Raw genomic sequence first — 72089 nt, forward strand, 5'->3', positions numbered from 1 at the left:
TACAAAATCACTTCCTGCCCTCCATCTGCATTTCGCGCCACAGTAACGCAGTGACGTGACGTCATATGCAAACAACCTATTGTTTTCCAGTCCAAAATCGGGGGTAGACTGCTCTCTCTGTTCATTTCAATACAAACACCAACGGCAGTGTTAAAACTAGTCTATAACTAGCCTACAACTTAGTATATAGCCTATATATATATATATATACATGAAATAATTACGGACATTTCAGGGATAAAATTAAGGGGATTCATTAACGCCATGTTTAAACACAAAATAAGTGATCACACACTGCCTCCCCACCTGATTTCTATGGCAACTACTGTTTAAAAACGATTTAATCTTCTTTGTGGGTGTTCATCAATGATGATAAATGATATGACGTCTATCTGACGTTTATGAATGTTTAGAGTCATCATTTTTTATTATACTCAGTAGAAGTAGCATTTCCTTGATACGATTAGTCTGAAATGTACACTGTAAAAAATGTCTGTAGAAAATACGGTAAAAAACTGTGAAATAGCAACAGTAAAAGACCGTAAAATCCGAAATGGTATATCACCGTAGTAAATACATTGAATTACCGTAAACAAAGAAACAGTACATAACTGTAATTTTGATGGTCATAATATGTATAAAACACATAATTTTACCATAAAAAATGTAAAAATTGTAAAATTAATGGGAAAATACCGTAATGTCAAAAGCATGTAATTACCCTAAAATTTACGGTATTATTCAGTTTAAATTACAGATTTTGCTGATGCGTACATTTAAATTTAGGGCCTAGCCTACTACAGTATAAAACCATTAACCATTCAGCACAAACATACCTTAATTTCTTTTTTAAAGATTTATTATCAGCATTTTATGCTTTATTAGACAGATATAGTGAGAGAGAGAGCAAGGGGAAGACATGCAGCAAGGGCCCACCGGCCGGATTCGAACCTCTGTCACTGCAGGAAGGACTGAGCCTGAAATTTGTTCTATATTGTTGATTTAAAGGAAAAACTTTTTCTTTTTAAATATAATAATGATTTTATGAAATGTCCTTATGGATCTAATCTTACACTTATTACACTTAATGCAATGGAAAACTAGCCTATAGCTTGTCTTTTATATTGTCATATACCAAAAACACAGTGATTAGATTTTCCATAGCATACTATTATTTTAATTTTTTTCATCATCACAATTAGCCTACATAGGTTATGCCTAAGACAACTGAATAGAACAAAGAACATTTTAAAAGAAAAGATGTGCAAGCACAAAAAAACGGGCTTATCATGTAGGCTAGCTCTCTAAAATACTCAAAATATACACTGTGTACAAGCAAATTATGAAAATTTGTGTGCATTATAACGTTACAGATATGAGATGAGCACCGATCTCATCCGGTCGGTGGCTCTCCACCACACAGCCAGATTGCACAGCCGGTAGCTCCAGTCAGACCCGCGGTCGACAGGACCTTTGTCAAATGTGCTAGAAGTAGGTTGAAAAAGAGGGGACTACTTTGTAAATCCGGTTTCAAAACAATAGCACCCCTCGTGTTCATAATGTTTTCTGCTTTTATTTTGAAAACAAACGGAGGTGTTTATTTTGTATCGTGGCTAACTTGAGTGAGAACGCACAGGCGTTTTCTTTATTATCATTATTATTTTACTCGTTTTTAGTGTAGGGTGCACAACCAGACACCAGTAAATCTAGCCTGCGTTACCCGTAGCCCTTGATGCTTAAAAATTACTTCAGAGTACAGGGTAACTTATTGCTAATTGAGAGGGTGAGAGTGAGTGAGAGACTCTAACACACTTAACCTTTGACTCCATTTTACTGTTGTCAGCGCCATTTATGAGCGCCCTGTGGAGACCACACACCGTGCTGACTGGGACGTAAAACCTGTTCTTGAGGTAGGCTAAGCGTACATGCAGATTTTTAATTCTTTTCAATTTCTTGACGGTTCGTTTGTGTTTGTGTAACGTTGAAGAACTATATCCAAGTTTGCTAAGTCAGGAGTACATTTGCACACTGATTTTTCGTTGTGCACGCATTAGGCAGTTCAGTCGAGGCGATTCTGAACAGCCATATTGTTTCTGTCTTTTCAACCTCTGAACTGCTGACGCACAGGCCTTTTCCTTATTTTAACGATTTTGTGGCGTAGGATGCCGTCGCTCTTGATGCTCATAAAATTACTTTAGAGTACAGGGTAACTTAATTGTTAATTTGAGAGAGTGAGATTAAGTGAGACTCCGACAGACACGTCGCTTTTGACTCCATTTTATTGACTTAGCGCCATTTTCCGGCGCCCAGCCTTGAACTTCTGTCGAGACTAGCCTACACACACAGTCCTGACTCCTGGGGACATACATTTAAAATCGTTATTCTTGAGGTAACCAAGTCTGCAGATTTTGAGTTCTTTTTCAATTTCTTGAAGGTTGGTTTTGGTTTCTGTCAAATTAAAGCTACTTAAGTTACGTTTGCTCGGTCAGGTCTTTTTGTTTTGCCTTGCAAAATTCAACATTTAACTTTTCTGTTGAACATTAACTTCGTTAGCAACTTAAAATAGTTGCCCAAATTGGCTAAGGAAATGTATAATTGTAATTTCTGTGGCAAGTCGGTTAAGACACTGAGAGGCTACGTGCTTCATTGCAAACTTCATCGAAATGAACCACGTTGTTTATTCAAGTGCATCGAAGCTGGTTGCAAGCAGACATTTAATAGATATGGAGCATTTAAGGCTCATTTTTACCGCAGGCACAATGTATCTGCTCCCAACAATGTTACTGCCGGGGCGACCGCTTTTAAATGCGTGATGGCTTTGTGTGAACGTCAGTGTCAAGACAGGAAAGCTCTAATAGCTCACTTGAAGGAGCATATTATGGAAGGGCAAGCTGTGAATTGTCCAGTAAGAGGATGCACAAATGTTTTCAAAGTCAAATCGTCATTTACTGCCCACATGTCAAGGAAACACGGAGATTTTGCTTCCCAGTCATCATCTGTTCCTACTGAATCAGTTGACTTTGGCCCTCCAGTGTTTGAGGCAGGTACAGAAACGGGCGAGGATGAAGGTGATATGGATATGTCACAAGATTTCAGTGATCTTTTTCTAAGAAATGTCTCTTTATTCTACTTGAAATTGCAGGGGCAGTTTCTACTGCCTGCATCGACCATACAGATCATTGTTGAGGAAATGCAGAACATACATGAGTTGGGTCAGACATATAGTTTGAATAAACTTACATCAGTACTAAAAAATGACACATCATTATCAGATGAGGACATCAACAAAGTTTGTGAGTCTGTCAGAGAATCTGATCTGTTCTCTGCATGTCATACAGGGCCAATGAGGACAGCATACTTGAGAGCTCAGACTTTCAAAAAAAAGTTCAACTATGTGGAGCCTAAAAAAATGTTTTTAGGGAAAGATGAGAACAGGACAGATAGGTTTGCCTATTATGTGCCCGTGAGAGAGACTTTGAAATGTTTGTTAGAGTCTGAACTGTGGCAGAAATCAGGAGAGCACTCGGCTGAGTCTCCCTCAGATGTTCTAAGTGACATTAGTGATGGTCAGATATTCAAATCCAATGATTTTTTTGGTCAAAATCCATCAAGTCTCAAACTAGTACTCTACCAAGACGCCTTTGAGGTTGTTAACCCTTTAGGCTCTGCAAAGACAAGACATAAGGTATTAGCTGTCTATGCATCTGTTGCTAACTTGCCACTTCATGTACGGTCAGACACAGACCACATGTCACTTGTGTTACTGTGCAGAGAGAAGGATTTCAAAAAATTTGGGCATGCTAAGGTTTTCTCTGAATTACTAGCAGACTTGAAGGAATTGGAGGAGAATGGGATTGTACTATCAGATGAAACAGTAGTCAAAGGAACCTTGTATTGCATTGCTGGAGACAATTTGGGCTCGCACTGTATTGGAGGCTTCTCTGAAAATTTCAGTCGCTCAGAATACTTCTGTAGATATTGCCTAATCACCCGATCTGAATTTCAGGGTGATGATCCAAATCTGTGTGGACCAGTGCGCACCATTGAGAGCTACAATTCTGCTGTTGATCGCCTCCAGACTGAAGATACTCCAAACGTGGAAGGAGTAAAGTTCAAGTCAGTATTCAATTCTTTGAAATACTTTCATGTCTGCCAGCCAGGTTTGCCACCTTGTCTAGGACACGACATCTTTGAGGGTGTTTTGTCTTATGATGTTGCCCTGTATCTTAAGTATTTCATAAAGAAAAAGGCATGGTTCACTTACTCCACTTTGAATCGGCGCATTAAACAGTTCAAATACTGCGCCTCTGATGCTTCTACAAAGCCATGTGAGGCCAGCCCTCAAGCAGATAAACTCTCAGGACAGGCTGTACAGAATTGGAATCTTCTAAGGTTGCTGCCTCTCATAATTGGTGACAGAGTGAAAGATACAGCAGATGATGTGTGGCAGTTGACTCTGCAGCTGAAAGACATTGTGGACATGATATGTGCTCAGAAAATCTCTGTGTCTCAGGTTGCATATCTTGATGTTCTTATTCAAGAATATTTAGAGTCAAGAAAAGCTCTATTCCCAGAAAGTAACCTGAAACCAAAGCACCACTATTTACGTCATTACCCAGCAATGATTCTGAAATTTGGCCCCCTAATCAGACTATGGACAATGCGCTTCGAAAGTAAGCACAGTTATTTCAAGAGATGTGCAAGGAATTTGAAAAATTTTAAAAATCTTTGCCATACGCTCTCTGAAAGACATCAGATGTTGCAGGCTTATCTTTCAGCAGGATCAATGGGTCAAGCTGTCTTGCAAGTTAAAGATGGTTCTCCATTTTACTCAGTACTGTACAGCAAAGCCATTCAAGATGCAGTCAGAGAGTTTGACTTCACTGAGGCCAACACAAAGGTCACATTACAAATGCTATATAAGGGAACATCATACAAGAAAGGACAATTCCTTGTCACAGGGAGTATTGACTCCGTGGAGTTTGGTGAACTAGTGCTTATTTTGATAAAAAATGAGACCGTTCATTTTGTGGTGTCAGTGTACACAGCAGAATTCCTTCCTCAGTACCATCTGTACTCGGTGAGGAAAGACACTGAAAAGATGCAGTGTCTGAACATCAGTGACTTGATTGATTTCTATCCATTGCCATCTTACATGAAGGATGGATACCAATTGGTTCCATTGAAACACAGTGTGCTGTCACACTAATGGATGTCTTTGGCTGCCATTCTGGTGTTAATTGAGCTTTATTCACTGTTTTATACTCAGAAATGGATGATGCACATCACAGCAACATACGCAGTGCCATTACTAGGGTGTTGCCAGACCTCCCAGCCTCAGTTCTAGATATTTTAGAGGAGACACTACAATCGTTGGGGGTGGAGACCACTGAGGATTTTCCCTTCATCCAGGAGGCCGATCTGCTGTCAGTACTGAGACCAATACAAGCAAGAAAAATGGTGGCTGCCTGGAAACAAACCAGTAAGTACATTTCGACAAAATGTATTTTGTAGTATAACCAAGGATAAAACATCATTCAGAACATTTTGTTAATTTCATCATTTTTATTTTACAGCACAGAGCACTGAAATCCACAGCCAGTCAGCAGTATCCTCTCCATCTTCCTCGACGTGCTCCTCATTCTCTTCCTCCCCCTCGCCGAGCCGCCCGGCGAGCCGCCCGATTACTCCTCCAGGCTGGGTTGACAGCTTCCAGATTCCATGGAATAATTTTCCTGAAGCTTTGATACAGTGTTTAGAGAGGGAGAAAAGGCCAAATCCACGGCTACGTAGAGAAATGATCCGGCTTGTCGTTGCTGCGATGATGAAGGTATGTGCTTCTCCCAGTAAAAACACCTCAGTAGAAGTTGCCAAAAAAATGGTCGCCAAGTATCCCAAGTCACTGCAAGATATTATAGAAGGTGATGTGGTGGGACTCGGCTATCACTCACTAGTCAAGCAGTTACAAGCTCGAATTGAAAATGTGAAGCGGTCCTCAGCACCAATGATGAAGAAGCGCAAACAGGGCTCAGATGAGTATGACACAGAGGAAATCCCAGCCAAACAAAGGGCAGCTGTTCAGGACACATATGGCTGCATAAAGTGGGACATGACATTCATGCCAGTGAGTGAGACACCAGAAAGCCAACAGAAAAAGAAAGATGAAATGAAGGCACTTAGTGAACAGACTAACTTCAGTCCAGACGAGGTGAAAACTCTTATGAAGTGCACCTACTACTCCCAACGTAACGAGATAAACAAGGGAACAGATCTGCCAACCCTCATGAAGGAGTGGCCTTTTTTGTTTCAGGAGATTGGCATGGCAATCCATTTCCAAGAGCTCACAGGGATACCACTAAAAGAGACTTTTCTCACCAGTGTCGAAAAAAAGGGAAAACGGCTTCTGGACTTCATGAAAACCGTTTGTGCAGACAAGAGCAAACGATTTCTGCAGGCTGTCACAAACCTGAAAATTCTGAGAGGACAGAAGGAGGGCTGCTCGGAAGATGTTAAAGATATGGTGCTCCTTCTTCTCTCCTATTTTGATGAAAAAGAAGAGAACCTCTTCCACTATGTAGAGGAAACATGTCTGGCAGAAGAAGTACAAGTGAAAAGCCTGCCAATGACTCCGTGCATCATTGCATGTGGTAAATCGATATTCAATATTACTGAAGAAACTAAGTTTAATATTACATGAAATGCACTGTCATGTTTTTAAGAACACTTTTTGATAGTAATGGCTGGTGTATTGTAAATTATTTTCTACTTGTATCTTCTCTGCAGGAAACTCCTGCTATGTCTCAGAGCAGTTCATGCTGAGTGTAGACGGCATAGTTGTGATTGACCTAATCCCCACCTTCATCTCTGCCATCTGTTTGATGCTTGGAAGCTATTACTGCCTCAACATCCACTACCCCGTGGAACTGGCCTCAACACTTGAGTTCCTTCAGAGGTATACACACACACACACGCACACACACACACACACACTATATCCTCTTTTAGAACAAATTACTGTATTTAGTAGTTGATTATGAATTCTTGTGTTCACAAAGGTGTTTCTTCAACATCAATCCAGAGAAGGGAACAAAAGTTGAAAAAAAGAAAAACAAGAAGCAACTGTCAGTGAACCCCAGAGTCCTCACCCTCATCGCAGATCTCTCTGATCATGAGTGGAGAGAAACATGTTAAAGATGGACTTGTTCCACTAAACTGTTACTGGGGACATGTTTTAAAATTATTATTTTACATCCTATAGGGGCCTACATAATTTTCCAATGTTAAATGTGGCCGTAGATTTTACAGCGCTGGCTTTACTTTGACCGCTAGGTTTCCAATGTTTTTTCCCCTCTGAGCTCGAGCTGATGTGAGATAAGCGAAATACTTAAGATTAAAAAAAAGAACTGTTTATCATGCAAAGCTATGCCAGTGTTTCCCACAGAATCTGAATGCATTTGTGGTGTTGCCGTGGTGGTACGGGGTGGGGGGTGCGAGGCCACGAGGCCGCTTTACCTGTTAGAGCCCATTAGGTTGCTGGTGGCTTTTTACAATTTGGACACAAATTTGAACAAATTTTCCATAAATGCCAAACAGTTTTGACATAGATTTTGAACACATTTTCCAATGAATTCTGAACAATTTGATATGTATAGAAAATGAAAAAACTTTACATAAGTTTTGACAAATTTAGAACAAATGTGACTCAAAATGTTCATAAATTCTGAACAAAATCTGATACGTATTCTGCCACGATGCATGTGAGGGCGAACAGGCAGCTCCAAAAAAAAGAAACAGAGGATTTATTTGTGGTGGGCCACCACAAATACATGAATGTATGGAAAACACTGTATCCTAATGAGGTCCCAAAATAAAATGTCGAGGTGGAAATGAACATATGTCCCCTTTAAGACTAAACCCTTACACAATGCTTGTATGGAAAAGTGTACAGTACACCTTATTGTACCTTAAATGTTACCATTGATATGGAAAAGGATTTTTTTCATGTTTTCATTTAGCTTTAGTGTTTTAATAAGCAGTTCAATGGGTTCTGTTAAATTCATGAGTGGAGAGGCATGTAAAAGATGGACTTATCCAACTGAACTCTTTAAGACTGAACTTGTACACAGCACTTGTATTGAACAGTATACACCTTACTGTATCAATAATGGTAACCATTGACATTCAAAACAGTATTTTTTCATGTTTTCATTTAGCTTTAGTGTTTTAATAAGCACTTTTCATGGGTTCTGTCAAATTCATGAGAGGAGAGAGAAATGTTAAAGATGGACTTATTCAACTGAACTTTTAAAACTGAACGTACACAGCACTTGTATTGAACAGTATACACCTTACTGTATCTTAAACGTTAACCCTTGACATTCAGAACAGTATTGTTTCATGTTATTAGTTAGCTTTAATGTTTTTAGAATAAGGTAAAGCAACAGCAATTGTTTGGCATTGGTTAGAGGCTGTTTTCTGAGGTCAAAACATTTGAGGGGAAGACTGACTGATTACATAATTCTGACAGTAAAACTGTGTGCGGAACAATTGCGCTTTTGTTTTCACTGCTTTTGTGACACTAGAGTAGCAGAGTAGGTTGAAGGCTGTCTAGAATCTCTTTTAAGGTAAGTAAACTAAACACCTATCTAAGTCTTTTAACATTGTAAGAGTAAATCGTCTTAATTATCTGTACACACTGCTCTTGCATAAATTATCCTGTCTTTAAAACAAGTGTAAAAATTTAACTCTTTTGCTGCTGCCACCTTTCAGGCATTGCATTCATACTCCTGAGTGGTCGTCAACTTGGAGGGAACAACTTGCTGGCCTGTGTGACACCCAGGAAAACAGTGAGATTCTAATCCATTTCAATGCTAAAAAGACATCTGTTTTTGTTTTTAACTTTAAAAGATTTTTTTTTTTTTTTTTTACATTTCTGCTCATTTGGACAGTGGAAGTGTCTGTCAATTTGCTGACCTTGACAAAGTTGTTTTTTATGCCTAAACCTAACCATTTTCTAACTGTAACCAAGTTGTTTTTTATGCCTAAACCTCGCCTTTTTATGCCTAAAATTCGCCGACTTGGGAATGATAACAGGTTGAAGGAGAGATAAGGGATGATATGCAGCAAAAGGCCCAAGACGGAATCTAACCTTTGTTGTTGCTGCTGCTGCTGCCAAAAAAAAATTCAATTGAATTTGATAGAAGTGCACTGAAAAAAGGTGAAAGGGTTGATGCTTGAGATGATGTTAAATGCAATTGTTGATGTTAGCCACTACATAAATCAAGGCATTTCATAATCTAGTGTGATTACAAATTCTTGCCAGTCTCAGCCATCCAAGTCCCTTTCTTAAGTTCTTGAGGGCCTTTTCAATAATTGGTCACTGTTTAATAAATCTTTTATACTTAGTGATTTTATTAAATATATATTTTATTCCTTATGGACAATTGGCTCAAACCAACAGATTGCTGCCTCCTGCTGTTGCCTTTGTCCACATAGTTACAACCTTCTGAGTGCCCTGAGGAGCGCAGGCTGTAATGGGGGCCTTGCAGTTGAACCACCTCAGTTGTGTCTCTTTTACTGCTGGATTTTTCAGTAGATTTCAACATTTATTTTGATGATTTCTCTAAGCCCCTAGCCATACAATTTTTTTGTTTAACACTACAAAATCATTTTACCTTCTCCTCAGCACGGTGCAGTTGGAGAATGCAAGGCTGCCAACTTTGCAGGAATGCAGTATTGCCAGCACTCTGACTCATCGTCAGATTATCAACATTCAGCTTCAGTGAGTACATTGATAGACTTCTGAACTGGTACTGCCATTAAGTGTTTGTATGTTTGCTTGTTTTTCATACCTGTCAAATACTAAAATATATCAATAATAATGTCTCCTTTGTGTCTGCTACCCTATTCCTTAAGGGTTAATCCTTCACCTATCCTATTGTTAGAGCCATTTTGTATTGTCTACTGTTATAGTCTCTATTCATTGCTGTATGTCTGTATATGATTTGTGTTCATTGAAGTTCCCCTTTTTGCACAATAGGTGACGATGTGTGGGGTATCACGGAGAAAGGCTACTTGTAGGTGAAGCCCCTGATGACAGACAGGTATGCTCTTTACTGGGAAGCCACACATTTTTCTACCGCTGTTGTTGTGGCAGTGTTTCTTGCAACTGTTTGTTGTTTTTCATACAAGTTATTAATTGATCTAGGGGTGCCTGTGGTTTACTGTTTGTACCCTGACTTGTGGGCTTAGTAAATACACTTTGCGAGTGTTGCATGGGCGATTTGGACTGTGAATTATTTACCTTACATGCTGCAAAAGAAGACACGCCAACTAGTAAGCAGTATCAGTCCTGCACAGTGGCTTGTAAGTTTTTCGTTTTTGTCGGAGTCAAGCCATTACACCTATTCTTTTATACATGCCACCTTTTAGCCACTTGACAAACTATTCCAACAGGATCTATTATCACTGATATTGTGAAATCACGCAGCTAGAATTTTCACCATCCCTCATGACTGTTCAGCTTGTTATCACTGATTGGATGTCTAAAATTTTCATCCTAACTCAGACAAAACAGAGGTTCTTATGATTTACACTGACTGCTTTGCTTAAGAGGTTACTCATTATGCTAGGAACATCAAAGCCTAACAATCGGTGTTCTTGCTGATCAGCATCTGAACTTGGACCATCACATTACTAAGGTTTTCAGTCTTATTTCTTGCAGTTCTGCCAAATATGGGTTTGGAAATTATTATTACCAAAAACATTCACCACATTCTGTTTGTAGGAGGCCTTTGGTGACCTTTGCATTAAAGAAAATGAATACACAAAGGACAAACTTTTCTCATGTAGAATGTATTTATTATACATTCAGGGCATGTACATGGTCTTTATGAAATGATTATGTCAGAAATATAATTAGGTGGGTTGGATATACCACAGCCTACAACAATTACAAATCAGCTTTTTGTGATATAATGCTCAGTATTGAAATGGGTATTTGATCGAGCCAGTATAGATTCAAGATTCTTTATTGTCATTGTACTGCTGCATACAACGCAACAAAATTACGTTGGCTCTCCCTGAGATTAAAAAACACAATATAAAATACACACACACACACACACACACACACACACACACACACACACACACAAAAAAAAGGAATACAGTCTTACAGCTGAACTATTAATTTAGTGAGGAAAGTCCCAGCACTGCACAGACAACCTCTGAACTGTGATGGTAGACAGCAGTTAAACAAGTCAGCAGACACACTGGTTCATGGCTTGGCACTCAGTCACAGAAGGCTTAGGAGGTCAGGCAGTCTCGGCATTTAGGAGCTGACTTGGGCAGCTTGGCTTGGTTCTGAGTATTCTGTTGGTCTGGTAGGGAGGATGTGAAAAGCAGTGCAAACCCATACTGTACAATACGGTGGAAACTGCTTCTTGATGTTTCTTCATTATTCACGATTGCTGACCCGTTGAGCCCTACTGTAGTATCTGATCAAGAACTTATTTTTGTACTTATTCTCTTTTTTAATCAAAAGTGTTTCCCGGCTGTAGTCCCCACAGTTTCTCCCTCAATCTCTCCCAATCTATTAGATTTGCTAAATCTGTTAACTGTTGTAAATGCTTCCTGAAATCGTATTTATAGGTTGGCTTTTTGATGAAATTTTTAAACTACTCTTTGTTAACTATTTTATCCTTTTTTTTTCTGTTTTAACTTCTCATGTTTTTATTTTAGTTTTTTTTTCTTTATTTTTGTTGTGAAAAGCAACTGTAAGTGCTATATAAAAAGTTTTAATCATTATTATTATTTTTGTTGCTTTTATTTTTATTGTTGTTGTTAGTAGTAATAGCAGCAGTAGTAGCAGTAGTGGTAATGTTTTGTTTTTTATTTTTTCTTGTATTTCTCTGGCTGCAGAGAGGATCTTGCCAGTCCACAGTGAACACCTGATTGACAACTCCCACCTGTCTTCAGTCAGGTCTGGACCCCGTGACTCGGACACCAGTCTTGTCAAGACTAACTAGAGGTAAGCAGTGGTATAGTTCAGTGTAGCAAACGATAGGCAGATGCAAGCACAATTCAAACATGGTCCGAGCCAACAGCTTCATACATACATCATACAAACTAGCACTGTGGGATTTAGTTTTGCAGATCACTTTTATAATTAATTGAGTATCAGGCAATAGATAGAAATGGGTTTATTTCAACACTAAGCCATCATCAGCATTTGTTTCAACCCTGTCAACTTGCAACATAAATTAACAGAGACCTCCACTCCAGCAATCAGAAAAACAAGACGTTTGCTACAACACCGACTGAAGTTCAATGGCCCAACATCTGGTAGCTGGCACCAGATCTTGGGCCACTTCACTTTTCATACATACATTACAATTGTTTGTGCTTTAGTATTTGTGAAAAGGTGTTTTTGCGTTAGTATTTACATTAATTATTGGCTATTTATTGATATGTATTTCATATATCAATTGCAGATCTTTTTCACCACCACGATGTATTTGGCTTGTTACTAGTCAGTGTTGTAGTAAATGTGATGATTGTCTGATTGCTTGAGTACAGGCAGATCTGTATTTAGGCTGCAAGTTGACAGAGGTGAAACAAACACTGATGATGGCTTAGTACTGAAATGTGTCCGTTTCTGCTTTTCGCCCTGATGCTCTATCATTTATAGAAGTGACCTGCAAAACTATATTCCAGTGCTGGTTCTATGTATAGCTCATTGGAGCTCAGTTAAACAACAAAGGAGTTTATCTTTGTATAGGCAGCGCTGCACTGTATCGATCTTAACTTTTGCTTTTTTTCTGTTTTCTGGCTGCAGAGAGGATGTCCGGTCAACAGTGAACACCTGATGGACAACATGCAAGTCCTCAAGCAGAACTGGTGACTGGTGAATGCTTGACGTTAACAGTTTCTTGAACATCATGTCTGTGGGAGACTATCCCATGAGAGACTCTGTCCCATGTTGAGCGCCCTCTTCAGTCAAGTCTGGACTCAGTGACTCATTACTCTTGATCAACCCAGGGCAAGTGGCTCATAATTTCACAATGTTTATTCATTCCACTGTGGATTATCCTTCATATACATGGACATATTCTGTTTTTTGAAGATCTCAACACTTCTTTGTAAGTACACTGGACAAGTTATTGGATCAGTTCAGTGTGTTTTTCACAGAGAATGTGTAAATGCAAACAGTTTCTTCAGGTTTATCAATGATAGTCTGTACCTTGGTTTCCAATATGCTTTATTTATTTCCTTTATAATTACCATAGACAGATGCTGACTGTAAAATTTACGCCAACCAACTGTAATTCCTCATGTGTTGTACTGTATTTTTTACGGTGAAATTCTGGCAACCACAGCTGCCGGTAATTTACCGTAAATTTTAATTAGTTGCAATAAAATACCGTAATATATCATACAGTTGCACCGTGTTTATCACTGAGATAGACTGTAATTTTTACAGCAAATTACCGTAAGCAGGTTACATTAAAACTGTTATTTTTACATTAAATTACCGTAATCAGGTTTATATTATAGCTGTTATTTTTACGGCAAATTACCGTAAACAAACAACAGTTCTCTACTGTAAAATTTACGGTTGCCAAAACAGCATACCGTAAAGTCTTCTACATTGTCACCGTAATTTTTACGGTAAATTTCTGGCAACCACAGCTGCCGGTATTTTACCGTAAATTTTACGGATTTGTTTTTACAGTGTATCTGTCAATATTTCTGAGGGCTCACTCGTTTCACTCGTTGGTGTTTTTAAATGTGGAAAAATGCCAAACTCTGCCAAACTCGATCAAATAAAGCATGTGCTGATAACACAATTTTATTCCTATCACAGTTTGATTTGAAGTGTCCTTACTGAGTGTTAAGGGCTGAATTCATTATTCGGCAGAACTGATTGTGGCTGCCAAGTAATGCATCCCCTGTTATTTCAGCTTGGGTAATTACTGACCTGATATTCACACTGTCGAGCCAAAATGTATGCTGATAAAACCATTTGGTTCATAGAGAAATAAAGTTGCGAGGTGGGGATGCAATTCTCGGCGGGGATGCAGAATTCGGCATCCAATAAGAACCAAAGGACATATTCCCCCCTTGTCAAATATTAGTTCCTATAGATAACGTTATAGTTCCAAATACCTAATGTGAACACCTGTCCTTAGGCAAGATAAATGGCTGTTGCAACTGCAACGACATTTCTCCATTGGTCCATGGCAGACAATAAAATATATTCATACCATAGTTTTATACTTAATGATATCCCAGCAAAAGACAGCAGGGATGCATGCGGCCGATTTGTTAGCATGCCTGCAGCTTTGCCGCCTTCTGTCTGGCCGTGCCATCTTCAGGCCTCCTAGAATCGATTGCTTTTTCAATTACAAACCAATAAAATGTACAACCAATAAAATGTTTGAAATTGCGTTAGGATGAGCCGCATTTATTCCATTATTATTATTTATAACCCTTGAAAACAAACAAAAATGTCTCAAGCCACATAGGCTACTAGCCAAAATTAGATCAACAACGTTGCTGGACAAATCTACATTATAATCTACGTTAGCCTGACTAGAAAGCGATATGATGTATGATAAAAGGCCAAATCATAAATATCAGTATTTGAATAGCCTATCAATACTCTGGAGTCTCTTACCTCAGCGTCTGTGGTTTACCAAAAATAAATATATATCCAACATGTGAGTCCCACGTGTTCTTTTCCCTGTACAAGTAGCCTAGTCCTCGTAGTCCTCTTCTTCATCCTCGACTTTCTTCTTCTGCTTATTGGCGATTGCAAGAATTTATGGACCATTACCGCCACCAAGTGGTCGAAATTATTTTTTTTTATCACCTCTTTTAAGAACGCAAATACTGTATATGCCGCAGTTGAACACCACACTCCCTCATTAATAAATAAAATAAAGTTGAAGCCCACATTTTATACTGGTATTTAAAAAGTAGGCATAATTAATAGTGAAATAAAATGGTTTATAAGTTAAAACCTCAGATCCTTATTTTCAGTCTTTTAGAAATACAGGGTTATCAGTGTGTAGCATTGCAGAATAAATTCAAACATGATTCTTTTTGGTGAGATTTAAATACATAAATAAAAAAATATTCACCACTACATGTATCTATAATATATATATATATATATATTATCTTTATTTTTTCGTTTATTACTGTTATCGCTGGAACGAATTATTAAATATCCAACGATAATAATAATTTAATAATAATTATATTTAATTATATAACAATTATTATCGTTGGAACGAAAACATAAAGATGATTTATAAGATAAATAGGCTACATTAGCCTAAATTAATTTTTTTTTTTTTTATGAAAAATAATAATAATAATAATTAAACCTAATAATATTTTATAAACGAAAAAATAAAGATAAGATGGATCGTGGATGAAATGATCACCATAGCTACGCAGACTGTAGGCTACAAATCGGGCCACTGGATCGACCGTTGGTCACAAATAGTATCAGACGAAGGTAGTTTGACCGTTGAGATTGTAGCCTACTACCCGGTGAATAGTATTTAAAACAAATAGTTACAGATATTTCCGATCAACAGGAAACAAGTGTTTTTTTATTTAATAGCTACAGTGATGGCAATTTAAATTTCTTGATCCCTACCGTTTTGACGGTAAAATCAGCCTACCTCCGTTAAAGTTAGCTAGCTTAAGGTTAACGTTAACGTTAACCGGCTTTCGCCGGCATCACCTAGCCTACAGACCTCTTCAGCGGGAGACATGAACAAACTGTCACTGTCTCCTTTGTAGTAGAACTGTATTTGTATAGCCTATTATTGCTGTAAGCCTTTTATTGAAATAGCCTATGTTTTTCTTTTTCTATTAGAATGGCTCTCCAAGCTGTACTAAATTCCAGTTGCTCGACCCCCTATAGCCGCCCTCCCTCCCTGGCGGTGAAAGCGGTGGCCACAAGGGAGGTGTCGAGGGTCCTCTCTTGGGGCTTCCAGGAGGATGGGGCCCCCTCCGTGGTCCTCCAGAGGACAAACATGTTGGTTGCTGTCAGCGACGGCGCAAAGATCACGCTTTTTCAAGAAATGAGCAGCAGATTAAAAGAGGGTGAGAGCTACTTTCTCCGGGGATACCAGCTCCATGGGCAAAGCCCCCCTTTCCAGATTTCCATTAAGAAGGACACAATGGTCTTCAAGACGGCCCCATACAGGTTCCAGCTGATGTGGAGGACATGGCAAGGTCACTTATCTTCCCGCCGTCGGCAACGGCCAACCTCTTGGAGCAGCCAACAAGAGGGTTGCTCAGCGTGACAGGGCGTGTGGTTGAGGTCAGTTAAGATTTTCTGATTAGGGGAAACTCAGTGGTTGAATACATTGCCCATTGTCACATTTATGACACTTAAACCACATGTTAACTTAAGGTTTAGATTTTCCCTGCAAATTATAGTGTTTAAATAGCCTATATCTGGGTCTATGGTGGGCTACTACCATTTCAATCGGTATAATAACACTTTGTGAGAGATAGGTACTAAATGTGTAAATTCATGCCCTATGATTCAATTCCCTAGATGGCTGCAATAAAAAAAATGACCTGTGGGAAGGAGGCCGTGCCGCTACGGACCGTGGTCCTGGAGCAGGTAGGTCGATCTATGCATGATTAAATGGTAAATCCTACTGCATTTAGTAGCTACTTCAGTCTATAGCTCACTCGGTAGCCTATAAATGCTGGGGCAAACTCGTCCCAAACCAAAATATAAACTGGGATAAAAAATAAATAAATAATTAAACAATAAAGGCCGCCTGAACCTCTATAAGTTTCTACTTATTAATTGTACAGAATTGTATTATATTATTATTATAATGCTAGTTCAATGAAGACACTTATTTATGGATGTGAGCCTTTTGTCTACCTCCAGGAAGCCACTCGAGTCTCAGTATCCCTGTGGCGGGAGGCGGCCATCCTGCCCATTGCCATGCAAAAACTGGTGAAAATTACGCACCTGAGGGGTACCAAGACGGCGTATGGCTACAGGCTTCAGAGCACCGCATACACCGAGTTCGAAGTAAGGCCTAAGTCACTTAAACTAAACCAATAATTAATATTCACAATCCTTCAAAAAATATTTGTGCATTCACAGGTTTGACCTTTTGTTTGTAAACATAGGCCTATTTTGTCACAAAAGTCTGTGTCTAACATTTAATTTAGTGTGTGTAAGAACACTGTGAATTCGTTAGATCTGTGTTTATCATTCTTTAATAGCAGCACACAGTTATATGTTGCATAGCAAGACTGTGTTTTGAACACCACCTCAGTAACAGTTGCACAAAAATGTAAAACCATTTATTCCATTATTTCTTTCTTTTATTTTTTTTTTTACATGTTTACATTTTTTCAACATGTGGGTTACACATAGGCTACAAATCACTGAACATTTAGGCCTACTGCGTTTTGAACGTGGGGTCTGACAAAACTTTTTTTTTTTTTTTATTGATCACCATAACGGACAATCACACACCGGAATCCAATCATTCTCAAAGCAGCCAAAATGAAGATGGTGTTTTAGATCTTTAATGTAGACTAGGCCTATCAATGTGGTTAACTATGATTACCATTCTATTTGTGATCTTATTATGCAGGAAATAACTGAGGAGATATGTTTCGAGGCTGTGGAGATCCTGGGATCAATGAAAAACGAGGACGACACGATCAGTGTCCTGCTGGGGGACGACCGTGTCGTGTTAATAGAAAAGGCCCTGTGGGACACGGTGGGCGAGCTGAAGACAGTCCCGTACCCGGCAGACATAAAGCTTGACGCTGGGAGGATCGTGGCCTTTGCTGATAACGAAGTGTAGAACTGGCTATTTAAAAAAAAAAAAAAAAAAAAAAAAAAGTTTTTGAAGCAGGTTTTTTGGGTGGGTGAATGTTGTGTTTCGTTCAAATTTAATAAAATTGCTTTGGAGTAAACTTTTGACTTTAAATCCCTGTTTTTGCCTGCCGCTCTGAGCTATAAACAAATCGTGGGAACCAGTCAAGATCAGTCAATATATCAAAGGTTTGGTAGTGTTTTATTTTTTTTATTTTCAAGTTAAGGAATCCAAATTTGATAGTTGTCTGAAAACTGGAGTTGTATATATTGTCTAGTCATTTCCCTGTCTTTTGGATTTGGTGCCTGGCCTAAATGCATATTTAACCCAGTGATTGCGCACTGCGGTGCTGCAGAGAACTTGGCATAATCTGGAAGTGTACATTGTGTTGCACGCTACAGTTAATTAAAATGATTATTTTATTTCAGCGATTTTTAGATACCTTTGTAGGCTATAGGATAATTGCAAAGCTTCCACGGGAATGTAGCCTAATTAAAAGGTAGTCCAGAATGAATATGTTTAATTGAAACCGAAAGAAATGTGGAAAAGAAGCCATTTTTCAGAGGGTGACCATGGAGAGATGGGATAATGCTACTTACCTACTGTCAGCTCATTTTCAGCTCTGAGCCTCTAATTTGAAGGATGTGGTGCTCCGTCCAATGTGGATATAGGCAGGGGTTAAAGTGGGCCGGAACGGCGTTCCGGCACCTTCGATTAATACGTAAATAAATCTGATTGGCAGTTTCATACATAATAAGTCAAGTGAGTTCACAGGGCTGCCAGCTCTCACGCGCTGACCGTGAGAAAGGACACTGACAGCAGGACAGACGAGACAGAGCAGCACATGTATTATATTGTAATTTATTCCCATGCATGCTGCTCAGAGTAATCTCAGTCAGCGACTCTTCTGCGTTTCCCCCTCTCCTCTCGCGCCGTGCGCACGCAGGCAGGAGTGAGAGTGAGTTGCCATGGTTACGGGGACGCTCTGTGTCTCTGTCGCTCTGAAACTTTCTCATGATTCCCAATAATAGGTTTTTTAGGTTAGTATGCCTATGCAAAATCATGAATGTAAGCACCTCAATGCTGAAATCTAGTAATATAACATTTTTGGTTAACATTATACAGGGTTGCTGTTTCTTGACTTAATCCAAGAGCTTAGGTGGTGTAGAAATGCAGGAAAATTGTTTTAAATTACTATTTTTTTCCGACCCCCTCGAAACAGGGTCCCCCCACCTGCCAAATCCCACTTTAACCCCTGGATATAGGCTACTGTAGATTCTGTACTGACTGTACTGAGATACTGTAGAGTCTTGCGCATCAAGCGCCTGGTTCTTGCAGAATAAGCACAGGGAATTCTGCGCTATTGTGCACACCAAACTGGTTGGCTATTACTGGGTAGGCTATTCCGCACAGCTTCCAAGTTCATACAGTGCAAATCGTCGGGAGAACCGGAGCACCTCGGTGACACCCTGGGAACGCACTGGTGAAGTAGATCACATTTTAAAGTTCTTTGTCCACTCTACATCACCGAGGTCCTCCAGGAAACAAGCGTGTGGTTTAAAGGGAAAAAAAAAAAAAAAAAAAAAAACTCGGAACAACTCCGATTCCAACAATTCTCTGTAGGCTATAACCGAAATAAGTCCTCTTTATGGGGAGTTGTCAGTTTCTGAAGTCATCTCAACGACGTAATTTCCTCACCATATTGGCAGCAGTCTCATTATCATGCACATGTAGACGTTGCCAAATATGACTACTTGCATGCAACCTTATCGATCACTGAAACAAACCACTGGCAACCGACAAAATAATGGCAACACAAATGATGATAATTGATGTCCGTACTTCGATACAGCCAGCAGATGGCGACAGAGATCACGAGTTCTCGTGGCGATGTCTGAGTCGGAACGAATGTCTATTGAACGGATGGTGGTCGGAGCGAAGCGCTGACGGACAGGACAGGAGTCGGCATGGGCGTCACACCCACTTTTTCCTAAGGTATTAAACCGTTTGCCCGCCCTCGCGGTGTACCAGCGTACTGAAATGGAGCGCACCTCAGTTCCCCATACATGAAAACCCATTGGTCAAGTTAGACTGATTGACAGCCATCCAGCCAATCACAGCCATTTGACCAAACCCACTAGTCCCGGCCGCCCGGGAAAGTAAACTGTTACATGCCAACATGGAGCTGCCGTCACTCGCTGCTGCAGATAGCGAACAGAGCAGAGGTATGAAACGGTTATTTAACTAGTTAATCATGTCGAATTTTGTCTGTAAATAACTAAACTATGTCTTGCTTTGTGGCATGTCAACTAATATTAAGCAAGCCAGGTGGCAAATAAAGTTAATGTAAGCCAGGTAAAGTTAATGGTAAGTGACACATCCACTGATTTTGATATTATTCAACATTATCATTATTCTTTTTGTTAGGAATGCCAAAAAGGAAGAGGCAGCAGAAGATTGACTTCTTTTTCAAGTCAAGTTGTCATGTAAGTGGAGTTATGTGACAGGAGGGAAACAGAAAGCTAGCTCCATAAATGCACTAATTCAATTTTATAGTAGTACATTCATATTCTTGCATTAATGCCATGTGGGTGTTCATTTACGTAACTTAAAGCTATTTGTTGGAGCTTAAAACCTTCTTTTCAATGAAGAAAATCTCCTACATCAATTCATCTCTGTTACTGCTCTCAGAAACTAGAAAAGAATAGAAATGAAGACAATGGAATCCAATAAAACTATTAAGTACAATAAAGTACAATAAAGGCTAGGATGAAACAGATTAGAACAACAAAATATATGTAAAATAATTAATAAAAAGCAGATAAAAGAACAACAAAAGAAAGGAATGTTTCCTAATCAAAATCAAGGCTGTAGAGGTTTGTTCTAAGTTTACATAAAATATTTCAACACTTCCATGTTCAGGAATATTAACATTGAGTTCTTTATGTAGGATGTTTATGAGGAAGGGAAGTCCAGGAGTCAGGACAAAGGAGAGCATGGAGAAGATGAGGGAGAGAACAGGAGAGAAGTTGGAGAGAACAGAAAAGAAGAGGGAGAGAACATGAGAGGAGAGGGAGATAACAGAAGAGGGAGAGGACACAAGAGAAGAGGGAGAGAAGACAAGAGGGAGAGAACACAAGAGAAGAGGGGGAGAACACAAAAGAAGGAGAAGGGGAGAACATGAGAGGAGAGGGAGATAACAGAAGAGGGAGAGAAGACAAGAGAAGAGGGAGAGCAGACAGTGTTCTTGCCAATTTCACTCACTCACATTTGTTCTTTAATAAAACATATAAATTAATTGCTTAATACCATGGTATGTGATTGCTTGTGAATATATAATATCTTGGGTTAAAGAGCGTTGTGCTATAATGTACATTTTGAATGCAATATTATTTGCATATCCTAGTGAAGAAAATATAGAAATGCATTGCATTAGTTTTGGAGACTGAAACAGGGGCCAAAGGTGGTTGCGGTGCTCATGTGCTACCCCTAGAACCCCCCCACATTTAAAACTGCTGCTCCACCCCTGGGAGTCGGAGATAACAAACCACAGGCAACCGACAAAATAATGGCAACACAAATGATGATAATTGATGTCAGTACTTCGAGACCACGAGTTCCCGTGGCGATGTCTGAGGCTGAGTCGGAACCAATGTCTATTGAACGGATGGTGGTCGGAGGGATGCGCTGACGGACAGGACAGGAGTCGGAGAGAAACCATTCCCGCTGTGAACTGTTGCGGCTGTCAGCCAGTATGAGTCGACATGGACACCACTAAAATCTTTCAGAAAGAAAGAAAACCAATCTCAGCTGGCAGATTCAACAGAAAGAGGCCGAGTTTTGCAAGTTTTGGCTTCAGCAGCAGCAGCAGCAGCCTGGCTTCCAGCCCAAGCCGCAGCAGCAGCAGCAGCAGCAGCTACCCAGATAGCAATAAATGATGTAGAGACTTCAGAGGACGGGTGAGTTGTGTACACAATCCTAGTACATTGTTTAACTTAAAGCTATGTTGTATTTTGGTCAGTCTAAAAGGAGGCATAGGGTGCTTTGACCAGTAACTAGCTGAAGTAATAGTTAGTAGTAGTAGAAAGAGCAAAAGAGTGAAAGCCAGTGCAAGTCTATAAAACAACTACAGTGTAGTAGAGAGACTGCTGACACTGTAGTAGTATTTGTAGTAACCTTACCCAAGAACTTGGCTCTGAAGAAAATCCACTTGGAAACCTCTTCCACCCCAGATCCCGGTACAGGGTCACCTTTCTAAAATCAATAACCATATCCTTGGTTTTATGCATGTTAAGAGCAATAGTTGTAGAAGCTGCAGTACTAGTAGTAGAGGTAGTACTAGAAGTAGTAGTAGTACTACAGTACTAGAGGTTTCAGTGTTTGAAGTAGTTGAAATAGTAGTTTAAAATAGTAGAAGTTGTAGCAGTAGTGTGTGTGTGTGTGTGTGTGTGTGTGTCTTTTACTCTTTCTACTGATAGTACTACAACTATAACTTCAGCTACTACTTCAATCACTTTCACTCTTTTACTCTTTCTACTGATACTGCTACAACTATAACTTCAGCTACTACTTCAAACACTTTCACACTTTTACTCTTTCTGCTGATACTACTACAACTATAACTTCAGCTACTACTTCAAACACTTTCACTCTTTCTACTGATACTACTACAACTATAACTTCAGCTACTACTTCAAACACTTTCACTCTTTTACTCTTTCTACTGATACTACTACAACTATAACTTCAGCTACTACTTCAAACACTTTCACTCTTCTTTCTACTGATACTGCTACAACTATACCTTCAGCTACTACACTGAAAAAAAAAGTCCTTTGAATTTACTTGATTTTAATGTGTACATCGGTCCCACATGATCAGAATGTGGCCAACTGACATAACTTTCCTCTTTTCCTCAATTAATTATTGCTTGTCAAACCAAAATATTTCATTCACATTAGACTGTTTAAAAGAATCATGTTGATTCAACATATTATTTGTCAGTTACCGCAATACCAATTTATTGTGTAATGTTAAAGTAATTTCATCATGTCCAGGGTACCTGATTTTCAACTGTAACTCCAACTTGATTTCTTAATGCTAATATTATTCAAAGGTATTATGTAACTTTAAAGCAATTTCATTATGTCCCTGGTACCTGAGTTAGGTCTGTAAATCTAACTTGATTTGTTAAAATTAACTTTATCCAAATGTATTGTAGACATTGGTTCCATGTTTAGTGTGCAAATACAAAATCATAAATGTAAAAAATTGATTTGCATTGACAAAAAAAGGCAAAGAGTCAAGAGTTCTGTACTAAAATTTTGCTATATTGAGCCTTCAAATTTTGCAGAGCATACACAAATTTCTGCATAAAGTGCAATGGATTCACAATACACATAATGTAACCTTGCATTAACTGTTTTCACAGTGTATCAATATGAACATATAACATATCTTCAGAGTGGATTAAGAAAAGCAAAGACATGTATAAACCCACTGTTGTCACAGTAAATTTAAAAGTGCAAAAACAAAATATTGTGAACTGTTATCACAAACAGTGCATAAGAGCAAATACAAAATAAGAATAATACTATTTCACTGAAGTAAACCAAACATGGCACAAAGTGAATAAGGCAAATTAGAGCTAGTGCTTTGTTATAAAGTTTACTCCCAAGGTTAACCCTGCGTACACCATTTTCACAGTGCTGACAACAGTATTTCAAAGTGGATTTACAAATGAAAAAAAAAAAAAATCAACCCTGCGTAAACTGTTTTCCCTGAGTAATGAACGCAAATAGATATGTAAACCTTGTATGAGCTGTTGTCAAAAAGGATTCAAAGCAGCAAATACTGCAGCTGTTTTTAAAGTTGGCTCAGAGCAGCAAACAAAAATGGTTACAAACCCTCTTTAAACTGCTTTCATAATGGATTCATAAGAGAAAATACTGTCAACTTACAACAGTGGATTCACAAGAGAAAATGAAAAGGCAGTCCAAATGGTACAGCAATACCAAAGATGCCCTGAAAGGACAATTCAAATGTCTTGTGGTTTATTGCTGGCAGCGCAGTCTCTCTGACCCTTTCACTGAAAGAGTCTGTTTTTTAGAGCGAGTGCTTTGGTAGAAAGTTTACCTCCATCCAGTTCCATGAAAATCTTTTGGACTACCTCAAAGGTGTAGTGGAGACCAGCAGGGTAGCTGAGGTTCAGGGAATACATCAGTCCGAACAGCATAGCAACAGCTAACGCTACAGTATCCAGATCTTGCAACACCTTCATGCCTTCAAGGACAATTCCAGTGTCCTCTGGTTCATCACTTGAAGCATGTTCTTTAAGAACATAAATGCCGACAGTGGTGTCTTCAATGGCCTCGTTGATGGCGTCTTCATCCATGCCCTGTACAAAACAAAGGTAGGTAAATAAAGGTAGGTAAATAAGACCTATTAACCAAGCCCTATCGAGAAAAGAATAAATAAATATGAATGAATTGGGCAGGCATAGTGACAGTATAGATCTAGACAAGGTAAGGTGAAAGTTAGAATGAAGGTAAATTTAGAGACAAGGACAAGTAACTACAATCAAACAAATAGGTTTTTCAGCTGACATTTAAATCACATGAACTCTAAAAATAAAAGATGAGCAACAAAGAGTGAAAATGTAGACCTAGACCAAGTGAATAGTTACAAAAATGATGGATTGTAATAGAACAGCAGGACAGAGACAAAAACAATAGTGACAGAACAGTTATTGAGTGTGTGATGATATATAGGGCTGCAACTATGATTCATTTAACTGATTAATTTTCTGATTGTTTTCTTGATTATTCAAATAATCTGACTTTTTTTTTCAAATAATCAATGATTTAGTTAAAAAATATTGAAAATAATGATAAACGCCCACCACAACTAGCCAGTCCCACCACAACTAAAGTCATGTCTCAAATTAGTTAAATTAGTTTAACCAGCAACAAAGAAACATTGTATTGATTTTATAATGGTATGAAACAGAAAAATTTAATAGATTATCAAAATTATAATCAATACATTTTCTATTAATCAATGAATCATTTCAGCCCAAGTGATCAAGTGGGAGAACAAGAGAAGAGTGGAAGATAAGTGAAAAAAGTAAGCACTGATTCATGTACATACCACATATTCCCGCACAAGGTTTTCTGGATCTTCACCCATGTAGATACAGACTCCCTTAATGATACACTCGCGCCGAACATCTACATCATCACACTGAAAGGAAATTTTCTTGATTAGCGTCTTAATTCAGCCCTTTTGCTTTATTTTAAAGTCAACTACTGGTGTAAACTGTCATATGGGTAGATATTTCTCTGAGAATATAACACCAGGGTTCCTACGATGGTACAAGCCTTGCTGTGAGCTCCAAATCATGTAGGAAGGAGATTGACAGGAAAGAGACAGAAAGAAAGAGGAGGTAGACAAATATATGAAGATAAATAAGTAAATAGAGGAAAGGTTAAAACTGAGACAAAAAGATGCACAAATAGTGGAAGGAGAAAGATGAAAAATAAATGCACTCATGGCCTCCCTGGCTTTCCGTACAATTTGTATGCCCTTTTTGCCAATATATTATGTGGCAACTAAAACGTTCTACAATTTTCCATAACCTTTCCACAATTCAAAAAATCTGAATATTTTCCAAAAAACATTGTCAAAATTCTTAACCTTTCTAGGTTTTTCATGACTGTGGGACCTCTGTATCACTTACATCAGCCATTTGTGCAATGATTGTTTTGAGCCTTTCCCCTGGCTGTCCTCCTCTCTTCTGGAACAGCTTCATCAGGTTGTCCGAGTGGAGGTCCAGCTGAGACAGGAACTTGGATTGAAGTGGGACAGTGGTGATTCTCTTGAATTCAGCATTGATCTGAAAACAGGTAAAAAGCACAAAGGAATCAGGTTCAAATGGTAAACATCAAGGAGAAAGCCACCATCACACATACAGCAGACCAGGACAGTCTAGGAGGGAGATTAAGCACAGACGAATAATATACAGTCAGGCATATTAGCAGTTTGCCAGTGTACCAAGACTTTCCTTTTATCAACAGCAAATCCAAGATGAAAACCCCAGCATGAGATAAGCCTTACCTCACTGACTTCAAACAGAGCAGGCCACCTTGCCATGAAATCCTCCACGATTGGTCCATCACGAACGACTTCATGTCTTCTGTGTGCGAAAGTCTTTTCCATCTTGAGTTTCACAACCTCTCTGTTGTTCCTCTTCTTTACATCTAAGAGTAGATCTTTCTGCATGGCCTCCAGACTCTCCTCAGTTTCTGCTGATGGGTATGTCGGGCAAAAATTCACCTCCGCTCTCTTTGCCTTTTTGAGACCAAAGGCTGCACTGCGCTTTCCTGCAGGTTTGTTTTTTAAAGAGTTCACTGTCACCTCTGGGCAGCCCAGTTTTCTCAGGTGTGTGCGGTAGTTAGATAGTTTATATTTTAAACTGGTCTTCCATCCGCCACATCCAGTGCAGGACCCCTTCTCAGTTAAACATGGATGCGTCTTGATAAGACTCTGGGCTACCTGTTCCATCTCCTTATCACTGACATAGAATTTATACTGCACAATTTCCTGCACTAAACCATCAAGGATGGCTGACTTCAACTTGGGATCTGGAATAAGTACAGTGCCATTTTGAATATAAGCTAAACTTGCCTGCTGAAGTTGTAATTCAGCATCATAGGAGAACTTGGGCACATGAAAAACAGCAGGCCAAGAGGACCGTGAGCTCGAAGACTCACTTGATGACAGTACATCTGTATGCACAGATCCACCTGACAGGGATGAAGAGTCATTTACAGAGGAAGGACTGAATGCTTGGGGTTTTAGGACTGGATTGAGAACAGTAGACCTCTCATCATCATGCTGCATAGTGGTGGGCCTTGACATATCAAAGACTTTAAGAGTACCTTGGTCTTCTACTTCTGAAATTGAGCTAAGGTTAAGGAACTCATTTCCAAACAAGGAATCCTTAAATTGAAGTCTAAAATTGCCCTGAAGTCCACACTGTTTCTTCACTTCAACCATAACGTCATCAACGGATGCAGGGAGTCCATGGGAGAGAGTCAACCTCTGAGAGCTGCCATCAGTCAAGATGATCTTAAGGATCACAGGAGTCCCCATCTTCAAAGCCGTTTACTCTGCAGACACATACAAAAAAATTATTAGACGTCAGACATCCATAAATTTTAGATTTCAAATTCAGTGGTAAAAACCTACTTTTCAATTACTGAGTGCAGCAGGTATGCAAATTTATAATAAAAAAAGTTTGATAAAATAGAGTAGGATAGAAAAAAAAGGAGAAAAGGAACAAATAGGAAGATAACCAGCAGAATACAGGGTGACTGCACATATAGGAGAGTTAAATTTTATATTTTGAGACCTTTTAAAGACAAATTTTAACTACATTTTAGGCTGATTTTTGCCCAAATCACCTTTTCCCAATTCAAACCATCCCTGCAGGTCAGTATAAAGGTCAGTACTGTATATCTGGTCCACGTCAGAGGTCAGTGTTAGGTAGGAATATGGTGGGTTGTTCACTAGATGATTGTATGAACTGTTATTCTAACAGTTTCCTTTAGGTTAGACAGCAAGCTGCTGCTGGTATAAATCTAACCAGGACTTTCTCCCATAGAACTGGGGACAGGTAGCTGGCTCATTTTCCCAGCAGGTAAGTGCAGCAGGTCAGTATAAAAGCAGGATTAGCTTCAGTGGTAAGCTTAGAGTTTTAACATCAGAAATGCTACCTCTGATGCAGAAGAACTTTAGTAATGTTGACAAAAAATAAATTGAAAAAGTTTGTTGAAATTAAGACCTCATGAATTCAAATAAGACTTTTTAATGACTTAAGTCAAGTTTATGTTGAAATTAAGACCTCATGAATTCAAATTTAAGACTTTAATGACTTTTAAGCTGTAATACTAATAAAATTGAATTTCAGACATTTAAACATTTTTTAAGGACCTGCAGACACCCTGGAATTGAATTGACCGTCTCATTTCTTTTGAGATGTGCATTTATATGAGCAAAATAATCCCTCTCTGATGCTAAATCACTACAAGCACAAATGTGGCAACTGAATATTTCTTCCTCTTTGCGAGTGACCCCTGTGGAGTGGATTTTACTTTGGTGGACAATAAGGGCATTCCACGTCTTAAATGTGCATGGACAGTGCGGGTATGTACATGGAAAGCGAGAACTACGTCCAAAATGTGGATGCTTTAACTTGTAGTGATGCAAAAGCTTGGACCTACTTGACACAGTTTCTGTGCACCCCTTACAACTCCACATTCCCACCACCTAACCCTGTAACATACATCAAGATCATTAGTCACATCATTAAAGCCCAAATCTGCAATTCAGATATAATCACAAAGGTCCGCTGCACTACCAAAATTCAACACACATGATGGAAATCTGCTATCACTTCCAAATTAATTGATAGGTCTTTAAATACAAGGACTAACACTAAACAACAACTAAATGTGTTTTTAATGTTTTCTGATGCTGTTAAAGGCTTGTTTAGAATGGCAATGTTTGTGGAGTAAAGCAAGTCTATATTTTCAATTATAATCAATCAAGAAACAAACATAATTGATATTTTCAATTATTTTTGGGAATGTACCTCAAAAAGTCACAAAAATGCAGATTTAGGGCTTTAACAGCAACACAAAAGAAAAGAAATATGACAGCACTTACCACTATAAAGCCTTTGAGTGTGTATGCTGTGCAAATAGGATGATGGACCTATGAAAGAAAATATTTAGAATCAGTGAGGTGAACTCAGTGCATTGCCTCAATTAATTAAAAGACCACAAAGCAAAGACGCAACAGACAATAACTTTGAAGTATTTTCTGTAATATGGCGCAATGTTGGACACAATAGCAAGCTGAAAATAATTTTAAATCCAGTTTGAGTCCGACTTTAAGAACGCTGCTTCATTCATTTGAATACTTAGCTGATTTATGGACGCTTTTTCAGTGTGCGTATGTGAGGAGAGAGTGACACAGGGTTTCCCATTACTGTATTACACCGCCAGTTTAATTTGCCCCGCATATAACCAGCACTTGCGACACCGACACACGCACGCGCGCACACAAACACACACAGAAGCGTGTAACCGACACTTGCGTTTACCGACACACACACACACGCGCGCGCTCTCTCTCCTACACACACACCGTTCTAAACATCTTATGATTTTATGCATTTTCTTATTCAGTCATGCACCCCCCGCATCCCCCCCCAGACAAGAGGCCGGCTAACGGCTGCTCTCCACCGGCTGCGAGTACATTGACGCGCCGTCGGGGGTCAGCGGAAAAACCCGATTATTGTGATTAACGCTTAACTAGCTAGCAATTGCTAGTGTTGGTGTTAGCTAGCTAGCTAGCTAGCTAAAACGCAAAAACTACACAAACAAGTCGACAGACTGTTGTAATCGTTACATACTGTACGAAAACAAACAGCAATCTAGTGGAAATGTCATCTACTTGAGCACGAACATAAATCAACTTGATGAACTTACCTTTTCAGTAATTCGGTCTCTGTCGGAGGCGACATGTGGCTGCAGAATCTTCCACAATTTTCGCGGTCAACTACACTTCTTCTTCTGCTCCGGAGTACCCAGTGACACTTCCTGGCGCCTTTATTCCATTTCCGGTGGTGACCAAACTCAATTACATTGATTTAAATTTTCAATTCAATCAATTTCAATCAACGCGAGAGAAACTAGTACATTCAACATTCTCCATAAACAACTGAAGTCTACTTGATTAAACCATGTTCACAAAAGGAATATAAATTAATTGTGTTGCATATACTAACTTCATTTATGTAAATTCAAAGACCTGCTATTTCCCATTTTTTCAGTGTGCCTAGACTAGACTCTGGTAGGTAGAGATAGAGTACAGTAAAATGTGAACCGATATCCCTCTGATTCTTGAGATACATATGTTTCTGATATGTTTTTCAGCGTGAATCAGTGAAATAAGTGTAGAGCAGCTGGACCTACTCTTCCAGGTAAAGTTTCTCACCCTGAGTGTTCAAAATGGCTGTCGTGTGAATAAGGTGTAATTAATGCCACAGAGATAAATGCCATGGCTCATATTCTACTTCCAATAGAAAGAGCAGAGAACAGCAGGACATGGTGTTGATTCTGCACAGGTGAGAAGCAAGTAGGGAATGGAAAGGTCAATGCCTAATATTAGCTAATGTTAGTTAGCTGCATTGGAGTCATTCCTATGTTCCCAGGGTCCTATGTTCCCCAGTTCTATGTGCTCTCAGAGGGTCTTATGTTCCCAGGGTCCTATGTTACCAGGGTCCTATGTTCCCCAGCTCTATGTAGCACATAATGGGAATGATGTTCCCGACAAAACCCACAAATCTACATTTACTTTTTTTATTTTGTGGTCCAAAGGCCACATTTACCTTGCTGTTGATCCACAAAACTACCCAGAATGTTTTATTTTTACTATTAAAAACCAATGTTCTGTGGGTCAGATTTTACCCTATTTTTTGATGATTTGATGATTTGGTTTGATGAGAGTTTGAGTCAAGTTTGAGTAAAATTTTATCCACAGAACCACCCAGACTCTTTAATATTCTCTGCCGGGTCAGATTTGACCCGGAACACCACAGATGTAACAATTTTTTTTAGAGACCTTCAAAATCAAATAAAATGATAACCATTGGTTTTGTTGTGTTCATATAGCTGTTTTCAAGCCTTGTTCCAATAAGAAAAACTGGATAATATTTACGAAATATTTTAACTTGAAACGGGTCAAATTTGACCCGAACACAATAGGAGGGTTAATGTGTGTTAACAGAATATTGAACTGGGGAACATAGGACCCTGGGAACATAGGACCTTGGGAGCATAGGACCCTGGGAACATAGGACCCTGGGAACATAGGACCTTGGGAACATAGGACCCTGGGTACATAGGACCCTGGGAATATAGATACACTCCCGTTGCATTTAGCATGTCTTCATAGTGTTACTGTAGCTGATTGTTGACAGCCATGGTATTTATACTAGTAGGGATACTTTTATCAGTTTCTAGATTTTACTGTCTGCTCAGCTGACCAAATAGTAATATGGCACTGAATCTTATATTCTGCTTGATATTTAGCGTGTCACACATCTTCACACAGCTCTCTGCACCAACATGCAGCTCGGCACAACAATTCATTTCATGACCAAAACCACCAAAACACTTCATGTGTCAACGTCAAATCATTCTACTGAGACAGCAGCACTAGTTTTCTCCCAGCAAGAACACTTTGTCAGTCAGAACACAGTGACCTAAAAAACACTGACAACAGGAAGCACTATAGTAGATGCACCATTTTACTGTATATCAATCTTTGAAGTAGTAAATGATTTTGTGCTCTCTAGTTTTTCATTTCTTTTGTCATTGTAATTAGCTTACAGTAAGTATTACTTTGATCTTTGGTTGACAGTATAAGAAATGTATAGATTATATATTTTTTATTTTTTACAAACTTTCCATTACAAATCAGAATAGCAGCTCTTACAGTAATAGAATGTACCACAGTATATGCTACTGGATCAAGTTATAGAAATGCTGCAGTAAAGGCTGCAGTGTGTTTTGTTTGTGGCAGGCTTTTTTTGGCATACAGTAATTACAAAATACACAAAATGAAAAGTAATGTAATGTTATGGAAACAATAATTCCAATACTGGAATGCAGAAAAACTGATGCAGTTTAGTTGAGTTAAAAAATATTCTAACAAAAAATAAATCACCACAAGTCATATTAGTTACAGTAGGTTTTGAACTTGAATTTTCAATTTTTTACTCTTTTGAAAAGAGTAAACATTTGCAAAATGGGCTGTAGATACACACATTTTTTGCTGATGGTTTAGTTTGAGTGAGAAATGAGTTCAAGAATTTTGAAAATTGTGGTTATTGAATGCATTTTGTGTCAAAGCAATGAAAGATGATTCACAGCTTAGTCCACATAGATCATGCTGCTGTGAGAACTGTGAAGAGTTTTGAAAAAGTGAACTCATTATTGAAAAATGCTTGTAACCAATTGTAAAAAAAAAAAGAAACTGTAATAGGAGGAGCAGGGAGCAACAGCTAATTTATTTTTTTTGAGAACTGTATTAATGTTGTAAACATTAATAGTATCATAATAACATCATGGATACTTTTTTTTTTTTTTTACCATTATGGTATAATATATCGTTCCAAAGCATCCCCTGAGAAGATGAATAATACATGGACACATGAAAAAGGATACAAGTTGATTGTTAGAAAAAACAATTAGGCTACATCAGTGAATGAGCTTTTGCAATTCAAAGGGTGCGTGACATGAAAGTAAGTCTGTTAGTATAAGCCTACATGTTGTGCTGAATATGGCTATAGTATCTTGTTAATTATTTGAATCCTATTACAGAATACATTTAAAAATGTAATTGGACAGGCTCATGAACCAGGCTGGGTATAATGCAGGGAGGGACTTCAAAAGACTTAAAAAAAGAATAAAATAAAATAAACATGGAAAGTGGTTCGATGTATTATTGGTTGGAATTTTATGTACGCCTACTGGTACACCATGAAGTAGCAACTAAAAATAAACCAAGAAAAAAAACATACTACAAGAAGAAATAGTAATTTCATTTTGATTTAAAAATACGAGAATTGTATATTGTATTTTTTTTTGTGGTGAAAAAAAAAAGGTGAAAAAGTCATTTTTCATATCATTGTGACTTTACTGAGTCATTATTGAAGTAACAATAGTCATCACTGTGTTATGTGAATGTAAATTTAAAAATGGAAATCTATTGATCATCTTGTTTGATTCTGGGCCAACTTGCATTACTGGCAAAAGGACCTCTACATTTTATAAAATATGTTACTCATATTTAATCTGAACGTTGCTGTTAATCAGAATCAGAATCAGAAGTACTTTATTGATCCCCGAGGGGACATTGGGTTACATTGCAGTTGCTCACATTCTAGAAGAGAAATATATATAAGCATAGAGAAATTATAAGAAAAATAGAAATAAGAAATATGTAAAATATGTCCATTACACTACAATATATAACAATAATAATAATAATAATAATATAGAAGTAAGGATTTTGATCAATATTGCCTTCCCTACAACCCAATGACATTTTAGTTTGAGTGCCTTAGTGGCTAATTTATGGATTTAGTGGAAGTGGATTTAGTCAAGAACCTAAATTGTCATTTGGGACCAAGGATTAAAAAGTGTCATGATTTAAGACAAATTAATAACCAGAATGGCCCTGAAAGCATTACTGGCACCTAAGACTTAAGTAACAAATATAACTTCTAAACAGTAAAAATGAAACATTTTAAGCACTGATAAGTCTTTTACATTAGTGGGAGAAATGTATCCTTGTAGAATTGCTTAATCATGCTAATCTCACCTAATTTTTCCAGTTTATTTCAATGGGATTTTCTTTTTTTTTTTTATAATTAACTTTTTTATAATTCTGTGAAATATGGGCTTTCACAGAATCATGGTGCCAAATACATTAAGATAATTCACAAAGAAAGAAAGGGAAAGAAATGTACATGTGCAGGTGAGGTAAAAAGCCCAAGATGAGCTTATATCAAAACCTCACTGAGGTTATACTAATTAAGTTACAAACACTGAGAGTTCATTTAAAGTAGTTACAGTAATGAAAAGTGCTGACATATAGTTACATAATAGTACTTAGTAAACTGGTACAAACAAATATTAATAAATCATATACATCTCCAGGATATTAGGTAAGTGATCAAATGTGTAACAGAGAGCATTAGCAGCAGTGCAGGCGCGTGCCAATCAGGTGCCCAGGGCAAAACTATAAATGCTGCCCATCCACACATTCTCACGTTTTATCAACTATTTCATGTAGGGTTGCCAACTCAATGTTTGGGTGGGGGGTGGGGGGGGGGGTGTTATACAAACTCAAAAACTAATAATAATATGATGCCCATTGTTATTGCCACACACTGACCCACAGCATCAATCAGTTCTCTCTCTCTCTCTCTCTCTCAAACACACACACAATGTTACCATGCAACATAGAAAAATAGGATCATCTACTATGAAAATTTGCACTTTACTTTGTTCCTGACATGTATTTTGCTGCCAATGGCCATATGCTTTCACCATTACGCAATGCCAAATGCACAACATACATGTCCCGTTAACCATCATCACACATTGCCAATTGCTAAATACGCAACCTACAACCAAGAAAAACAACACAGTAAATATGTAAAGAGCACAGCCCAGCAAAAAGTCATGAAAATAACCCGCAAGGCATCTGACCTTCACCCAACGCACAACATAGGCCTACCCGACACTCACACATCGTCCTTATACCACACACTGGCTATAGCTCGCAACACTACACCAAAACTAGTCTAATGTTGTTTACTCAAATGTAAATTTCATGACACAATGAAAATGACGCAAATTACTGTATAGTTGAACTTGCACTTTATACTGTATGTTTTGCTCCAAATAGCCTAATGACAGTTTCGACTGAATGGCAATAACGTTTATGTTGTTAGCTAACGTCACCCCCCCCCCCCCCCCCCCCGACCCCAGCACTGGCTAGCTTAAGCTAACTAGCAAGATTACATGATGCTAGCATGACAAAATGCAAAGTTAACAATCAAAATTGCATACCTTTCTTTGCATGTTTGTCGTCTGCTTCTTTTTTCTTTTTTTTGTACTGATGGCTTTTGCCTTTTCATTTTCTTGCTCTCCACATACACTCCACTCCACTATACCCATCAATGATCTAGCATGTTCTGACTGTGATGATCACTCACTGACTGCCTATGTCGCCTATAGAAAGCGCCGCCGCTGATTAGCAGCTGTCTGAAATCAAAACCTCTGTTATTTTTATTTTAAATGCATTTAAGGAGGGAGATACATCTGCTAAATAAGAAAATGTATTTCAAACTGTGACCCCCTCTGTATCGAATCAAACATGAAAACACAAGTTTGCAAAATGTTGATATCAAAAATTGTCAGAAGATGGAGTTTCATAAACAGAGGTGGTGTAGATGGCTCAGAAGACCTTGAGAAATCTTCATCATTTCCTGGTCTTTCTCTACACCTCACAACAGACCACCATGAGCGGCCCACCTTACAAGGCCTCAGGAATCATAAAAGTGCTTGAAACATGGCTTTCAGCAGTCTTAAACTGTAACATTATCCTCCAATTATTTAACTAGTTTGAGACGGCCTGTTATCTGTCTAACAGCTCGTAAAATAAATACACAGCCAAGCCCAGGACTGTCCCTTTCGCTGCCAATACGTAATAATCGGCGCCATTTTCATATCAATAAATGTCTGTAAGTTTTGAAAGCCAGAAATCTCAGCACCTGGCCAAGTAATCGCAGAGTTATTGGTATCGATCAACAGCCCTATCAACCGCTCGCAGATATATCATGTTCACTTTGTGCCACGGGGCAAGAAAAACTGAATTCACTTTGAAGGCTAGAGAGCAACACCACTGGAGGACAGGAGCGATGAGACATGTCAAAGAAAGAGAAAGAGGGGAAGAACGAGGGAAAGGTAAAGGAGGGATGTCAGGAAATTGTCTCACAAAGAGAGAGAGGGAGAAAGAGACAATGTCTTAGTGTAGGCGAGAGAAAAATGGAGGAGCTGTTTTCCGATGAATCTGCGCGACCACCGCACGCGCTCGGCCTCTTTTCATGTTCCATTTCCCCTCCTCGGGACTCTCAGCTCCCGCCTCCAGATGAAAGCGGCGACTTTGACAGCCTTGGCCTCGGAGACCTTTCCGAATGTCATTGATTTGATTCGATCTCATAACCGTAATAAGCCACGCAGTGAAGTCGGCGGTGTGTTTTGTGCTCGTGTGCTTCCACTCCGTCTGTACAGCGGTCCCTGGGAGGCATCGATCTGTCTTAACAAAAAAATCATGTTTGGTTCATCAAAGAATTGAAACGTGGGGCAAAACACACACTTTTCCAATTTATTTTTTTTAGGCCCATATTTAACTAGTCAAGCAAAGAATATATTTTTTATTTCCAGCAACAGACTGAGCGAACAGTTGCATGGAAAGGGAAGGATAAATACAAGGAATGGGACAACATATCAAAATTCAATATATCACAATACAAAAATGTGACAATATGTATCGTGGGGCAAAATTAATCACAATATTAGCTACTGCTGTAGTAATCACAAATGAGATGGCTTGACCATCACAATTTCACAAGCTCTCCATCCAAATTATATTTGGAATTTTTTGTTTACATTCCAGCAAGTCAGTGGCATTGATAGAAAGAATTGTGGCTCAGCAGAAATACATAATTCTGCACAGTCATACTTGGTTGTCATTGAACTTTTATTTGTTACATCGTATCATGGTTGTATCGAATCATGAAGCCTATATCGTGTATCGAATTGTATCGTGAGATAAGCATATTGTCCCATCCCTAGTAAATACATGTCCAGATTCACACCTATAGGAGCCCATTAAAGGATAAGGCCGGTGTTTTTTAATGCATTTCTTATCGTTAACAAATCCTATGAAAATAACAAAATCAACAATGCGTTTGCTCTACTCCCGTTACTTTCTGACTTCCCATGTACCGTTTTTAGCCTTCAACCCAGAAGTTATTGGCTCCAATTGTAAGCTAAAAACCTTGAAATACAGCTCACAGACATAGTTTCTATTGTAAAAATCGCTGTTACTATTAAAAAAAAAATGTTACCACAAAAAGTCAGACTGTTGTAGTTATTACCAAATCAAATTCAAATGGGAACAAATTCTTCATTACGCTGGGGACTATTTTCAGTGCTACGGAACTACTTTCCTGAGATCGCAAACGTGTTTACAGACAGCTTATTCAGTTTTTTGTGGAAAAAGCCGGCTGGCCCGGTGCATGGTGATGATGAAATATGCTGCTCAGAGCAGCAGCATGGCTCTTTGACGTGTTTTTAATTATGTGTTTTGTTATGTGGCAAAATTTGTAAAAAAGTGTATTCCCTGTTTCCTCCAGGATTTTATTCTTGTCAGGGTGGAGAAGCTTCTGAAACAACAGTTAGACCATCGTGGGACACTAAAACTCTCCACTGAAACCCAGTAATACTACTACTACTACTACTAAAAGAAAACAATAATAATAATGCTAATAATAAAAACATATTCATGCATACGCGTGTGGAATCTGATCAAAATGTCTCATTAGAATCAATTCAGGTTAAAGGAATAGTTCACCCAAAAATGAAAATTCTGTCACTATCGACTCACCCTCATGTTAGTGGAAACATTGGGGAAGTTTGTATGTCCACACAACACACAGAGTTTGTTTTCACCTCTTTTCTAAAGCTTGTTGTCAAACTTGGACCGAACAGTAGTTTTTCATTTTTTTTAAAAACTAGCTTGTCTCTTCCTTCGCTGTTTGAAAGCAGCACTCCCCCCCTCCCATCCCTTAAAAAAAATCGGTAACACTTTATAATAACCATCATTAATAAATGGTAAATTGATAGTTAATTAAACTTTAGTTAATAGTTATTTTACTGTTAACAAACAATGAAATTATCATTAATAATGTTTACTAATTATTAGTAATGCTATAATTTATGTTATTTTATCATTAGTTTGTGTAATATAAAATCATTTGTTTATAAATGATATATTGTATCATAGCTGATAAGAGACGGTAAAAAGGGTAAAAAGCTATGATACAATATATAATTTATAAACAAATGATTTTATATTACACAAACGAATGATAAAATAACATAAATTATAGCATTACTAATAATTAGTAAACATTATTAATGATCATTTCATTGTTTGTTAACAGTAAAATAACTATTAACTAAAGTTTAATTAACTATCAATTTACCATTTATTAATGATGGTTATTATAAAGTGTTACCAAAAAATCTTGTAATAGCGGAATCAATAAAGTAAAGTTGTTAAACAAGTAAACTTGCTACCTACCGCTTCACTTGTCATTGTGGGACATGTAACCTTCAGCGGGAGAAAAATATGGCAAGTGAGACTGATAACAGGCAACATTTCTCAACAGGTATGTTCAGCTTAGCTATTAGCCTTTATGCACGATTTGTCCTTGGGGGCATCCGTGTCCACCGGATTTGCTGTGGTTTATTTGACAAATGTGCTGCGGTTTCTGTCACCCTCTAGTGGTCGGAAAATTGCCTAGTGCAGTTTTAAGAGTTTCAAAAAGGGCAAAAAATTTGCGCACAGCTCATGCAGCACAATTCAAGTCTTCTGAAACCAAACGATTGCACTGTGGGTCCAAAAGTTTAATATTTACCTCATTATCTCACCCTGCAGTGATCTGGCGGAGTGTTGCTGCCTTCATTTGCTCCGCGTGAACGCCTGCTTCTAGGTTTTTACAGTCGGAAATGTATTCAAGTACTTTCTGGTCAGAAATAACAAAATTAACCCTGAACCAAAGGCAGGTTTATTTGGTGACTATTTTAGAATCCAAGTGGTTAGGGTGGCTAACCTGCTTTGTGTTGCAACAGCAGAATGAAGACGAGAATATTTGCATCAGTTTTGTAATTGATATTTTAAGAGGTTTTTAGGCTAAAACATGTTGTACATGTGTGACATCTAAAAGTTTGGGAATGTCACATCTTGGCATCTTGGGTATTGTATACAATTTGACTTTCCCATTTGCAGTTAGAAGCATTTGATTTCAGACAGCATTTGAAGTGCAGAAAATCTAGGAGCTAATGAGGTAAATAGTGGACTTTTGGCTTTAGAACACTTGGATTATTTTGCACAAGCTATTTGGTGTAATTTTATAATTAATAATTATAATTAATAATTGTAATTTTGTGCGCTTTTTGGAACTCTAAAGAACCAGGACCCAGCCACTTTAGTTCTTTTGGCTGATACAGAGCAGCACTAGCTAACTCACTGTGTGTTTTGTGGACATACACACTTCACCAGTGTTTTGACTGACATGAAGCTGAGTAAATTACCAAATTTTCATCTTTGGATGAACTATTTCCTTTAAGGGCTTCCCATAAACAACCAGTGTAGTGTTGATCAATTCTACAATAAATATGTAATCAATCATACTGCATCATGCCCATCATATCAGAGGTGGACCACACTGACTGGACCAGATCTGATTTTTAATAAAATGACTATATCAGACACATATATAAGTGATAACCTACTACCCAACTTAACTCCCACCCTGTTCAGCTCACCAACCATTAGACCACCTCACTTTTAAATCAGTTTTAATTGTGTATCTGCATGAATTCTGCATCTATCTACAGACATATCCACAGACCTACAGCCTCTCTGAGTCAGTTAGCAATCATGTGCTGAGGTAATGAGGGCTTCTCTCTACTCTGATCAATGATTAAACATGTTTCTCACTCCAGGCCACCCTCACACACACACACACACACACACACACAGTTACATCTTTACCTCAAGCAACAGTAATAGCTCTCCTCTCATTATGTTTCTATAGAGAGAATCCATCTCTGGAGATTCATCATTCATAGTTTTCTTGTGGGTTCTTGCTTCTTTTGAACCAACTCCTCCACCTCCAATCTGCTGTTTCATGTTCATGTAAGTAAAAAGGTACTAGTTTGTAAAAGACTGAGCTCTGTGATAAGTTACTTATGTGTTTTGCTGGTGACAGTGTCTCACATTCATTTCTTGAATGTGAGATTCATGCTGGACAACTGAACTGGGGAACCTGGAGGAGGAGAGGACGGGCATTCACATCTATTATTACCTCTGCCAAGGAGGTTATGTTTTCGGTGCTGTTTGTCTGTTTGTTTGTTTGTTTGTTTGTCTGTTAGCAGGATTATGGAAAAACTACTGGCCCGATTTTCATGAAACTTGGTGGAAGGCTGTAGCATGGATCAAGGAAGAACCCATTCAATTTTGGAGCGGATCCGGATCCGACTCACGAACAAGCAATAATAGCACGAACCTTGGCGGAGGTCTGCCCTCTCCGAGTGCCCTTCTAGTTATAAAAGCGACTTAACAGGAAGTCAGACATTTACAATTGCAACTGGCAACACAAGAAGACATCAGCAACAATGACAAACAGCGTCCTACGTACAACATGGAGGATGATCTTCATCATCATCATAGCTGAAAAAAAAAAAATACTTAAAAGCATCAAATGAAAACACATTGATATCTAGTAGTAGTAAGGTAAAGGCAATAGCTATGTTTTTAGCATAAAAAAGCTAAACATCAGAGCATAACTGCCCAATCGGAGTTGGATATGTAAATGTGGGGTTAAGCACAGACATGCCAGCATGCGACAGACTCCAGGAGAGAAGAGACAAGAGCAACACTTGTCGCTTTTGTAGTAACAGATGTGAACGCTGGGTTACAGTCCACACTCTTACCGTGCTTCCACACTGCGAGCAACACGATCAATAAGCTACCAGAAGTCCATTAATTTCCTATAGAGCAGAGCAACCAGAGAAACCCAGGGTCGATGTGTGAGTCGACAACCTTGTCCGATGAGAAAAGTTGGCTGCCACTAAGCTGTCAACAGCCAATCAGATTTGCGCTACCAATGTGATTTTGTTCCATGAACAATAGTTTTGCCTAGAAGAGCGCAAAACTGACGAGAAGTTGATTACAGCCATTCAAAGAGTCTCAGTTCTGTACAACCTTTATCGGTAACTACAATAAGGGTACATTAATTAAGGGTTAGTTAATGCTTAATAAGCATTAACTAACCCTTAATTAACAGTTAACTAATGTGTCTGGTAATCATTTACTAGTGGTGTTCATGTTAACTAAGGTATTCATTTATACATTATTTAATAGTCATCTTTATAAACTACTAAATAATGTGTAAATTAATACCTAAGTTAACATGAACACCATTAGTAAATTACACATTAGTTAACTGTTAATTAAGGGTTAGTTAATGCTTATAAGCACCTTATTAAGCATTAACTAACCCTTAACTTAGTGTACCCTTATTGTAAAGTGTTACCCTTTTATTTGAAAGACTACAGGAATAAACATCTAAAAAATGATGCTTGGAGAAGTCATTTTATTTTTCTGTTGGGTTTTTTGAGTTTTTTTCTGTTCATTTTCGATTATGCGTTTACCAGCTAGCTGCGTTAACCTAGAACCATAAAATGTTCTCCTATGAGGACAAGTCAAAGAGCTGTATATGGTCAGCGGTGGCGCTTCCTTTAGGCGACATAGGCGGTGCACCATCCCGAGGGGGGGCGCCAGGATTGTGCCCAGAAAAAAAAAAGTTCATCAGTGAGTGATCATCACAGTCAGAACATGCTAGATCATTGATGGGTATAGTGGAGTGGAGTGTATGTGGAGAGCAAGAAAATGAAAAGGCAAAAGCCATCCGGGGTGCAGTACAAAAAAAAAAGAAAAAAGAAGCAGACGACAAACGTGCAAAGGAGAAAGGTATGCAATTTTGCAAGTTTTAAAACAAGTTCCACAATGTTCCAAAGATTTTGGAACATTGTGCTTCTTGTTTTACTGAGACTGAGTTACAGCAACAGGTTGAGTTCTACTCCCAGTCTATCTCCAGACCTGCTCCAGACAAATAGCTTTGAGTCTCTTTCAATAAAGTAATAATAAATATTGCACTACGTGAGTTGATTTAAGTGACATGAGACACAACTGGGGAGGATTTACTAAATTGTTTTGAATGTAGCGTAATGTATTAACCAATCAAGGGTGATGTGTGTGTGTTGGGTGAAGGTAAGATGCCTTTGCAGTTTATTTTCATGACTTTTTGCTGGGCTGTGCTCTTTACATATTTACTGTGTTGTTTTTCTTGGTTGTAGGTTGCATATTTAGCAATTGGCAATGTGTGATGATGGTTAGCAGGACATGCACGTTGCGCATTTGGCATTGCGTAATGGTGAGAGGGACACATTGTTTTTGGCATTTGGCATTGCATAATGGTGACAGCATATGGCTATTTGGCAACAAAATACATGTCAGGAACGAAGTAAAGTGCAAATCTTCATAGTAGATTATCCTATTTTCCTATTTTGCATGGTAACGTTGTGTGTGTGTGTGTGTTTGAGAGAGAGAGAGAGAGAGAGAGAGAGCTGATTGATGCTGTGGGTCAGTGTGTGGCAATAACAATGGGCATCATATTATTATTAGTTTTTGAGTTTGTATAACACCCCCCCCCCCCCCCCCCCAACATTGAGTTGGCAACCCTACGTGAAATAGTTGATAAAACGTGAGAACGTGTGGATGGGTGACATTTATAGTTTTGCCCAGGGCGCCTGATTGGCACGCGCAAAACTGTATATGGTTGCAGTTAGAACTTTCATTTTTGAGTGTAACATATGTTAGTAATACAAAGAATAAGAAATGCCTTTAAAGCAAGTGTAGTGTGAAGTAAGTGAGTTTTCATGTTTCAAAAAGAAAAGCAAGTTGCAGTAAGAAGTTAGATCAGCATCACACTACTGTAGCTGTAGCCACACAAAGTCCCAAACTTTTTCTGTCAGGCCCCCCCCCCCTTTTATGATATAGGAACATTTTCATCCCCACCCCACCCACCCCAAATGTGCCGCAGCCTACCGTCTCAGTTGTGGATTAATTGCACTATGATATATAAACTCTCAGTTGTTCAGTTTGTTGTACTGAAAAGAATAAATAAAATCAACTTCCAAGAAGATTTGATGGTATAGATTGCTTTCAGACAGTGCTTTCTGACATATCTCTTGGAAACATTCTTGAATGTATTTTCACATTTAAAGTAAAATTTACTTTAAATTTTTAAATTGAACTTAGGAACAGTGCAGCAACCCAGATTTCCCCACTTTTAACAGCAGGTTCTCTCAAACTGAATTAGTGTGTGGGCTTACTGTCTCGTCATACTAGGGCTGGGCGATAATTCAATATGATCGTTTATCGTCTTTCAGTGGAATCATATCTTGATGATATGAAGACATTTTGATATCGTGACACACATTTCTGCTGTCTAAATTGATGATGACAAGCACATTTTACTTAAAAACTCTCATAAAATGAGGTATGGTAGGAATATTATTTGAATATTTCTGTTTTGTTCGACACCACACCTAACATCACCATTCGGTTCAATGAGATGAACATTCATTTGATTATTTAACGTGATTTTGCATACATGAACCATATCGTGATAAATATTGATATCGAGAAAAATCCTTATGATTATCATGATATTGATTTCAACCATATCGCCCAGCCCTACGTCATACTTCCTTACTCACTGACACTCACTGGCGCCCCGCCCCCCCCCCCCCCCAGTTTGGGAACCTCTGTCACACACCATCACATATGCAGTCATACACACACTGTCACACACCTTCACAGACACACTACCACACACACCATCACATATGAAAGTCAAGCACCATCACACACAGTGACTTTAACACGCATAGGCAGTTACACATACACATGCATTCTAAATACTGTGTGTCAAAAGAGGCAGACATCACATGTTCACACACACATACACACACACACACACACACACACACACACACACACACGTTGCCCCCTCCAGAACAGTAGGGTCTGGTCAGTCCAGATCACCACAGCACATGGATAGACTGGAAGGCCTCCTGGCTGTAAATCACCACAGCCTTTCTTTATGTGGCGCCCGCCATACAGATCAGACGCCAGGCCAGTAAATGGAGGGGAGTTTGGGTTAGGGGGGGGGGAGGGGGCTACTCCCCATTTCACACTGCAATGGGATTTAGTTTCCTCTCCCTCCTCCCCCTCCTCCTCCTCCCACTTCTCCTTTCTTCCGTCCTTTCCAGCCGGCTGACTTTGTCTTCCAGATGAGATCATAGACTCTCAAGGGCACTGTAAGCTCAGGGATGGAGAGAACAGCAGAGGGGAGGGAGGCAGAGCGAGCGAGGTGGGGAGCCGCGTGAAGTGAGGGAGAATGTGTCGGGAGCATCATCATCACCAGGTAGAAGTGAACAGAGGAGACAGGAGGAGCGAGAGTGAGAGAAAGGTTGTAGACATGAAGGGAAAGGTAAAAATAGAGAGAGGGCTGCTGCAGAGACAGAGCTGGAGGGAGGGAGGGAGGGAGAGAGGAGAGGTTTGTTTTTTCCTTTTTCTCTTCAAAGATGTTTGAAATATTGGTGGATTGAAGTTTTCTCATTTAGCAGAAGTGAAATCAAATTATTTATAGAGCCTATTTCATATAGTGATAGAACTCAAAATCTATTACAAATATGATCAACAACGTCAGAGACAAAAACAGTGTAAATATAAATGTAAAAAAGTATGAGTGAAACAGTATATTTGAAAGTACAATTGAGTTTGAGTATAAAAATAATAATAAGAATAATATAAGAGAATTAAAGCTGTTTCACACCGGTACGACACAAAAATGCGGAATATTCGTGCGGGAATTTTCCGCATTTGAAGCTTACACACCGAGTCCGGTGCGACATTTTCGCATTCTGGTGTTCCAATTTCGCACCAACAGAAAAAAAAAATCACATTTATTATCTGAGAGAAAATGGACATAGAAAGTAGCAGTCACAACAACGTTATCTTCATTCTTTTAAACAGTAAAAAGAGGAAGAAGTGTAGGGTCCATCCTATTTTGGAAAGGTGGCTGGAACACAGAGAGTTTCTAGGCTCATCCAGGAGCCTATAACTATCATATTGATATATGTAGGCTGTAACACAAAAATCATTCAATAATCAAACTTTCTCCATGATTGAACAACAGTGCTCACACATAAAGCCTATAAGTGATTATAAATTTTACTTATGGAATCAGCATTTTTTTTTTTATAGTTATGGCTCTCGTAGCCTAAATAAAAGTTCAAATGGTATAATATCATTGGGGTGTTTAGGACTACTCATTAGTCCATGAAGAATATTTATAACTGAAACCAAACGAATATAGAAAAGAAAGAAGGAGACCACGGAGAGATAGATCACTCAGCTTTTGCCCTCTGTCCATTAAATCCTTTTGGGAACATGCATTACGCAGCACTCGTCTCCTCTCTTTTTCCTCCGACCCACAGTCAACACTCTTTCACTGGATTTCTCTGAAGCAGTTCCTTGGCATGCTTTGTATAAAAAGGTGTTTCTGACGAGTAGCTGTTGATATTCATGTGTGGAGATTCCATGGAAATACAGAAGCGCAATGAATCTTTCAAAAAGTCATGAAAGTATTTCCAGCGTTTCAACACCAGCCCAGGGTCCTTCTAGTGTTAATAGAAGAAAAATACACCGAAATACTGATACTACAATGGTTAAAAAGCCTATGCAGTGGATTTTACATGGCGCGGTGCCAATCGACCCTGAGCAACGACTTGCAGTATGTATGAGGTGAGACCAGCTGCTGTTCTGGCTACAGCTGTGGAGAAAATAGATCATTGTTTTCATATGTTGTCTGTGAAGCTCTACCATACTCAGTTTGGCTGGTGATAATTTAATTTGTACCCAAGCCTTTTAGCGATCGAAAGCCACACATATTTATTTCAGCCCAGGACAATATCTGAAAATGTGACATCATAGAAAGCAAAAGATTTCATTGGTCAGGCGTATATATTTTCGCAGACAGAATTCCGCAGAAGACAAAGTGGTTCCGAATTTATTTCTTGTCGCACGGAAATTCCATCCTGGTGTGCAAGCTTCCATTATAACCCACGAAATCTATTAGCACACTAAACAACAGTCAACACATTTTCAAGTTTTGAAAAGCCACCTGAAAATATAACAATGATTTATGAAATCAAACTACCAATAATTGCTCACTACTACAACCTAACATGTAACATTAGCCTACTGCTAAGCACTTAGCAAGGCCTACGCTAACATTACATCATCAACAAAGGATTAAGGTCCTGAAACTAATGTGTGCTATGTGGAGATTTCATTGAGACATAACGATGTAAACCAATATCCACACACATGGGCCAGCTGTATTGCTGTTTTCACCTCTTTTCTAAAGCTTGTTGTCAAATTCCGCTCCGGAGCGAAGTTCTTCCCAGTCCTTAGCTTTTCATTTTTTTTAAAACTAGCTTGTCTCCTCCCTCGCTGTTTAAAAGCGGCCCTCACCCCCTCCCATGCCTGAAAGAATTTCTTGTAACGAGTAAACTTGTTAAACTAGTAAACTTGCTACCTACCTCTTCACTTGTCTTTAGCCGCTTTTCCACCGCATGGTACCGGCTCAACTCGACTCGACTCTACTCGCCTGTTTTGGTTTTCCATTGGGCAAGTACCAGGTACCAGGTACCATATTACCTGGTACCTGCTACTTTTTTTGGTAGCACCTCCGTCGAGGTTCCAAGCGAGCTGAGGCGATACCAAAAGGTGACGTGAAAACCACTACTGATTGGTCAGAGAGAATCGTCATCATTGCGCGACACGGGACATATATGCTAACGTTAGCTACCAGGTTAGCTTACCCTCTTGCGCCGCCTTTGTGGGGGGCACACTGAGGTGGTACTATCTGCAGTGGAAAACCAAGTGGTACTACCAAAAGGCGAGTAGAGTCGAGTCGAGCTGTAGGTACGTTTAGCTTAGCTATTAGCCTTTATGCACGGTTGGGGAAAGGCTTTTGTCATGGTTAAATAAGAAAAACTTGCGCTACAAATGAAAACTTGACTCTTCGTTGTACACGCTGGGAATTGAACCCCAGTCGCTGGCATCGGAGGCAAACGCCTACGCTCATCCACCACCCCGCACTTTTTGTGCACAGTGCACGTATTTGCATTTTAAGACTTCAGGAGATTTTTCAGGAACACGGATACGCTTGCTCAGGGAGAGCGGCAGGGACCGGGGGAGAATGACGCAGCATTCTTCTACCATCACATTTCCAACTGCATTAAAAGTTACTTCAAAGTTGGGGAAAGTTCTTTCTCTACTGAGGTGGCATCCGACAGTTTCATAGCACTGTGCCTTTGTTGAAACACTGTCAGGTGGTTTACTTAAACTTCAGTGCTAAAAGTAAGTTACAAAAGAAAAAAAAAAATTCTTCCTCAGTCGTTGCTTCAAAATTGTTTTTTAAGCTGTGGGGGGGAAAAGGCCATGGTGGGTGGAGGGAAAGAGGAGCTGCAGAGGTTAAGGCAAATAGGGAGAGGATTCACTCTCTGTTATAGCATATTGAGTGTCCATCCGAGTGTGAAATTACCAGATTGGAATCAGTGGCCCTGACATCCATCGTATGTTTTAAGATAAGCCCCTCCCCATTATCACACACACGTACACACACACACACACACACACACAAGCCACTACCGACCATCTACACTTGTATGGACAGAGGAAGGTGCAACTTTGTATTCCTGCCGCATTCTTTTTTTCAGACTGCAATAACCTTTGTTTTCCAATTTGTCAATTGTAATATAGAAACGGCTTGTCTCAATCTAATAAGCAGCTTGACTGAATGCTGATTGTGAGCCGCCGTTTCTCCCAGGGTGAAAAATAACTCCCTATTAAATATTAATCGTTTCTCCACTTGGACTTCATAAAGCAGCCTTCAGCGTTGTGACTCGCCATGCTGCGATTTATGAGACACCCGGCGCATGAGCAACTTCCTTTTTTTCTGGAGGTCAAGGAAGGGAACACACACACACACACACACACACACACACACACACACACACACACTGAGATCTAAGAGAACTGATGTGAAGGGAGTTTGAAGACATTCTTTACAGCATCTCCATACTTGATATTTCATTGTGACAGCATTGTTTTGCTTCCATTATACTAAAAATGTTCATTTTCAATTTAAACCTCAGTTTTTCTTTCTCTCAGAAGCATTTCATTCCACAGTGGCTCATCGAGGCCCAATTCAGGGACAGCTACACTGAACCTTTCACACTTCATGAACTCTGAAATAATCATCACTCAATATTAAGACTTTTTAACTGCATTATTAGCTCAAATTCAGCTTCTCCGATCATTAGGCCACAGCCACATGGGGAAGTGTCTTGTTTCTGTTCATCAATTTTTGAACGGCACCTCAGTCTTCTACAGAAAGATTTGATTTGATTCATTTGATTTGATGATATCTCCCACAATGATGATAAAAAAAGCCATTAATTTGACAAATGTTAACTTTTCACTTAAAGCTGCACTAGGCAAGATTTTTATCTAAAAACCCAGCAGTCTTCTTAGCCACAAAGTGGGGTTGCAACAGAGAAGAGGGTTGGATCCCCTCTAATCATTCACTGTAATGTCTATTTCACTTAATTAAAAATCAGGCCAATCATTGCATATGGAGGAATCCATGCTTATTCATAGTATTCCCATGATGTCACATGCATTTTCTACCATTATGGTGCTTTACCACAGTGATTCTCAACCTTTTTCATATCAAGGACCCCTAATTTAGGCCACATTAGAGCCACGGACCCCCATTTGGACAGTCCACCATTGAGATTTTGTCTCTCTGACCCAAATCTGAGAATATTTTTATTGCTAGATATGATTTTTTCCAGAATTCCATGACTATCTGTATTGTAGGTAGAGAGATAACAGTGAAACTGTGATCAAAACAGTCATTTTTCTACATTCTCTAATTGTGTTAACTTCTTGTAAATGAAGTTTAACGATTCATCAATTTGCTGGGGACCCCCTGGGACCCCCTCAAGGACCCCTGGTGGTACCCAAAACCCCAGGTTGAGAACCACAGCTCATTGGCTGTGGCTGTCATTTGGTTATAATCGCCTGTTAATGTATTACAATCACCTGTTATTTTCCAACAAGTGTGTGGTGATGTAACAGAATACTATGAATAAGAGGACTTATTCAAATCACTTAATAGAATAAAGTCATAGACAAAATCTACTGATTATGGGATTGGCGACATGGCCTTTTCTACAATGAAGGGTTCCAGTGGTTCTTGGTTTATATCTAATTATCCCCTATAACAGTGAGACTAGCCTTGCTGCTTAAAATACAACAGTTTTGAGTAATTGCCCTCATCATTTCTTTTCCTTCTGGTAGAAATCCTCCTCTCCATCAATGACAACGACACTTTTTGTCACACAATTTGTCACCCAGTGGTTTGAACGAAATGATAATGACATTAACCACCTGCCATGTTCTACACAAGAAAAAGCAATGGTGCCAGGTGAGGATATTTCTGGAAGATTAGAGGTAGAAGTGTAGAAGTTGTCCATCGCCATCATAAAGTTGGAGGGCTCCAGATAGACTTAAAGAAGAAAAAAATAGTAATTTAAAACAAATTTCCTGCATTTCTACGGGGGGTAGATACATAATTGGTGGGGGGGTCAGAAAAAAATTGTAATTTAAAACAAATTTCCTGCATTTCTACATCACCTAACCTCTTGGATTAAGTCAAGAAACAGCAACCCTGTATAATGTTAACCAAAAATGTAAAATTATGTTATATTACTAGATTTCAGCATTGAGGTATACTTACATTCATGATTTTGCATAGGCATACTAACCTAAAAAACCTATTATTGGGAACCGCGAGAAAGTTTCAGAGCGACAGACACAGAGCGTCCCCGTAACCATAGCAACTCACTCTCACTCCTGCCTGAGAGGAGAGGGAGAGACGCAGAAGAGCCACTGACTGAGATTACTCTGAGCAGCATGCATGGGAATAAATTACAATATAATACATTTGTGTATATTTCTCGCTATTCAGATGGAATAACTCGCTGCTGCATGGTGCTGCTCTGTCTCGTCTGTCCTGCTGTCAGTTTCCTTTTTTCATGTGCGACGTTATCAGTTATGAATTTGTTTTTCACTGCGTGAGAAAATGGACTTGTGGCGTGAGAGCGTGTGAAAAATGTCAATTGCGTGAGTCCCTCGGTCAATGCGTGAGAGTCGGCAGCCCCGTGAACTCGCTTGACATTATTATGTATGAAACTGCCGATCAGATTTATTTACTTATTAATCGAAGGTGCCGGAACGCCCTTCCGGATCGTTCCGGCCCACTTTAACCCCTGCCTTTAACCAGTGAGACAGGAACGTGAGAGACAGGGAGCGAGCTACATAACGAATCGTCTGGCAGCACCACCACACCAAGTTTAAAACAATGAACACACAAAGCATCTGAAATTTAATTAAATTAATTTGTAAATTAGTGTTGTTGGTGGTGAGGGGGTGGGGGTGGGGGTGGGGGGTGGTGTCAGGTTTGGGGATGTGGGGATGATTGTGTTTGTATACTCTTATTGATTACCATGATATTTTTGTACTCTTTTAATGTGTAATTTTCGTACAATTTTATCATTTTACTTACCTGCCCAGGGACTACGGGCGGAAAATAGCAATTTGCTAAAACCTGGTACATTACATCTCTCCTTGTTTTATAAGGTTAATGTTCTTTGTACTTTGTCCCTGTTCAAATAAAGAAATTCATTCATTCATTCATCCAGTGTGACGGGGCTTAGCCTTGCAGTTACAGCCCCCCGCCAGTAGGGGGTGCTGCAGCCCCCTCAGCACCCCTACTTCCAGCGTCCCTGGTCCTAATGTGTACTAACTTAGGGGTCCTTGATATGAAAAAGATTGAGAATCACTGCCTTAAAGGAGGGATATCATTTGCTTTTTCAGCAATTTTATATAATTACCTGGTGTCTATAAAATGCATCTGTTAAGTTTTTTTTCAGTAAAAATCGTTTAGTTATAGCTTTAGCTATTCACTTCCGCCCTCCTCTTAGCGCGGATTGGTCGATTCGATTTCAGACAGTCCAGTGTCTACATAGACACTGGAGCAAAATCTGACTGGCTTGTACAAGGGGGCGTGTTTTATAGTGGTTGACTGTGGGGAAACGGCATAATAACATGATTCTGTTTTTTTACTGTGATTACTTCACACCTCCAAGTACCAAAATCACCAGAAATACTAAGAATTGCCACATCCTAGGATACCCCCCCCACCCCACCCCTTTAATACATGCAAAATCCCCTTAGAATTAATTAAGGGAGTTATTAATGGACAAGACCCCATTGAAACCTCCTTAAACACCCGTTAATCTTGACTCCTTACTTTCTAATTTAATGAAAAACTTAGGGAGAAAGGAACTTTTCCATTAATTTCCACTTGATAACCCTGTAAACCATGTACAAAAGGCCCTTAATTACTAGAGTCTCTGTGACCCAACTCATGAATAAATCCCTTACAAACCCATGATACCAACCTTACTTTTTTAAAGCTATGTTATGTGTAATGGATAATTAATGTTTATGTAATGGAGAAATTAAGGACATTTCAGGGATAAAATTAAGGGGTTTGGTTTCATTTGTTAGATCAAATCTATTCACTAAGTTCAAATGTAGTCCTGTGAAAAATTCATCAACCCCCATTATAAAGTAACAAGTCAAGTCAAGTTTATTAATATAGCACATTTCATACGACAGGCGTAGACTCAATGTGCTTCAAAATAAAAAGAAAAAATAGGCAAAGATAAGATGGGAACATATAAGATAAGAAGGTATTACATATATAAAAAACATATAAAAAGATAAAACATATAAGATAAGAAGGTATTACAATGAAAAGGAATTAGATGAAAAGGTATTATTATTATTATTAAAAAGGGAATAATAGTAATAATACTGATTCTAAAGTAAAAGTTTTCCCGTGAACCACACACTTTAAACCAAACTAAAAGCTTGCGAAAAGAGTTATGTTCTTAGTCTGCTTTTAAAAGAAGACACTGTTGTAGCAGACCTTAGTTCATGTGGTAGAGAATTCCAGAGGACTGAAGGCACCATAAGCTGATTTAGAGTTTATTCTAGGTATATTGAGGAGACCTTTATCTGATGATCTAAGGGATCATCAAATATAACGGCACAGATATTTTTCATCCTTATGGCAAATCTCACTAGTAAGACTTATCCTCATAATGACAGTAATGGTAACATAATACCCTTCCCCATAACACAGTTACAGCAGGAACAGGCATCAATGACATTCCAAAGGCAAATTGTATTGATCTCAACATAGCGCTAATCTCAGTACCTGGCAGGGCTGTAGTCGAGACCGCCTTGGTCCAGTCCAAGTCCAGATCGAGTCATTGGTGAATCGAGTCCGATTCAAGACCAAGACCAAGGGGGGTCGAGACCGAGTCGAGACCAAGACCGCAAAACTACGAGTCCAATTCGAGACCAGTACTATAGCAATGCATTATCCAACGCTAACATTGTATTTATTGACTAAAATAGCATATTTTTGTTTATTGCCTAAAATAGAAGGGAGGTTTCTAAAGACATTTCAACAAAATTAGCATGTTTTTAGGACAAAATTAATTGTAGGCGGCTTGTTTATGTTCATAACATACAGTAGTTGCACCTTTACGTAACTAGAAGTGGATTTATCTATTTCACCTACTTTTTCTTACTGCACCACAACCATATGCTGCTCTCAGCATTGCTTGACTGAAAATATTCTTACCTGGCATGACATTTTAATTTAATCATATTATTGAAATAATCTTATGTCATACTAAAACTGCATAGAATATCTCAGCACTTTGGCAGTCCCTCTGGTTGTGATAGTCTAGCCACAGCCAGTACACATATGGACATGGTGAGTGTTTTTTTTTTTTTATATTTAATCAAAACGAAGTCATTGGTTGGGTAGTCAGCATATCACCAATCAGCAGTCACTAAACCTTTCGATGGGCGCATAACTTTATCAACTGTGAAAATTGTATCATTCGCTGCTGGTCACTTTCTTAGAAGAGATTATAATTATAAAAACAATAATATTATATAACGTTAATTCATCCGAGACCGATTCAAAGTCCAAGTCAAAGTCACTCCCGAGACCGATTCAAGTCCGAGTCATATTAACCATGAGTCCGAGACGAGACCAAGGCCGTCAAAAATCGGTCTCGAGACCTGGACTTCGAGTCCTACAGCCCTGGTACCTGGATAGCGTTGCAATCCATGATCATAACCTCCTAACATCCTGTTTCCCTTGGCTGCTTCTCATTAAGACTCTGACCACAACCTAGAAACAGACCAATGAGAAATCAACAGGCTCCGAGTCCAGAAAACAATCAATTAACGCGGCACCGGAGTGGCTTATCTTACCCGGCCCACTCTGCAATAAGCCTCTGATGACCGATAGTGAATTAGAGAGCGAGAGTTCTAGATATGATCGCCGGCTTCCGTCTGTTGAAGCGCCAGGTCATGATTTGCCCGCCTCTCTCTCTCCTCCTTTATTGTTTCACTCGTTCTCACGATGAAGACAGGAGCGAGGAAAGACATGTAACGGACGGCCGCCTTCGGTGTAACGAATGTACCCGATGCCACCTCTGCGGGACAGTTTCCAGAACCCTGGCACCCTGCACCCTCCCCCACGCATTCATCTGCTGCCCAGACAGATGTAACCTCTGTCTCTGGGGGGGGGGAAACTTGTTTAATGTTTGGTATGTGTATGCGGGGGGGGGGGTTTACATTCACCTTCATCAATGATAAATGAAAGGCCATTATGGAAATTTGCAAGTATTTGAAAGTAACATTAGTCATGTAATAGCTATAATAGCAGCCATATGATATTGCCTGATAAGATATGGCATGATTAAATAACAGAGGACGATGGAGTCATTCCTCCTCACTGCTGTCAGGTATTGATTTCTGCAATTTATTTTTAGGCCTAACGTTCCACACAAACACACACACACACACACACACACACACACACACACACACACACACACAACTCCTCCTGCACTTTCTTCCCCACCAAATTTTCCACTTTTTGCCCATCAGGGACAGACCACAATGAAATCTTGCCATCCATCACAGGGGCTTGACTTAATAACCTGTGCAGTATGTTTGTGCCTCTGTGTCAGAGTCTCTTGTTCCGTGTCAACCCCGGTTTACTTTTATTGCACTGAGTGAATATCGGCCTCAGCCCCCCCCCCCCCCCCCCCGGCCGACCCTCCCCCGGCAGCGCGAGAGAGAGAGAGAACCGGACAGGCCGGCTTTTTTGGCTCAGGGTGACGACCCCCTTTTCCCAAGGACAAGCCGGGCGAGAGGCATCTATCATCTGTTGACCAATCAGGGGGGACGGCGTGCATTTTGGCATGGCCGGGGCCTGTAAGCGGGGCGCCGTCTGGGCCCTATAGCCGCCACGCTAGCTAGCTCCCTCATCAAGTTGATTGATTCCCTCCATGCCGCGCTAACTCCCGGTTCTGACTCGCAGCTCTTGAATCATCGAGCACAGGCAGGGAAAGGACGGACCTGTCCTCTGCTAGAGACGGAAAAAGAGGAGGAGAGGCACAGGGACATAGAGCTGCACTCGCACAGAGAGATATGGTGATTTTCGGTAAAATGATAGTCAGTAAAAGGTTTCAATGTGCATTTCATCTTTTAGGAATTTAGAGTCATTTGGGATTTATTACATTGCTAATTACCTTTGTTTGTTTGTTTGTTTGTTTGTCTGTCTGTTAGCAGGATTACGGAAAAACTACTGGCCCGATTTTCATGAAACTTTGTGGAAGGGTGTAGCATGGGCCAAGGAAGAACCCATTCAATTTAGGAGCGGATCCGCATCCGACTCACGAGCAAGCAATCATTTATTTATAATAATTTGATCACATGATCACCTCAATGTATGCTCTTGACACTTCCTATGTTCATTAAATGTACAGCACCAAAAATTATTGTACATATCCATTGGCACTCCTCTAGAACTGCTGCTAATGTTCTTCTACTATGTATATTTTTGTTATTTTTGTTCTTTATTTGTGACTCTTTTTAACAATTTAATATTTGATATAGTTCTTTTTTTGCCTACTACATAGTTGTTGCTTGTCATTGTCCTAAGAATTTCATTGTTCAGAATGACCTTGTGTTATACTGTGCACTTGATAAATAAAAAGACTTTGACTTTGACTTTTTGACTTTGATAATAGCACAAACCTTGGCGGAAGTCTGCGCTCTCCGAGTGCCCTTCTAGTTTTAAAGGTTGTCAGGATTTACTGTTTGGTAAATTAAATGCTAAAGCCCTTGAAATAGGAAACCATGATGAAAATGCATGTGTAAGATGTTACAAAACAGTTTATTAAACAAACAAATGTGCAAATAAAAAAGCAAACTATATACATAAATAGAACAATGCAAATGTTCAGATGCAAAAAAATCAGTGCAACACGGCAAACTATGTAATGTTATATAAAAAAGTTAAATGTTGTGCAAATACAGATGTGTGCAAAGTACAAACTATATACATAAGGCATTAGGGGTTTAGTTCCCAATGAGAAAGATGAGGCGCACACAGTGGTCAGAGCCAGACTGGGAAATGACCACCAGCAGTGGTGGAAAGTAACTAAGTACATTTACTCAAGTATTTTTGACTCATATTTACTCAAGTATTTTGAGATACTTGTACTTTACTTGAGTATTTCCATTTGCTACACTCCACTACATTTCAGAGGGAAATATTGTACTTTCTACTCCACTACCTTTATTTGACAGCTTTAGTTACTTTTCAGATGGAGATTTGACACAGTGGATAATATAACAAGCTTTTAAAATACAACACATTGTTAAAGATGAAACCAGTGGTTTCCAACCTTTTTGGCTTTTGACATCTTACAAAAAGCAGTGTGTAGTCGGGTCACATTTCAGATGTCTATGAGTTGTTAACAGCTCCACCAAATAGTGATTTTTCCCTCTAAACCTCACATGGTTTCATTTCAATAAATGTTCAAATGATCCAATATTTCAGCAAAAATCAAAGATTAGAGAAAAAGTCAAAAAACTGAAAACAGATTTGTGTATCAGAACTATGTTTTTTCTTCTTTCCTCTCTCATGTCACAACCCCTCAGATATATCTGGTGACCCTTTGGAAGGGCCCGAGCCCTAGGTTGGGAACCACTGGACTAAACTAGCTAACTGTATATAAAGTAGTTCAAACTAGCTCCACCTCCAGCAGCTACAACAGTAACATGCTGCTTACACACTGATGCTTCAGTATTAATAATCTAATGATGTCATATATAATAAAATATCAGTCAGAGGGACCAAACCACTACTTTTACTTTAATACTTTAACTACATTTTGCTGCTAATACTTATGTACTTTTACTTAAGTAGGATTTTTCATGCAGGACTTTTACTTGTAATGGAGTATTTTTACATTGCTGTATTGGTACTAAAGTAAAGTAAAGGTACTAAGTAAAGGATCAGAGTACAGAGTACCACTGACCACCAGCCACCAAACAAATACTGGCAAATAATGGTAAAACAGTGGGAAGTTGTAGTGCTGGTAAGTTAGTCTTCTCTCCTCTACTTTCTACAACCAACAGGTAAGTTGGTTTCCAGCCCTGGTCAGAACACATATCGTAAGCATTTGATTCCTCGCTTAGTAACATCCTGTTTACCAAGTGGATCAAACCTGTGACCCTCTGGTAAAAGGACAGGAGGGTCTCTGACAATCAGGAAAGCCTGCTGTCATATCTGTCCTCTTGTAGTGATAGTATCCGCGTCCTTTTTTCCCTCCCAGCCTGGCTCTGGGAGGTCAGAGCTCAGGGGTGGGCGTTGTGGGAAATGTGGTTCTCGTGATTACTTTTCACTCTAGGACAAACGTGGGGCCAGCTGCCCCATGGGAAGAAAAAAGACAAATAAACAAGATTGAATTCATATAACTGGGACAGGAATGAAATGGCTGGCATTCAGATGTGTTTACTCGCATTGTGAGACTGCCACCGCTACTGCCTTCGCCTCGGCCCTGAAATTGAAGAAGCAGCAGACTCCATTGCAGGCGAGATGACATTCTGGACTGTGGCGTATTGCGGTGGATAATGAACACCAATATACACTGCTGCGCCAGCTGTTACCTTTGGGAAAAAGACTGTGGAATATTTGCTTCCAAGAACATTCAGCCCCATAAATATCATATCACGAATCGGGGACATCTTTATTTTTCAAAAATTGGTTGGCCAATATTGCTGTTGACATGGCGCCGCAAACAGCCGACAAAGTGCGAGAAAGGAACAGTTGCAAAAAATATTGCCATTCTCCTCAAAAAAGTCTAGAGGACAAAGCAAATGTACGGGGTGTGCAGCAGTGTAATGCAAGGCTTTCTTATCTGGATTCAGGACCTGCGCTCGTTGTGGCAGGGCGCTCAGTGATTGATTATTATTCCTGTATAACCCCGGCTGCCATCAGCCGGAGAGGGGGGTTGCCGGCTCCCCTGTGGTCAGGAAGCTAATGCTCCAGATATAGAAAATGATAATGCAGTAAGATTGATTGAATAAGAAATGGGAGAGAGAAATCTCCCGGGGGAGCTGAGCCTGAGCTGTGTCTCAAGGAGAGGGGATCAAGTGAGCCAAGGGAGAGAAAGAATAGGATTTCTCAGTGTCACAGTAGGAGGGAGCAAACTCTGGACTGCAGCCCAAACATCAAAGCAGACCACGAATCACTCTTAATCATTTATTTCTAAAGTTACTCTAGACACTGCACTTCTTCAGATGCAACTAGAGTCAGGACAAGACCAACTGGACTCACCGAGGTTTGGATTGGTTTCTGCTGTCAGAATTCCAGAGAAAACTGGGAATCTCTCTGTAGAGTTCTCTATCCTGTCCCTTCTTGCCATGCTACATTTCCATACTGTTGAGCTAGTTGAGGAAAGCAAGCCATCGAATGAATATTTTATTTTCGAATGAATGAATGAATGAATGAATATTTTATTTTCGTGTCTGGTCATTTACATGACCCATCCCTCATGGAATTATTCAGACACATTAACTAACAACAAACCAAACATTCCGGCATGTTAACCCATTCCATCATCTAACAGCACAATACATAGATATCATCCTAACATAAATATAAACATAGACAAAAACATAAATATCATCCAAACATGAACATAAACCTCCCACAAATAACGCTCCAGGAGATATCCCACAATGGAAAAAACAGCAAATATACAAACATACAGACACAGCCCCCTAAGCACAAGACACAATACACAAATCCAAACAGAACAAAATCTGCATCCATTAGTGCCAAACACTGTATATTTGATCCAGTTCATAAACCAATAGTTTGCAATCCATATAGAATAGAGTATGAGGAATTTATCTATCATATGTTACTTTTCTCCTCCTATCCCATTTAGAGAGATCCTAGCGATTCTTAATGGGCCTTAAAGTGATGGTCCACCAGGTATGTATTTAGAGAGATATCCAGAGAATGCAAAAACATTATCAAAAAAGGTATTTAATTAAAGCTCCATTCTCAATACCTATCAAATCTAAATCAGGAACATGAACTTTTTTAAACAATATTTGTCGTAAATCATGATATAAAGGACAGTAGAGGATGAAATTAATTTTGTTCTCCACTCACAATATTTACAGATTCTTTCATCTTCAATCACACCTCTGTATCTTCCCATTTCAATATGTAGTGGTAATATACCACATCTTATCTGTGTACAGAGTGATCTCTGGCTTTAAGGCAAATTATACTTAACATATTTTGCACATTTGTAGTCTTTCTTAAATAAACAGTAAGTTCTCAATTTTGGCTTTTGTCAAATTTCTTCTGCCCAAGATTGTGTGCATTTAGCCCAGACTTGGTATTTAAACTCCTGAACCATCACTCTACATGATTTTTAAATTTGCTGCTTGAGAATGATTGACATGAAGGGAACCTCGCAGTTGACACCACTGCATCCACTCCAAGCATAAAGACTGTCAGACAAATGGGAAATAGGCTACAAGAGGTGGATAAAACATAACACTTTGTGATTAAACCTTCATTCTGTGTTGCTGACACTAATATGATCAAGAGGCAACATTTCCGGTTATCAGCAACGGCATACAGGACAAAAAACATTAAAAAAAAATTCCAAAATTGATACAGTTTAAAATTGTATTTTGAAATAATTTCTTGCTGATGTTTAATTTTGGGATCAGTATCAGAATCACTGCAATCACCAAGTACAACAAATGGACATGGAAATGGTACAGAGACATACTGACAACTGAGAGAGTTTCATAGTACATGCTGACACACATGGTAATGTGGTGCAGGGACAACAGGACTACACACACACACACACACACACACACAGTGCAAGACATTGTATGGACAGTAGACTATGCATCATTCTACATTATGTACATGCATCATTCAACATTCTAAAAATGTGCAGGGTTCAAGCTGGCTCATGATTTCTAAAGCAACTTCAAATAGACATTTTCCAAAGTTTTGCCTGGCATGTACTTTCCCACTATGCTAGTAGCTGTGAAAAGCATCAAGGTTGTAATTGATTACCAGTCCATCACCTCAACTGTTCAGATATCATGCAGTTGTAAAAATGTAAATGCATAATCCTTAATCCAGACAAACAAATGGATAACACTGCCATAAGGAAACTAAATCATGGAAATAGAAACAAATTGAGTGTCAAGCTGCAAAATGTTTAATATTTGCATTGTTGCCATTCTGTAAGCATCATGGACCTAATTCAACCAAAAAATGAAAACCCCATTACATACTTACAAACTCTAACCCACGGTTCCCACTAACACACTCATTCTTTCGGTCACTACCCAGAGCTCATGACAATAGGTGAGGGCTGGAATGGTTGACCAGTAAATCGAGAGTTTCGCTTTATGGATCAGCTCTCTTTACAACCATGGAACAATGCCCACATTACTCTAGCCACTGCACCTAACCTGCAGGCAATCTCACAAGCCCTCTTACCCTCACTGGTGAATGAGATACCTAAAATCAAGATACCTCAGCTCCTCTACTTGGGGCAGCTGAAGGGACAGGCCTCCTTTTCCAGGAGAACCAGAACCACCAGAGCCACAGTGTGAGAGGAGACTGTTCCATACCATTCAGACAGAGCACATTCAGCCAAACAACATTCTCAGTTAAAGCATCTCTCAACTGTATATTGATTTTGTGTTGATGTTCAGATCTCTATTTACTTGACTTGTGTGTATATATATATATATATATATATATATATATATATATATATATATAGACACTGATACTTCCGCTAACTACTCATAATGCTCTTACTAACTACTGATGATATTGATGAATTTACACTAACTATATTAGTTGAACTGATCTTATCTTATCTATTGCTTGTCTACTGTTATACAGTTTATGTAATTCCCTCCATCTATTAACCAATGTATGTCTATCTAATGTCTAATGTCCAGTGCTTATTCTTTATACTACCTGCCCAGGGACTACGGATGAAAACTAGCCTTCTTGGCTAATTCTGGCATATTTTTTAATGTGCACTGTCCCTGTCAAATAAACTAATAAATAAAACTAAATAAAATAATAAATAATAGAACCGTGGTCTCAGATTTGGAAGAACTACTCCATCAGACTCCAATTAGCACATTGGAGATCATAGTCTGATGAAGCCAAAAGCACAACGTCATCTGCAAAGAAGCAGAGATGCCACCCTGTCACCATCTTGACACTTGGTATCCTGTCCAACACCCATATTGAACGAGCTTGACTTAATGCCAAGAATGTGAACAGAACTCTTACTCTGAGTTTCTAAGAACCATGGTAAATGAAAAGTTGTTTTATAAAACGGGTAGCTCAAATCAAGCAATCTGATTGGTTTATAGCCATGGTATATTAACCATATACCACGGCTATGATGTCTAATTCCTTTGTACAATTCAGTATCACTCCGCATCTGAGAAAAAAAACGTTAGCCTAACAAACTACGATAGTTAGCTAGCTAACAAACAAAGTTAGCTAGCTAACAAAATGGAAACATTTAAGGTTAACTTTGACCTCCGGGGTGGCCTAACTATGGAGGAGTGGATTGAGCAGTGCCTATCTCCAGAAAAAAATCCACCTGCTAAACGAAAAAAAAAGAAAAGAAAATACACCCATAGAATGTATATATATTACGTTTGTTGCTATTAATATATTATTCCTCTGTGAAAGCTTTATTTTAATCAATTATTTGAAATGTAGAGTTTAAGTGTCCTCATCACTGGTAAGTTCTTAAGCTTGTGCTAAATGAACGTTGATTAGAATATATACATTCAAATCAACTCAATTCAAATCAACAGCTCCTTCGCGGCCATTGCTGCAGTTCTCAACAAGCAAGCTATCTCAACTGTCGTCTAACTTGAGCACTAACGCTACCTTTAATTAGCTACTTTTCGTTGTAACAACTGTTATGCAATCAACACTCAGCCAAGGTAACTGCTAATATGTGATATATGATTGAATTAGTTGATATCGGTTACTGTTACTGTTGTTCTGTAGCCTAAATAAAGCCTGTGATTTGATTTTTTCTTTTCGTTTGTCTTTCATCATAAGCTGAGGAAATCAGACCAAAATTCAAATGTGGCAATTGGTAATGAGCCAATGTTGAGCCGACCGTGGAAAGGTCGGAGAAAATGAAAATTTAGCCACCCAAACCCCATTCACATCTGTTGACAATACGACGTTGGGCCAACGTAATGCCAGCAGCCAAAAGAACGTTGGCACGACGGCAGCTGCCAACGTCCTGCCAACGAAAGTGTCTATGTTGGGACACCGTTGGGCCAACAAGTCATTGTTATCTGGGTGGTGTAAGGATAAAGGTGTGGTTACAGACTTTCAGACATCGTTAAAAGAGCGGATCAATGTCATTTTGCGAGATTTCTATGCCACTGTCAGAAACAGTAAAGGCGAAACTCTATGGCCTGAGCACCTATCTTGGCCTCCGTGCTGGCCTCAACCGATACATTAATGACCCACCGCTCAATCTGTCCTGGTGCCTCCTCAAAGACACGGGGTTTACAACGTGCAACAACGTATTCACCGCCGTTGTGAAAACGCTGAGAAAGAAGGGACTTGACACGACAGTTCATCACGCGTCAATATCAGAAGATGACTTCAAAGCTATCAAGAAAGTATTGGATCCCAACACTCCAGAGGGGCTAGTAAACAAAGTGTGGTTTGACGTTCAACTGCACTTCGGGCGCAGGGGAAATGAGGGCAGCTCAAACCCACGTTCACCACCAAAAGAGACGGGCTAAACTATGCAACACTGGCCTTCAATGAGCACACAAAGAATCACAATGACCCACAGGCGAAGAATAAAGAGAGCACAAGGGGATTTATGTATGAACAGCCTGGCGATCCTCTCTGCCCTGTTTCATCTTTAGAGAAATATATCTCCCTTACCCTCGGACGCACCAGCCTTTTATCTTCACCCAAGAAGAAAAGTTACCTGCGGTGTCGACAATGTTTGGTAAGTAAGTTAGGCGTAGTGCATATTCTTTAGGTTATAGCTAGATTAGGATAGCTACTAAAAAATCTAATTTGCTGTGTTACAGGTACACTCGAGAGCCAATGGGCGTCAATCACCTTTCGACAATGTTGCCCAGAATATGCAAGCAAGCAGGAACGCAGCAGAAACACACTAACCACTGCCTCCGCAGCACCAAGATTCAGAAACTATCGGGTCTTGACACAAGAGAGATTATGGCCTAAGTGGCCACAAGTACGACACCTCTCTCCAGAGCTATTGGCAACCGAAACTCGGGGACCGGAGAAAGTGGAGCAACATCCTCCCCACGCCAAGCAACACACCTCCACCTAACAAAAATGCAAGCCTAGTACAAGCAGTTTTCAGAGTCATCCTACTGACGCTGGACAGTTCAATTCAATAAATCTTTATTATCCCCGGAGGGCAATTCTGGTGCAGCATAAAAAACATGGGAGAAACATACTGTACATACGACAACAACAAAAACACTATAAACAGCGAGTAATAGCAAACATCGAGTTAGAAAGGTGCAATGAGTTTAAAAAAGTGCAAGTAGTAGAATATGCAAAGTGCAGCAATAAGAGGTGGACTATAGTTGATGGTTGATGGCAGCAATTGCCTTAGGAATGAAGGAGAAAATCAAAAAATGGAGCCACTCCATGATGACTACACTTTAGCTGGATACTACTTCTTTGCACTTCCCTATACTCCAAATAAACAATATTAACAAAACAAAACTTGTAAGACGCAGATGGTTTTTCAGTGGTTGCACAATAAATGGCAACATACAAATTAATGTAAATAAATAGCCAAATAATGAAATCAATATAACGCTAGCCTGTGATGAAAAAAGAAATATGCTAGCTGCTAGTGTGTACGTTGCATAGCAACCGCCTTGCACTATGTGCAGGCAGCCAGGAGGGCCTATTTTATTTTGAACATTATTTATTAATAAAAACTATTTAAATTGGAGTGTGTCTATTACTTTCATGTTGCCATACTTGGTGACCGTTTTATAAAAGCAATAGCTCACCTCCGCTTCGCGTCAGGCCGAACAACGCCCCGTAGCTGTGATATAATAACCATATACCACGGCCTGTCGTGAGCTATTGCTTAAATATACTGTAGAAGTTTCTGATTGTGGCATCACTGTTTTGGGATGTGAAAGCACTACACAAGGTCTTACAAAGCAGAGACATTATTCTTAACTCTTTGGTCTCGTCAGGAAACTTTTGAAAGTTGCACCAGGCTCCTCAGACTTTTGTTTTAATGAGGCTCCTATAAAAGTTTGCTGCATTGTCATTGTTTGTGCGTGTTAAGTTTTGAAATGCGTTTAAGTTCCTCCTCCTCGTTTTTCTTCTTGACTTCTTCATCCCCAGCCAGCTCTCTCCTTGTCAGCTGTCACCACCCTTTCTGAATTCTCTCTCTTCTCGCACAGTACTAACCCACTCAACACCTTCTCTTCTCTTCTCTTTGAATATATTATGGGTAAAAAAATAAATAAAAAAAAATCAAACATGTTAAAGGACTTAGCATATTACATTGAACCCACAGGATGGCACATGAAAGTGCTACACAAAACACTACCAATGTGGTTCTCTACCCCCCCCTTCTCTTCTCTTCTTCTACATCCCTCCCTTTATTTCCACATGTTCTCTTCTCCAGCCAAATGTCTTCTCGCTCAGCCTGATGACTGCCTTCCCCTCCGTCCCTCTCTCCTCTCTTTTCTCTTCCCCTCCTGCCATCTGCTGCCTATTCCCCCTCCAGATGCTCCGAACCCCCCGAACATCAACTGTTTCTCTGGTGGAAAACGTGGCAGAGTTGCTGTGGCATGAAGAAGCACACTGTGGCATGTTGACTCGTGTCCTGGCATGGAACACACATTTTGCACTGCGACTGCTGAACTTTAGCATTACAATGGGAAGTTGATTTTGCCCGTTATGGCTTCGCGAAACACAGCTGAACACAAGAAAAAGGTCTTTAAAAACAAATGATAATATGCTATGAATAATTAGATAATGAGGTAACACTTTGCAATAAGGGTCACTAAGTTAAGGGTAATGCTTAATAAGCATTAACTAATCCTTAATTAACAGTTAACTAATGTGTAATTTATTAATGGTGTTCATGTTAACTTAAGGTATTAAGACATTATTATTATATTATTATATTAGACATTATTTAATAGTTTATAAAGATGACTATTAAATAATGTATAAATGAATACCTTTGTTAACATGAACACCTTTAGTAAATGATTACCAGACACATTAGTTAACTGTTAATTAAGGGTTAGTTAATGCTTATTAAGCATTAAATAACCCTTAACTTAGTGACCCTTATTGTAAAGTGTTGCCGATTAGGGCTGGGCGATAATTCAATATTATTGTTTATCGTCTTTCAGTGGAATCATATCGTGATGATCTGAAGATATTTTGATATTGTGACACACATTTCTGCTGTCTAAATTGATGATGGCAAGCAAATTTTACTTAAAAACTCATAAAATGAGGTATGGTAGGGATATTATTTGAAAATTTCAGTTTTGTTTGACACCACACTTAACATTACCATTTGGTTCAATGAGATGAACATTCATTTGATTATTTAACGTGATTTTGCATACATGATCCATATCATGATATATATATATCGAGAAAAATCCTTATGATTATCATGATATTGATTTCAACCATATCGCCCAGCTCTATTACCGATAATGACTGAACTCAGCGTAATCACAGACCTTTGGATTGAAATAAACACCCTTCCCTTCCCATTCCATCCATATCTCGCCGTTCATTTTCCATGAGAGATGATCTTTTTTTTTGCTCTCTTTGTTTCCTCTGTTGTGCTGCTCATCCTCTCTCTCTCTCTCTCTCTCCCTTTCTCTGCGCCTTTGCCTTCATCTTCTTTTGAAGGCCTCAGTGTAACTCATGCTGAAGAGGTCCACGGCTTAACATGTCCCTCAGCAAAAAAAGCCTAAAACTTCAGAAGGAAAAACCCAAGACGAAAAGCAAAGGGTTTCATCTCTCCCTCCCACACTTCTCCTCTCCTCGCCATCTCCGCGCGAAAATACCATTCGGAGCAGAACTGCCGCGGAATGACTTTATCTTATATAATTTTTTTGTGCTGCTAAAAAACCTGTCCTCGTTCAAAAAGCGCCACGGAAGAGAGAGAGGGAAAAGAAAAAAAAAAAAATGAAAAACACAAACTACAAAGCTGTCAACTCTCCCACGCAACTGAAAACACAGCCACCGAACGGGAGCATCTAAAGGCATGCAAATTGACACATTACCAGCATCCACTGATTTATTCATGAGCGTAGTTTGGCTTCACTGCTGATTGAGTGATTAAGCGCTGAGACAAACGTCTATCAAGGCCCTTCTCCAAGATTAATTTCTCTTCAGTCCATCTCACTTTCACACTCCCCGTCCTCTTTAATATTTCTCGCCTTGCTTCCTATTAGGTTTCTCCCCCCGTTTAACCGCTCTTCCTTTTTATTTGTCTGTTTCCCCTTCGCCATCCCCCTTCTTCCTCCTCCTCCTCCTCCTCCTCCTCTCACTCCAGCTCATAGTGGTTATAAAATATTGATGACAGAGAGTCTGAGCTATTGATTTTGTTACTTGCCATCTGTGGAAGCAGTCAGAGGTTTTCTCCTGAGTGTGGTGAGTCTCAGAGCAAAGCAGATCTAATGCTGAAACTGAACACACACACACACACACACCCCCCCCCCCCATTCGCCCAGGTGTGAAAAATGTTATCAAAGTCCCAGCGCCATGGGTTTACAAGACAACAGGATCTGAGTGTGTTTGGCTGTTTGTGTGTGTGTGTGTGTGTGTATTGGCAAGGGGTGGGGCATCTATCCTCTGTCTTCTGAGTACATTTTAGGCTTCAAAAGTGCTGTAGAGCTAAATAAAAAGGAGGGGAAACTATAGTCATAATCATAAGGCAAACAACCACTGATATAAAGGAAGAGGAAAAAGAGGGAGGGGTGGGGGTTAACTAGTGATAAGCAGTGCGTGAAGTGGTATCAGCAAATCATTAAGTATTATTGAATTTCTACAGTGAATTAAAGATACTAGGAGATATTGCTGATGTTCAAAACATACATTTATTTCATCAAGGGGACATCCATTTCAATTATAATTCTGTTTTTAGGGTGACTCTACCATCTGTCCAGGGACTACAGATGAAAAACAGCCTCTTGGCTAAGTCTGGCGCATTTACAGCAATGTTTATTAATGTGCACTGTCCCTGTTAAATAAACCAACAAATAAAGTAAATGAATTAGAGTCAAAAATAATTGACCATCCATAATAGCTTTGGCGTGTGGTGCAATGAAGTCATCAGGCCTGCAATGGAGAAGTCTAAGTAGCTGGGGAGCGATGAAGACAAGGAGACTCCACATCTATCAGAGGAGACATGTGGTGGTCTCTTGCTATTAAACTGGCACTCCATGTTCCTTATGGACACAACAGACACGGATAGGAGAGGGAGTTAGACAGGAACAAGCGTGCAAACCATCCATGAGTGAGTGAGTGAGTGAGTGACCTGAATTTGTGACTTTCTGCCCCCGGCCGCGGGAAAAATTAGAGAGTAGTTAGCTATGCAGGTGGCAATGAATTCAGTCAAGAGATATACTGCTGTGTTAGATTAACCAAATAGGCTATAGACAGTAGACAGTAGACAGTTAGGTTATATTATCTGATTGAATATTTGATGGTAGCATGAATTCAGCAAGCACTAGACATTTTTGGGAGGACGAACACTGTTACTCATTTATTGTCAGGTTCTTTGACTGCTGTTTCATCAGCATCTCTCTCCTTTAAAGATTTACATGTTAGGAAAGTTTGTCCACCGCCCAGAGAGTTCACTTGATGGTGGCAGTTTCATAAAGTACCGAACCGTTGATTAGCCGTTCCATTCTCTCTCTCAGAGACTGGCAAGTTTGTGTTGGCGTACTAACTGGCAAACGTACATACCTGGTAGACCATCACTTAAGGCCCATTAAGAATCGCTAGGATCTCCTCTTCAATTCGGAACGTATCCAATACAACAAGAGACATTTGTTTCAATAAATGTTTAACTTTCAGGAGTGGCTCGCCTCTTTCTTGAGACGTTACTGACATTCTACTTGCCACCGACAGGGAAAAGCAGACAGGCGAGAGGGGAACAGGTGATCCGATTTCCGTCACCCAGTGTCCCCTGGGTAATGTAGTTTATTTAGGGCCATGAATCGCCCAGAGAACCTGATTGAGAGAGGGCAGAAAAGAGTACCGGCAGCGTTTGAGAAGTCACGGTACACCATAGAGTAAACATCTAGTATCTAGTACATCTAGTATCTAGTATACAGTATACATCTAGCATAAAATGTACAACCATTGTAGAATTTATAACTGCATCAAAATATGGCTCAAGCTTCAAAAATCTTTTTGTCAAAACACAAACCAAACGGTGCCATATATGAGTCACTGTGTATCTGAGAAAGTATATTTAGCATATTTGGGCCCTAACAGTTCTAATATGTACCTCATTTTAGCAGAAAAACTTGAGAGAACCAACCCACTACACCATCTCTTACTGTGTCATCTCTTATCTATTCCTGCCCCTATGTACATACCCCCCCCACCCCCCACCCCCCCCCACACACACACACATTCCTCATGATAGCCCTTTTCAACCACTTAGGCTGTGATTCAGAGGTGAGATAAGTGGAGATTACATTGGTATTCAAACCTCAGACTTGTCTTTGGTATGAAGTGCTTGCAGTGGAGTGGAGATGGGGTTTCCCCAAAACAGATGTGTGATCTTCTCTGAGTAAATATTAATTCATATTAATCAACATTAAAAACATAAAGACGCATCTTCAGCATAGTAAGGAAGATGATGGAGGATGTTTGAAGATGAGCAGGTTGGCCACAGGACTGTCTTCACCTAGAGGTTTAGCCACACATAATTAGTGTAATTAGCGGAACTGCTGTTATATTCCTATGTTACTTCTTTACATTAGCATACATACTACAAAATTTATTAGCATTGTAATTAGTGGCTACCAGAGAGGTAATGAATTCATAAATGAAACTGTCAGTTAATGATGTTGTTCTTGATACTCTAATAACTGTTAAAGCAAAGTATGTCAACAGTAGTCAAACCAACTGTATAGCTCTGTCTTCATCAGCTAAGCCTTCAATAGGAATAAGTAGTATTTCGTAGTAGTAGATCCACTCTACTACTGTATATTACTACACTCAGGTAGGTTAGCTGTCTGTTGGTATCATAGTAGCCTGGGGAGCATATCTATGTTCCCAGGGTCCTATGTTCCCAAGGACCTATGTTCCCATGGTCCTAAGTTCCCAAGGGCCTATGTTCCCCAATTCAGTATTCTGTTAACACACATTAACCCTCCTATTGTGTTCGGGTCAAATTTGACCCGTTTCAAGTTAAAATATTTCATAAATATTATCCAGTTTTTTTATTGGAACAAGGCTTCAAAACAGCTATATAAACACAACAAAACCAATGGTTATCATTTTATTTGATTTTGAAGGTCTCTAACCCTAAGTGCAATCTAATAACGGTGGATGGCCAGTGCCTAACCTGGATAGCTCTGATAAAAAGCCCTTCTGTTCTGTGAAACAGTTGTGGTCAGAGCTCTGGGTAAACATCTATACACAACTAACCTGACCCTAACCCTAGAACTGGGGAACATAGGACCCTGGGAACATAGGACCCTGGGGGAGCACATATGTAGAACTGGGGAACATAGGACCCTGGGAACATAGGACCCTTTGTCATGTTCCCATTATGTGCCATATACATCTGGGGAACATAGGACCATGGGAACATAGGACCCTGGGAACATAGGAATGACTCCGGTTGGGGGTCTGTTGGTATCATAATAGCCTGTTAGCCAAAATGTTTTGTTAGCATTGCCCAGACTTAAGAAATTCCACATTGGCTAGGTGGTACTGGTAGTAGCTGTGAGGTTAGAGAGGAAAAGCAATTTGAGCAAAGGTTAGAGAAAATAATTGGATCTTGGTTAGTCGTTTGGTAGAAGCAGTACTCCTTATCTAGGGCTTCACCACCTTATCAAAAGCATTGTGCGTTCACACATTTGTGCGTATATGAATGTTTGTGTGCGTTCAGCATGCGTGTCGGAGCCCGCCTGCCTGCACTGATCATGATAGATTAGGCAGAAGAGCTGCCTGGACTTTGCCAAACGCTCCATAGTCATGTTAGAGGCATTTGGACAAATCTAAGTGGCTCTTTAAGACAAGCTGAATGAAGATAAAAGAGCAGTACATCTATTTTAGACATAGACGGTCCCCACCATGCTGTGAAAATAGACATTACTCAACATTAAGACAAAGTGGCAATTCACACCACCTGACATCACACATATGATGTCAAAAAAACAATGGGACATGAGAGATATTTTCTCTTGCTTGTATCTTTGTATCTCATTCTCTCCTTCCAACCATTTTTACTATTGCCATTTGTTTCTCCCTCATACACCCACCTCTATCTATCATGAATGTCCATTGGAGAACTGGCTGAGCACAATAAAGTTAAAAAAAAAAATAAAGTTAATAAATTTATAAAATAAATGTATAACAATCAGGCTAGAAAAAGAATGAAACATGAAATGAATTATTGTGTTGTGGCTGTAGGTCAATTTAGTTGAGCGTACTTCAAAGTTAGTGTTAGTTATCGGGAGCTAGATAATGTTCGCTAGCTCTGGCTTGATCCACAATATCCATGTTTCTCATTGTCACGATGAGAGGCCACACCAGAGTCTTGCTTACATATATGGATTTTGGAAATGGGAAGCCAAACGTCCAATATAATATTCACCCTATTATCCCCCAGATTTCGCCCTGCAGCGATCTGGTGGAACAATCTTGCTGCCTTCACTTCTGAGTTTTACAGTCATAAATACAACTCGCTGTGTATTTTTAGTCAGAAATAACAAAATGGACCCTGAAACAAAATTAACATTTTGGTGAATATTTTAGAAACCAGGTGGTACAGAGCTACTTTATGGCAGAATGAAGAGGAGAATATTTGCATCAGTTTTGTAACTGATATTTTAATAGGTTTATTTTCCTTTTTCATTTCACCTTTATTTATTCAATGGAGGGCCAGTTGAGAGCAAGCTCTCTTTTTCAATCACGCCCTGATTACAAGAACATATAGCATATGTACAACTTAAAACAACTTAATGCACATATAAGACACAAGTTACAACTGACAAATAAGACGACAGCTCATAGGGCACATGTACATTCAGATTGCATAGTATCATACAGAAGACGTTTAAAACGATCAAATGGAATCAAGCTATTCAATTTTAGCAAGTTCTGCAGCTTATTCCACTGATGTGGGGCATAATAATCAAATGCAATTTTTCTTAATTCTGTGCTGGCACGAGGAATGTTTAAAACCAGATAGTCTTGTACACGAGTATGTGGTACGTACAAGTTTTGTATTTCAAAAAACTGGTAAGATAACCAGGTAATTTATTGAGCAATGCTTTGTAAACAGAATGCAGTGCTGCTCCCTTCTCAAAGCCAATGAAAGCCAACCTACTTTCTGGTATAAATTGCAGTGATGTGTTCTGAATCCATCCCCAGTTATAAATCTAAGGGCAGAATGATAAACTGCATCAAGAGGCTTTAGAGGCAGCAGTCTGCATATAAATGACGTCCCCATAATCTAAAGTTGATAAAAAATGATGCTTGAACAATCTGTTTTCTACAGTTCTGAGTAAAGCATGCTTTATTTCTATAAAAGAATGCTAATTTTGTTTTCAATTTCTTAGTAAGTTCAACGAAAAGACAACTTGTCATCTATTGGCTAAAGGTTGTTACGTGTGGCACCTGAAAGTTAAACAAAGACTGAGAATGTCACATCATGGCATCTTGGGTATTATGTAAAATTTTCCCATTTACTACTTTATTGGGTCGTTCAAGCACACTCTACCTGTAATTACAATATTTCCAACAGCATTTGAAGGCAACATCTGCTTACTGCTGTAGTGTCGGTTAGCATGGTGCACAAAATCTAGGAGATAATGAGGTAGATATTGAACGTTTAGACCCACAGTGCAATCGTTTGGCTTCAGAACACTTGGATTATGATGTTTGGAGTAATTTGATGGTAATTTTTTGCCCTTTTTGGAATGGTCTTCATTCACTTCAGACAACATTTATTTTTTAAGGTGAACTATTCCTTTATTGGAGCCAGCTATGCAGTCTTTTCATTTTTTGTAGCTGCTGGTTAATACGATTGACTTGTTGGCTTCTTGTTCTTCCCCCTTTTTCATTATTAGGAGGAAGAATGTCATCATCCCATCATGGGTTTAGCCATCTGGCAGAGATTCTTCTAGAATGACAGCAGCCCTATCCAGTGTTGCCAACTCTTTACAAAGGAAAGTAGCTATAGAGCACGTAAATGATGTCATCATTTTGGATATCAGTCTTGCCCTTGTTCGGTTTTTGGGGAATTTGGCTATTTTTCCTACTTACCCAGAATCTGTGTGCAATTTGATATGCAGATTGTTTGTTATGCATTTTTTTCGGCAAATCAGATTAATGTGAAATACTGAATTTGTGGTTATGTTCACGCTTTCCAAAAACAAAAGGCACATTCATGATATCTGGGTCAGCTGCAACTTTTTTCTACCTAACTTTTTTTTTTTTTGCCATTTCACGATTATTGGAATTTATGAAGGAGAAATTGCGTACTGGTGTGCGCACACACAGTTTTATAAATCAGATTATTTTTTTATTTTTCATCTTTTGTGTGCACATAACATTTTAATGTAGAATCTATGTATAGTTTTGTAAAAAAAAAAAAACAAGTCAAAAAAATTGTCCAGTGCTGTTTTTATCAGCATTTAAGAGTCATCTCCAAAGTTAGACCATTTTTTTAAATTTTAAATTATTAATAGATC

General features: G+C 39.2%; 1 protein-coding gene across 1 annotated transcript; it reads right to left on the reverse strand.

The window, feature by feature from the left end:
* Window positions 1-23774: 23774 nt before the first annotated feature.
* LOC139665629 (uncharacterized) lies at window positions 23775-27065 on the reverse strand. The gene is made up of 4 exons (XM_071544710.1): window positions 25998-27065; window positions 25621-25776; window positions 25032-25124; window positions 23775-24279 (listed from the first exon to the last, which is right to left on the reverse strand). Exons 1-4 carry the CDS (start codon window positions 27033-27035, stop codon window positions 23968-23970), a joined length of 1599 nt encoding a protein of 532 aa, XP_071400811.1. The 5' UTR covers window positions 27036-27065; the 3' UTR covers window positions 23775-23967.
* Window positions 27066-72089: the final 45024 nt, after the last annotated feature.

This window comes from Centroberyx affinis, unplaced genomic scaffold (genome assembly GCF_046629955.1).
Source record: "Centroberyx affinis isolate AG114_WGS23_722 - 3 ecotype Tasmania unplaced genomic scaffold, CSIRO-AGI_Caff_v1 ptg004639l_1, whole genome shotgun sequence".
NCBI lineage: Eukaryota > Metazoa > Chordata > Actinopteri > Beryciformes > Berycidae > Centroberyx > Centroberyx affinis.

Excerpts from the sequence above, each read along its gene's own strand:
- LOC139665629 (XM_071544710.1), bottom strand. The coding sequence starts at position 27,035 with ATGGGGACTCCTGTGATCCTTAAGATCATCTTGACTGATGGCAGCTCT. Across the intron at positions 25,777-25,997 it reads CTCTGTTTGAAGTCAGTGAG|ATCAATGCTGAATTCAAGAG; the intron begins GTAAGGCTTATC and ends ACCTGTTTTCAG. Across the intron at positions 24,280-25,031 it reads ACCTTGTGCGGGAATATGTG|GGCATGGATGAAGACGCCAT; the intron begins GTATGTACATGA and ends TGTTTTGTACAG.